The sequence below is a fragment of the Gymnoscopelus braueri genome (assembly GCF_963280865.1).
Source record: "Gymnoscopelus braueri genome assembly, chromosome: 3".
In the NCBI taxonomy this organism is placed as follows: Eukaryota; Metazoa; Chordata; class Actinopteri; order Myctophiformes; family Myctophidae; genus Gymnoscopelus; species Gymnoscopelus braueri.
In genome coordinates this window covers 55862407-55934495 of record NC_137612.1, presented here as the reverse complement: position 1 = coordinate 55934495, position 72089 = coordinate 55862407, and the positions used below count along the sequence as shown (strand labels likewise).

At 39.8% G+C, this 72089-nt stretch overlaps 1 protein-coding gene across 1 annotated transcript; it reads right to left on the bottom strand.

Moving 5' to 3' along the window:
* Positions 1-33513: 33513 nt before the first annotated feature.
* On the bottom strand, positions 33514-42334 carry LOC308082040 (surfeit locus protein 6 homolog; the record flags this gene model as incomplete). The annotated part of the gene is made up of 6 exons (XM_080423651.1): positions 33514-34330; positions 35066-35148; positions 35275-35481; positions 36958-37000; positions 37176-37274; positions 42305-42334. 6 exons carry the CDS (start codon positions 42332-42334, stop codon positions 33641-33643), a joined length of 1152 nt encoding a protein of 383 aa, XP_080279777.1. The 3' UTR covers positions 33514-33640.
* Positions 42335-72089: the final 29755 nt, after the last annotated feature.

The window sequence follows — 72089 nt, the reverse complement described above, 5'->3', positions numbered from 1 at the left end:
TGCATTTTCTGTTTATAAAGAGCTGAAGAGACATGGAGATTTTATAGTAATTATTATTATTATTACAGTGCTATTCATAATATAAAGCCATTTAACACTTACACATTAATGACTGGTTGTTTTAACTCTTTGACTGCCAGAGTATTTTCATAATATACTCACAGTGCCAGCGAATTTCGTGTTTTATAACCTTTTCAAGCGGTCACAGAAGTTTTATATCCATTATAATCCATCGTATGGCTGTGTGTAGAAACAAACACGATAGATGTACCAGCTCCCAAAGGGTTACGTTTTCAGAGTCGATCTATGTGAAGTAGTTTTCACCAGCTCAACCAGGCTGCAGCCACCATATCCGGGGAAAATGCTCGTATTTCAGCTCAGAAACGAGAGATGTCCAAATGCAGTGCATGGCCGTTGCTGCAGTCAGAATAACTGTAATGTCTCATGTCCAACAGACATCTGTGATATCTTGACATATCAACTTAATATTCACTTGCTGATTCTCAGTTAGGTTATTATTTATTAAAGCATGGCAATGCCAGTGCATTCTGTCCATGCATCCTCGGAACTCCAAATGGATATAAATGTGTATAAATGTGTCTAACTACAGACACATATAAAGAATGGTACAATAAGGCTATGGATTCACCACATTCTTACGTTATGAGAGGTAGGGTATTTGAGAATATCAACTGCATGAAGAGTTAAGAGTAAGAGGAAGCTCTTTCTCTTAACTCACAGCTCTCCAAAATGTGTAGAAGTGGAGAGGCATTCTTAGGCTTCATTTATACTTGGCTGCTAGAGCTGCACCGAAAATATCAGATCTACAAGCTCACAACGCATGTGACCTGTGACGTGTTGTGAGCTTGTAGATCCCCACCAAAATCTGACTTTCAATAGAGTGAAGCCAGCTTTTTGTATGAGTCATGTATTGTTAGGTTAAATTAGAGTAGATAATAAGTAGGGTTTTGTTATAATTTTGTTGTTGTTTTTTTGTTTAAAAGGTACTATATAAAAAAATATATAAAGTACTATATTCTGATAGTAATCATTGCTACAGAGCGTTTGTTCTGTCACAGGGGTCCCTCCAGCTCTTTAGTAAACAGATTAATATAGTACATTTTCAGGTAGATGAAAAAATGTAAGCCAATCGAGCACTGAAAATGCATTTTCTGTTTAATAAAGCAGTTAACTATAGCAATGAGTACTATCAGAATATAGAGCTATTTAACACTTATTTTAACAGAAGAAAACGGGTTCCACTTTATGTTGCATCCCTTTTCCCCCTAAATGGGGACGTAACAGCATGTATGTCACATATGAATTTTTGCTCTGGATATCATCAGCTGGCTTTAGTCTGCATTACTCAGGATATGGCCACTAGATGGCACTGATTGACCATCTGCACTGTCCTTTGTGCGGCATGGAGCAGAGCATCTCAAATGGTTTGACACCAGGACCTGCATCTTGCATTAACCATGCACTCTCAGCCAGGGATTTGAAATATCACATGACACAATATTTGAGGTTATTCTTTCTCTATGACCCTGTCAGATAATTTTGCAACTCACTTTTGAGTCCCAACCCCAACAGTTGAAAAAGACTCAGCTAGAGGCAAAATATTTGAATTGCCATTGGGCTTGTTTGATTTTTATTGTTGAGCATAGTTATGAGTTTGTATGATCAACTGACTATATATTTTTTAAATCACAGTTTCTATATGTTGACACCCTCATTTTATGTTTTCTTCCAGGACTATGCAGACTATGGAGCCCAGAGTGTCCAGAGTCCATAAACCACTGACTCCTCTGCCAGGTAGAGCACCAACCCAGTCCACCATAACCATAGCACTCTGACTAAATACTGTATAAATGGGCAATTAACCGAAAATATATCAAGACTCATAATAATAATAATAATAAAACATAATAATAACAATAATAATAGAGAAGCGAGGCTTATATATATCAACGAATCGACACCACTACATTGTAATAGATTGTTTCTATTCCGACTACGATTAGCCTAATTATAATTAACCACTAAACCTTTTTACTTTGTTGTTCAATGGTGGCAAAACTAGTACAAAACTAGTGAAAATAGGCGATCTAAAAGCTCACAGCTTCACAATGTGTCGCTATTTTCGCAATTAAAATAATTATAATCGTTATCGAGGCAAAAGTTTGAAATAATCGTGATCTTGATTTGGAGACATATTGCCCAGCCCTAATAATGATGATGTTGGTCCAATTACTGTAAGAGGCATGTGCGCCTCTATGTTGCAGGCACACACACATACACACACACACAATGTATGCTTCATCACACGATTGTGTCGCTCGCTGAATACAAATAAATACATGTAAATACATTGCCGGGGCCGGGAATGGAACCTTTGACATCTTTTTAACTTTCTGGAAAATATTGAATTTGTTTGTAAAATGTGTACATTTTAAATACATTGATATTCAAAAGAAAATGTACTTTGTAATTTGTAAAATAAAAATAAATAAAAAAATAAGCACCTTTGAATACCTAGTGTTTTTAAAAGCAAGTACTCCAATACTTTTAACTCAAGTTCAAATTGAAGAGAGAAACTTTCACTAATCGTAGAGTAATACTGTATTTGACCAAGCGTATCTATACTTTGACTCAAGTACCGTATGTGTTCTCTCTGTCCTCGCTTGCTCCTCCAACAGGGACGGTCGTTGGCGTTCTTCGATTTCCAGAGAACCCTCTTCTCTCTTCTTTTCTCCACCTCCCAGCTGGCTTATGAGGTCGCTGATTTAATCCCGTTTGACAAGAAACATTTTACTTATTACAAAAGTTTGACATATTGTTCTTAATATTTGCAATTCTTTTTATGTTTTTTTTTTTACTAATAGTTGTAGTTGAGATGTTCCTATGACTGTTCTTCAGAGAGCTTTGGTGTGTTGACCTCTCACTGTTAAAGTTTGTTGCACTGTTGCCAATGGAAGTTAAAATAAATAAATATTGAAGGATTCTCCCCCCCCCCCTTTTTTTTAATGAGGAATTTTCCTGTGGCTTATCTCTTGGGATTTCCAGAGACATGCTTTCTCTAACTTACTAGTCCATACCCGGGGATGTGTGTCAAAAGTATTTGCAGACTTTGATTTATACACAGTAGCCTATATGCTTAGTTAAACTATGCACACCTGGCATAGCCACACCGGTGACTAAGGACCCATGAGGGAGGGAGGGTATGGGGAGAATTAAGTGTTGTTTAAAACTGAACCAGCCTTGTACCTTGTGTGTTAAACGTTATGTTGGGTGTGAATTGCTTCGTATTGTACTGTTTGTCCCTGTATGTAAGAAAAAGAAAAAAGGCATGAGTCTTACTGTATCTGTTAAAACTACCCTACTGCTACCTATGCTGAATAAAAACCATAAACATCATTAGCTAGCTACCTCACTCATCAACAAAACAGGAGTGCCTACAGCCTTGGAAACTCAAAATCACAACAAATGTTTCTCTGGGACGTTTACCAATGGAGGTTTTGATATTTCAGAAAATATGTCATTGCAAAATAGTAGCTAGTCATTTTAACACTTCACAAAAAAAGTCTGGAGTACCTTGGATGGACATTTTTGATAGAAACATTTCTTTGGCCGATGTATTTTTTCTTATGTAATAAATATTTTTTATAATGAATGACTGTTGTCCAAAACATTGTACTTCAAATTGTGAGATGATTGCTTTTCTTTTTACTTTACATATTTTTAGTTGGCTGTCACTTTCTTATTCCTGAGGAAATGCCATATTATATATTACAGTATGCTAATCTCTTATCACAGGCTATTGTCAATGTCAACTTGACTTCAACTAAGCATAGTTACCAAGAACAGTTGCCAAGTCTATATGCAATACCTGCTAACAGTACACCGGTCTTCTCTCCTGAGAAGTTTCCAAGGGCATAGTATTGGACTGATAATCCAATACTATCTGATAATCTTAGATTAATATGGCAAAGAGATCTAGAATGTGAAATAAGCAAAGAGAAATGGTTGAATATAGTTTCCAAGGTTGGTTGGGCCACTAGGGATATCCGAAGCAAATGTACTCATTACAAGATCATACATATATTTTACTATACTCCTGTGAAGCTTTTTAGGATGGGTTTAGTAGAAGACAAAAGGTGTTGGAAGTGTAAAGGAGAAACTGGAACATTTTTACACGCCTTCTGGGAATGCCCTGTGGTATTACCTTTTTGGAAAGAAGTTCTGAGGAAACTGGGGGAGGGACTGGTTGGGACAAACACTGCCCGAATCTCCACTGTTCTGTCTCCTAGGAGACACACTTTTGCCACAAGGAGTCAGCAAAGGTCAACGTGCACTGATAACTGCAGGGCTCATTACTGCAGCTAGGCTGATATTAAGGAATTGGAAGAGCTCGTGTACACCAGGGCTGGCAGATTGGACCCAACCCGACTGAGACTGCATCTTATGAATATCTGATTGCCAGGATAAACAATGTAAAAGGGAAGTTCCATCTTTTTGTATATAAAGGGTTTGCTGCATTGATCATATATTTAAACAAATCACAATTGATATGTAATCACAACTGATAATAAAGAGGTGTAGGGGGTGTTGTCCGCTTAGCTTAGGTATGCCTGCCTGTTTTTGCTGTGTTTAAGTTTTTTGTTTTTTGTTTCTTAATTTAGTTGTACTGTTGTGTTGTTGGTTTGTGTCTGTTATGTCATGTTTATTTGTTGAAAAATAAATAAATACTTTAATGACAAGTGGCTAGCAGACAAAATAAGAAATAAGAAATAAGCAGCGTTAAAGAGGTTTGCATTTCCCTACTGTAACTTTGCACTTTGTGTATTTTTGTAATTTGTAATGTTGTTGTAACTTAATAATAATCTGTTATTATTATTGTGCAAGTGTGAGCCCTCTGCCACCTACAGAAGTACTTTTTTGTAAACTTTTCTTGCACAAAAGTAGTGAAAATAGCAGATCTACAAGCCGACAACGCGTCAACGTGATGTCAGCATGTAGATAGGCTATTTTCACTATTTTAGCAGATCTACAAGCCCACAACGTGTCGACGTGTTGCCAGGTTGTAGATCGGCTATTTTCACTATTTTAGATATTTTTAAATGGGCTTAGTAAAAAGGAAACGATTTTGGACATACAAGGTTTCCACCCAACAGTGACGATGTATGTTTGTTGTCACAATGTTGTACTGTATATGTAAATGCTCCCGAGTTATTTGCTGTAAATTATCCTCTGGAACAGTGTTCTCAGACTTGAGATAAATCTTGTTTGATCACTATAGGAAAGATAAGTTCAGGTGTCATAATATTCAAGATGTCTATTTATTACATCTCATACAGAGTAAGATAAAAAAATAAAGAAAAGTAGTAAAAAGTGTGTGGATTTATCATAATTGCAGCAGCATTAGTTAGAATGAAATACAAGGTACATTTTTTTCCAATCCAAGATGAAATAATAGATTAGATAGACGTATCTAGATATATAGATATATCTAATAGATAATAGATAGACTGATCTGCATTTGCGGTGGATCTCTGAAAAAGTGAAAATAATTATGTACAGTCTAACAATACATATACAATGTACAGTGAATATATACATCTATCACCAGTGAATATATGAATAGATCTACAAACAAATATAAGTCTATGAATGAAGTACAGTCTCTGAATTATGCTTAGGCATCTCTCAAAGTTTGCCAATGGCCTACATATCCTACTACTTTAATTGAAATGACCTCCAAAATGTGTCAGGGGTTGGTCACGGTGACACGAACACTCCACTTGCCCTGAAACTTGCCCCAGACTGTTGATCAGAGCTCTGGCTATAATATAGGCTTCTTTCCCCGCCTTCAATGTACTTACATATTGTACAATTAATATGAAACTACATTTCCTACTACATCTTAATATTTTAGCCACAGCAGCTTTCCTTCTTTTTGGCCGCAGCATCTCTTTTATTTTGATCAGGCCTAGATGTGAGGGCCGTGAAGCAGCCCAAACCTGTCTAATGTCTAATGATAGTAAGAGCAGCAACAGCAGTATCTGCCCCCCACAAAAGAAAGAAACAAACAAACAAACAAACAAACAAAAAAAAACAACTTACACTGGAGCAGTGGATATTTCAGTCAAACTGGTAGCCTATTAAAACACAGCAATACAATTACTGAAACAATCACCCATTGAGCAGTACTAGAGTAACCCCTGCTAAATGTGTTTTCACTCTCTTTTCATTGAGTCTCAGCTATAATGTGTATTCCCTGTTCTGTGTCTTCTTTGAGAAGGCCTGTTGCATAGGGACAAAATGAACCCATGTCAGAGCGGACACCGGTCACCACCAGTCTCCTTCTACTATGCCTCCCCCCACAAACACATTATTTTAAGTGTTAACTGGAGAAAATCATATTTATTATTGTAGATAAGTAGTAGTAATACCATGAGGAAGAGCCAATGCTGAAACATTTTGAGGAAGAGCCAATGCTGAAACATTTTGTCCTGAAAATACCAGTATTCAAATCAACCAAACAACACAAGTCATTGTAAACTATGTTACATCAATATGTGTCAATGAATATAACCTATTGTTTATTCCATGACAGCACGATGGAAAGCAGTGGCAATTGAACCATTTGGGGAACATTATGAGTGCAGAGAATGAGTGAGAATGTTTTCTCATGCCAATAAAGCCCTTTGAATTGAATTGAATTGAGTGCATGTTTTATTTATAGGAAACCTACTGGACCCTTAAATGAACTACATGTTCATACATACCCACATTTACAGTATGTAACAGTGTTTTCCTCAGGGTGGGGGACAATTATGTTAGCGCATAGTACACACACTATGCAGCCTTCAAATCTAGTCCAATATTGCGCTGATCAGAGAAATGGTCACGTGTTATGGCCATTTAAAGTTTTAAACGCTGCTGTAACGCCCCATACGGGTGCAATGTACGGCCCCTGGCAGCAGCTGGGTTGTACAACGTGGTCCCTGGTGTGACTATTGTCCTGGCAGACCCCTGAACAGTGCTTGTGCCAAGTTTGGCACGGATCAGAGCAATTGTGTGTCTCGCAAGTCCGGATGTTACATTTCTGACGTCCACCGTCGACCCAATAGGGATTATGCCATTTTAACCCATTAAGACCGGGAACGCATCTGTGTCATTTTTAGATTTCTTTGGCTATTCAAAAATAGCAGATATACAAGCTCATAGTGCGGCACAGAGCTATGCCGCGCTATGAGCTTGTAGATCTGCTATTTTCAAAAAATAAATACAAAATAAAACGTGAAAATGTGTGCAAATCTTTGAATATGTAATATACATTTTTAACTCAAATCTTTGCTTCTGGGTGGTCCCTGGGACACAATATTTTGAGATGGGGGGGGTGGGGGGGTCCGCGGACAAATACATACACATGGGGATCCTTGACATGACAAAAGTTTGAGAACCACTGATATTATAGCAGTGATATTATATATTTATAGGATTTAGAAGACATTTGTAGAATCCCCCAGAAGCAAAGATTTGAGTTACAAATGTTTGCTTTAAAAAAAATTATATTATATAAGATTTGCACACATTTTCAAAAATAGCAGATCTACAACCTCATAGCTCTGTGCCGCGCTATGAGCTTGTAGATCTGCTATTTTTGAATAGCCAAAGAAATCTTAAAATGACAGAGATGCTTCCCCGGTCTTTAATTAATATAGGATAGTGATTGTAGGCCCTACATAGAAAATGATATTAAAATATTTCATGTATTTATTTATTTACAGGGTTCCCACACATTTTTAACAACGAATTTTAAAAACGTTTCCATAACTTTTCTAAAGTATTTTACCCCATTTCCAGGACTATAGAAATCATACAGTGCAATAGAGACTCTTAAACCAGTGTGCCATCAATGCCCCAAGACAGACTCGAGCGAAGGTGTCACGTGACAAAAAGAACAGATCTACAAGCTAACAACGTATCGAGTAACACTGCATTTTACCCATCTTTCACGTAATGTTAGACAAAAACAATGTATTTTGTTGCTGTCGGGCAGAAACCTCTTATCTCCGTAGTTTACCTTTTAGTGTTTTTTCGTAAATCATACAGCATCACACAAAAGCATCAAAAGTAGCAGATCTACAAGCTCGAAACGCGGCGCGAAACGCGGCGCGAAGCGACGCGTTTCGAGCTTGTAGATCTGCTACTTTTGCCATTTTAGAATTTGAATCCTGGACATTTCCACCCGACAGACACGATAGCCAAAGATTTTCCAAAACATTTGATTAATTTCCAACCTTTTCCAGGCCTGGAAAACTGTTTTTATAATTTCAAAATATTTCCAGGAATTTCATGACGTGGGAACCCTGTATTTAATTTAAATGTCGAGAGACTACGCGATTATTTTTGGGCCAAAAATAGCAGATCTAAAACGTTGTAAGCTTGTAGATCGGCTATTTTTTAGATAGATATTTTGTGTAGATGGGAGAAAGAGGTCCAATTACAATTGTTAACTCAGGTCCGGTTTACTATGAGTAGGGGGTTTTATTGGATGGTAACAGGATAAGTGGGCACCAAGGAAGAGTGGGCACCTCAATGTTAAATTGGCATTTTTTTTTCAAAATGCTAAAAAAATAAATATTAGCAAAAATGTTTTTAAGTAAAGTAAAGTATACATGATAAGAACATGCTTAAACATTCGACAATTAAGGTCTAATATTTCTACAATTGCTACAAATTGCAACAAAACCCGTATATCCAGTCATTTTGGGGCATACACAAGAAGTTGAAGGATACAATTAAGTCTAATATTGATATGCCATGCATGTTCACATAATGTATACTTTACCTTACTTAAGACCATTTAAAAAAAAAAAAATTCTTTTTTACATTTTGGACAAAATAGTCAATTTTAGAGGTGGCCAGAGGTGGCCAGATGTCCATAGTCCATAGTGTCCATAGTGCCCACCTATCCTAGCCTGGTATCCAGCCTGCTTCGCTACGTTCGGCGGACTTTTGTTTCTCTCTTCGCTTCGAAGGGGGTCGTCCAGCTGTTAGGCCTCTTCTCCTCCAAGAGTTGCCTTCTTCTGCCACAGCTGTAGGTGTTCCTTCACAAGGTCATCATAGCTCAGCCCCTCTGTCTGGCTTCCTGGAATCAACAGGACAAAATAGGTTAATCACTGCCAATCAAAAACAATTAATAAGCAAATCACAGCTCAATAAAAAAGCAAGGCTTAGGCTGCCTGGAAACAGAATATTCACCATATGAACTGAAAGGACTCAGTTGCCAAAACATAATTCCTATAATTTACAGCTGATTTTAGAGCAATGAGGTAAATCTTAAAGAGAGAGGATAGTGAGAGAGGGATATAATAGAAACAGTCATTATTCAATTCAATTCAATTGCCAAAAATAGAGGATCTACAACTATTTTATGTGAATGTTTGCTCCAGAATAGAGAAGCTAGGATTAAAATAGTTTAAAAAAAAAGTTACATCCTGTGATACATTGTTGTTGTCAGGCAGCAATGTATATACTGCATATGTATAGATGTTTTAAATACATGAATGCCCTACTACAGTGTCATGCAGAAGTAGCAAAAATAGCTGACCTACAAGCTTGTAGATCAGCCATTTTTGCTACTTTTGAAAACGTTGAACGTGACAGTCAGTCAGTGACAAGTCAGTCTGTGGGTTTGTATTAAGATTTAGCCAATGAAAAGTATTAAAGGGATACTTCACTCTCGGGCCGGGGACACATTTAAAAAAGATATATTAAAAATAAATGAAAAAAGTTATGGAAAATTCATGGCCCCCTCACGCATTAGAGTGTCCTACTAATGCGTGAGGGGGCCATGAATTTTCCATAACTTTTTTCATTTTTTTTTTTTTTTTTTTTTAAATGTGTCCCCGTCGGGAGAGTGAAGTATCCCTTTAAGAAGAGCCTGTGACTAAATAATAACTGTTGCGTCTACATTCTTTCAGAGACGTGGTAAACGGATAAAATAGTAGACTCTGGAGTAGAGCTAGCAGGGCTAACACTCCATAGGGCTGACAGAGTGACATGATCATCTGGTAAACTTAGTAGAGGAGGCCTGGCTGTCTATACAAACAATTCATGGTGTTCAGACGCTAGAATGATTTCCAAATCCTGTTCTCCTGATGTAGAGCAAATGGTCGTCCAATGTAGACCTTTTTACTTACCACGTGAGCTGACAGCTATCATCATTACTGCAGTGTAAGTACTGTATGTTCCCCAGTGCAGATGTTAAAAAGGCAATGGGAGAAATGTATAACATTCTTAGTCAGATACAAACGGCCCACCCTGAGGCTTTTTTATATTACTGCAGGGGACTTCAACCAGGCCAACCTGGATATTTCCATCAGCATGTCCATCAAATGTCCTACAAGAGGGGAACATACACTGGACCATCTTTATACAGGCACCAAAAAATGCATACACTGCAGCCCCCCTATCCCATATTGGCAGCTCTGAGAACTTAGCTATCTGGTTGAAGTCTGCATACAGGCCCAGGGTGAGACAAGAGCCATCGGTAGTGGAGGAAATGAGAGTGTGGCCACAGGAGGCTATGACAGCTCTACAACGCACCGAGAGGAGCAACTTTAAGGATGCTGCAACAACTGGGGACTGTATACTGTACATCTAGAGGAATATGCAGAGGCTGTGTTGGGATTATAATGTAGTAAGTGCATTGAGGATGGGACCACCAAAAAAACTGTCGAGGTGCATTCCATCAACAAGCCGTGGCTAACGGGGGAGGTTTGCTCCCTGCTGAGGCTTTGTGACGCTGCAGGCCTGCAGGCAGCACAGGTTATGAGCAATAACCCCTCCCTCACAAATAACCTGTATACAGTTGTTTCTCGTTTTGAGGTTGTGGAGATAAGAGAGCACAACACACGTCGGCACAGCCTTTTAACAACCAGACGCTGCAAGTGACTGCAGACAATGTGTAGAGAGGGTGTTCACAGATAACAACCCACAGAAAGCTGCTGGTCCAGAACATATCCCAGGCTGTGTGCTGAAGTGCTGTGCTGAGCAATTGAAAGATGTCTTCACAGACATATTTAACATCTCTCTTTGCCAAGCCAGAGTGCCCACCTGTCTAAAAAGTGCCATGTAGTATGTACACCACCCCCTACCACTATTCTCAGTATCATCTTTGAACTGTGTTCAACTTGTCTTTCGTCTTGCTGACATAAATGTAGTTGAGATTTGTAACACCAACAAGCAAACCAAATATCTCTCTTACTTCAGGCTAACAGTGTTTACGCATGTTGCTCAATGCTGATTAATTTCAACATTGAAATTCAATTCTACAACTGCTAGTTCAAAACGTTATCAATGTCCGGTAGGCTACTTTCCATAGAGTTATTGAAGACAGCTGACTTTATCTTGGCTGCAGCTGACAAAAAGCTGATAAAAGGTTAAACTATTCTTAACTTGTGATACAATAAGAGAGGTATTGTCCATAATGTGCTTCCTTGCCTCCTCCTCCTTCCTGTTGGCTGGACGGACGCTGTGTCTCTCTGGAAGCACTCCATCTTCACCAGGGCCTGGGATTGGACAGAATATACTTCATTGTATGATGAATAGTGAAAATAGCAGATCTACAAGCTCACAATGCATCGCGATGCGGCGCGTTATGAGCTTGTAGATCTGCTATTTTCAAATAGCCTATGTATAAAATAGGGCTTAAGTGCTTAATGCTGGTTTTATAATATAATAATTGTAATAATATTATATAATAATCTATAATAATCTGCAAAGTAATTAGTAACAAAGGTTTTCAAATAATTGTAGTGGAGTAAAAGTACAATATTTATTTCTGAGATGTAGTGGAGTAGAAGTAAGTAGTGTAAATAGTAAAAAATACCTCAAAATGGTACTTACTTGTAAAGTACAGTACTTATATGTACTTACACTACACTTATATATCTCAGCTGTCCAGCAGCAACCAGCTAACTCCAAAATGTTCATTTTTCAGGAAATGAAAAAAACAAAACAAAAATGGAGTCAGGAGGTTTTGTTCATCATTGATTATAACAGTTAAATGGACCTCCAAGCTCACAATGAGGTTGCAGGTCAAAAGGGGGTGGAGCCTGGAGTCAGCAAAACCAGCTAACTCCACCTCCCTTTGGTGGAGTTAGCTGGTTTAGCAGAAAGTTTGAGGATCCAATGGAGTTAGCAGAAGTGCTTTTTAATGCTTTTCATTGGTTCAATATTTTTTTTACCAACACACAGACGTAAAGAGTGTTCAATGGCCCTGATTTATGGGAAGAAATGCAAAAGTGTCAAAATGGATTTGGCTGGTTTCTGCCGGACAGCAACGATACTTTACACCACTGTTTACAGTTAGCTAGCTGTTGAGTCTTTACCAAAAAAAGCAATAAATAACAGAAACATATTTTGTGTATTTACCAAACTAACTAACTAAAACCATAGAGAAACTGTCCTTAGTTTTAGTCCTTGTCAAGAATCAATCGATGCGATGTTTTGTGAGCTTGAAGATCTGCTTTCTGACCATGTTGAATCTCACCCCTGACTAATCCATATTACACACACAAACAAAAAAACGAAAACATTAAAACTCAAGGTTCAAGGTTGTACTTTATTGTTACATCTTGTGTACAGGTACATAAGAGTAAAACTTATTTTGGTTCGGCTTCCTTCAGACAATGCAGCAGCATAAGTAATAACAATAGAATAAAGAAAAAGATTTAAAGAAAGAGTGCAACAAGAATGAAAAGAGCATCATCAAATCAAATGTGCATAAAAATAAAGAAAAAACACTTGGTATGTTGTATACACAGCATTCTTCTTCAGTGGCTGTCACCTAACTTTGTGTAAACAACTTCACAGTATATTCTATATACATGCAGATAAATAAGAGAAGGGGGCTCAAAATGCATCCCTGAGGGGCTCCTGTGCTGAGGGTCAGGGGGGCAGAAGTCTCACCAACTGACGTTGCTCAGGAAGTCGAGAATCCAGCTGCAAAGGCTTGGGTTTAGACCTATACTCCGTAGCTTGGTGTCTAGTGTGAGGGGGATTATGGTATTGAACGCTGACCTGTAGTTTATGCACTAATGAAAACTCAACTAAAACAAAGCCTTTAAAACATTATGGAACTAGCAAACCTGCTTTAAAAAGTTATCAAAACTAAACTGAAATTGAAAACAAAAAATCGAGGTGAAATAAAAGTAAATGCTATAATACACTAAAAATACTATAATAACCTCGTGTAATGTATAATGCACAAGCACATATTTACACATTTTGTACTATGTGTGCGTGTGTGTGTGTGTGTGCGCGTGTGTGCGTGCGTGCGTTGACCTTACTGACCTGAACACTGTGGGTTGGGCCAACAGTGTTGAGGCCTTCCTCTCTCGCACACGCAGATCTCACAGTCCACCTTCACCTGCTGGTCCGGCCAGTAACGCACCCCGGCCACCTCACACACACAATCCTCTGGCAACACACACTGCTGGGTGTGGCTCATCACACAGCCCTCTGGACACCAGCACCCTGGAAACAGGAAAACAGGTGGAAACCCATTAATCATTTCAATCCGGGAACGCATCTGTGTCATTTTTAGATTTTTTTGGGCTATTTTCTTTTTTTTTATATTCAAAAAAATATGGATTGGAAAAATCGTGAAAATGTGTGCAAATCTTTGAGTATTATGTATATAAAAAACATTTAAGCTACAATGTTTTACTCAAATCTTTGCTGCTGGGGGGTCCCTGGAATAACATATTTTGAGATGGGTGTCCGCGGCCAAATACATATCATTTTGTGGTCCTTGACATGAAAACCAGTGATATTATAGCAACATACGTTTTCATAGGATTTTTGTTAGGATTTAGAAGACATTAGTAGAATCCCCCAGAAAAAAAATATTTGAGTTACAAATGTTCGTTTTAAAATATATATATTCAAAGATTTGCACAAATTGTCATGATTCTTTCCAAAAAATATCGAATTGAATATTTGAATAGCCAAAGAAATCTAAAAATGACACAGTCAGATGCGTTCAGATGACATTCCCTGGATTAAAGATCCATCATACTGTAGATTGATATACAAACATGAAAGTGATCGCTTGGCATTTATTTCCCTTTAAATCACGTTCCAAGAGGTTCAAGATGTCTTTATTGTTACATGTTTTGAAATGGTACATAGGAGTAAGGTTGTATTTGGTTATGCAAACTCCATTGTATCTGATCTCATTCAGTGTTTAAAAACAATTGCTAATTATTATTTAGTCACAAGCTCTTGTGACTAGAGACCATACATATGACTTTGAACATTATGGATCTGCAGGAGTCTAGCCCCCTATAAGAGTCTCTCTCTCTCTCTCTCTCTCTCTCTCTCTCTCTCTCTCTCTCTCTCTCTCTCTCTCTCTCTCTCTCTCTCTCTCTCTCTCTCTCTCTCTCTCTCTCTCTCTCTCTCTCTCTCTCTCTCTCTCTCTCTCTCTCTCTCTCTCTCTCTCTCTCTCTCTCTCTCTCTCTCTCTCACGGTTGGTGTTTATCCAACAACTTCTCCCCTGTGTGAATGCTCATTAACTTTCGATGTGCAATTGAGTAATCTTTTCTTTTGTTTAGGGGATCCATCCGACCAGTCTTTGCCACAAACTGCACAAAAAAAAGGGCTGTATGCGTTGTCATGTCTTTTTAGATTACGAGTTGCATCAAAGCCTTTGCCACAAAATCTACAAGTAAAGGCTTTGTTATCATGTATGAGCCCTCACATGTCTTTTTATAGTAATTTGACTACAGCCTTTACCACAAACTGAAACTGTATTTTCCCCCTGTATGACTACTCAGGTGATTAGGTGAAACTTATTGTTGTAAAAAGTTAGATATAAAATGTTCTAAAATTAGATGAAAATAGAAACGTAAGGAACATTATTTTAGCCATGTGAAAACCTAAATGGTTTTAGATGGAACCCCCCCTGGAACCCCCCCCCCCCTCCCCCACTGTCTGTCTGCCTGTCTGCCTGTCTCTCAATGTCTGTCTGTTTGTCTGTCTCTCTCACACTGTGTCTGTCTGTCTGTCTGTCTGTCTGTCTGTCTGTCTGTCTGTCTGTCTGTCTGTCTCTCTCACACTGTCTGTCTGTCTGTCTGTCTGTCTCTCACTGTATGTCTGTCTCTCTCACACAATCTAGGTTTACCAAAGCCTTTACCACAAAATGTACAAGTAAAGGGCTTTCCCCCTTTATGAATCACTGTGTCTCTTCAGATGTCCCTTTGAATTAGACTTTTGCCACACTCTAACTAAACATTTCTTCCATCTGTGGCTCTTTGTGGAGTGAGTTTGTTTTGATGATTTCAGGAGTCTAGGCAAAATAAAAAACAATTACAATTCTGTATACCTGAGCGAGTCTTCTATGTTATAATGTCAGGGGTGACACAACAGGTTTCTCTTTCTGTTCCTCTTTCGTCCGTGGAGGTTGTGGTTCCTCCTGGATCAGACTGGGGCTCCTCTCCTCATGTTCAGGTGAAACCTCTTTACACACAGACAGGAGGAGGAGAGAAGAGGTAGCATCAGCACAACAACTCAAAGTGCTTTTCTCATTGGATGACATTACTTCTCCAACTTGGCAGACAAGAGGAAGAACTAGAAAAAGTGCTCCTTGGAGCACAGATCTCGGCCAGGTCAGGTAGGTTATTGTGGGCCAGCAATGTTCGGAATCGCCAATCAGGATGGAATATGAATAATCGGATGGATCCATGTTAATCACTTGACTTTAGAGATAATGTGTACCTATTTGCGTGATCGATTTGCGTGATGTTTGGACAAAGGAGTAATATAAAAAAGTATTTTAAGGCATTTGTTCCTCGACGTAGTGTGAGTGTGCGTGCAAAGTTTCACCGCAAACGGACGCTGCGTTCATGATTTGCGGTATTTTGTTCAAAACAGGCCACTCCTGCAAACTTTAGATGTCAATCTTAGCCAATCAGGAAGGAATATGAAACATCAAACATATCCGTCTTGATCACGTGACTATAGAGATCATGTGTACCGATTTGCGTGAAGTTTTGATAAAATCTGAAGTAATATAAAAAAATATGTTTTACATAAGTCGTCCTCCTGGTGGCTCTATAAAAGGCAGATGAAAAATGCAGGGCAAAGGTTTTTCCTTGGCCTCTAGGGAGTGTGCATATACGTTTTACACAGATCAGTGCAGTTATAGGTAAAAAACACAAATCGCCCTGTTATAGCACCACCAATTTCTAATGCCATTTCTTTCTCGGCCTAGTGGGAATGTGTGTAGAAAATGTCACGGAAATGGCACGCTGTGTTCATGATTTGAGGCATTTTGTTCAAAACGGACCACTCCTGCAATCTTTGGAAGTCAATCTGTAAAAAAAATTGGGGGGCAGAGGTTCTGCTCTGGCATCCAGGGAGTGTGTGTGCACAGTTTCTCTGCGATCAAGCCAACGGTGCCGGAGATTAGCGGTTCACAGACGGACACACGGACGGACGGACATGGTGCAAAACATAGTCTCGGCCATGCCTTATAAACAAACGTATTACAAACATTCCTGTGTCAAACCTTCCATGTTTCTTCCAACTACTGAAAATCCTGAAATATTTGCACATCTCTCCGCTAATACACTAGTTGTTGTTGTTGTTATCAATGAAGACTCCAAATCAGTTTCCATTCTTGAAGTGGCCTGCACCTTTGACCATAGCTTAGAGGAAGCTTTTTATGACTAAAGTCATAAAATACCAGTCGTTCCTCCATCCCATCCCAGAGCTAGGTTATACAAATAACACCCAAAAAAAAGAAGAAGCTAAAACGGCATGCACAACTCTGTGCTATCTCTTCTATTATTGGTAGCCGGCAAATATAGCTGGGAAATGTAGGCTAGTAGTTTAGCTAATTAGCTCGTATTCAACGTATGTAAACATGAAATGTATCAGTTTTATGTTGTGTATGAATGAATGAATGATTTATTTTCGTGTCCAGCTGCCTTCACAGCCCATCCCTTACGGGATTATTCAGACATATTAATTTTTTTTTTCCAGTGCCAACATGCTGACACAAAAAAAATAATAAAATAAAATAATAAATAATACATAATAATAAACTAAATCAATAATTACCACACTGTATACATAACTCTGATCAGAATTACAATTTAGTAATCTAATTTTCAAACTAGAGAGTGGAGGGCAAGAGAGAGAGAGAGAGAGAGAGAGAGAGAGAGAGAGAGAGAGAGAGAGAGAAGAGAGAGAGAGAGAGAGAGAGAGAGAGAGAGAGAGAGAGAGAGAGAGAGAGAGAGAGAGAGAGAGAGAAAACTCTAAGAACAGCAAGAGAATGAACAGAAGACAGACTTGAATGTTTAGCATGGACAACACTGTGAACTCAAATATTGTATTTTCAATACCAAGAACTCAATGATTAAGGGTGAGAACAAGTTGGTATAATCCATCACAGTGTAACTATGCATAAGTTGCATGTTTTCTTCGGTTCCATGCTTTATGGATAAAATTTGAAATTGCGAATGTATGGTTATGTGTATGTAACAGACATACCTGCAGTGTGTAGTTTGATGTTGTGTATGTAACAGACATACCTGCAGTGTGTAGTTTGATGTTGTGTGTAGTGTCTCTATCTCTCTCTGGAAGAGGTTGGACTGAGGCGCTCCAACACAAACTCTGACATTAAGCTTCACACAACAAACATCAAAGGGAATGAACTCGTTCTCATGCTATTCATCAAAAATGTGGAATGCCCTACCAAAAGGAGTAAAGGAGTGTAAAACCCTACTCACTTTCAAAACTGCCCTAAAGATACACCTTCAGGAGGCTGCATTTCAAAAATGGCCCCTGTCCAAGTCCTAACCTGTCCCATGTCCTAACCTAACCTACCCCCCCCCCTCTCACTTTCTTCTTTTGTACATTTTTTTCACTCTTCATACCAGTAACCTGTAAACTGATTGTATGACATTCTGTATAGTAGTGTGTATATCTGTCTGTCTCCTATATGTCATCATGATTTGTGTGCATGGGGATTTCATCTTAAACAAGCTTAGTGCTTAATGAGTTTTCCAGTTTAGTAGACCTTGTATTGTGAATTTGTACTTCCATGTACTGTTATGTACTGTCATGTACTGTTCTCATGTCTTACTAAATAAAGTACATCAATCAAGCACCACGCTGCTGTTTGTCCAAAACACACAATATCTCCTCTCCCACCGACGTCATGTGTTTATTTATCCATAGCCGTACAGACTCCATTTGACACTTTTACTGTCGTTCACCAAGTTCTTTGTTCCCTATGTTTGTATAGAGTTAAAGAGTTATAATAACAAATACTAAGAGTTATAAGACGCTGGCTGGCCGGAGGCCGCCATGATTGTAGTCCTTTTCACAACTATGTCCGACTGGAAAGTGGCAGCATCCAGTTACAACGTTCAGGATATTGTTGAACCCAAACAAGCCCCCACGGCCGTCCTGCAGTGTTGGCTATGAGAACTTTATAGATTGAAACATAAACTGCGCATCATAACAGTTATTAACTAAAGCTGATGGTCACATTGAAGAGAGGATTAAAATTGATTTAAAAAAAGGTCTAAACAGTCATGCAGTCATTTGTGTTAGGTTGTGCTGCTGGCTATCCTCCTATTATAATTTCACTAAGCTCTGTAGTAGTCGCGTCTGTAGTCGTGAAGCTGCCCGGTTCTCAGACCTTATTCACATCCAATAGGAGGGGATCCGCGTTTTTGGTCCATTGACTTACATGCATTTTAAGCCATTTAACGTCTTATTTCGAAAGGTAAAGTTATTCTAATACTGTGTGCTGTATTATTATCTTGTTTTCTTGATGGTGTTATTGTTCTTTTACATCTCACCATTTGGAAATTGACTTTAATAGATAGATTGAGAATGCTAGCAATGTTACCTGCTTGTGTAGAACACGTAGGCTTATTTTAGCATTTCCTTTTTATACCAATATATATATACTCACCATACAGTGGTGTAAAGTAACCAAGTACATTTACTCAAGTACTGTACTTATGTACGATATTTAGGTATTTTTTTTACTGGAGTATTTACAATTTCCAGTACTTTTACTTCTACTCCACTGCATCTGAGAGTCAAATATTGTACTTTTCACTCCACTATTGCATTGTGAGCTTGTAGATCTGCTATGTTCATAAGATTTTTTTATACATTTGAAAACTGGGACATTCTACATAATGAGTATTTTCTACTTTGGTACCTTAAGTAGCCTACATTAACATTTTGATACCAATACCTTTTACTCAAGTAAATTCAGAATTTTGAATTTTGTAGCATATATATATATATATATATATATATATATATATATATATATATATATATATATATATATATATATATATATATATATATATATATATATATATATATGTATATATATATATATATATATATATATATATATATATATATATATATATATATATATATATATATATATATATATATATATATATATATATATATAGAGAGATATATATATATATATATATATATATATATATATATATATATATATATATATATATATATATATATATATAGAGAGAGAGAGAGAGAGAGAGAGAGAGAGAGAGAGAGAGAGAGAGAGAGAGAGAGAGAGAGAGAGAGAGAGAGAGAGATACCGTACTTATACTTAACTACATCTCAGAGGCAAATATTATGCACTACAATTATTTGAAAACTTTAGTTAAGTTACTTTGTAGATTTTGATTATTATTACACAACATACATTACCCAGCCCTACATACATTTCAGCCAATTGAAAATAGCCGATCTACTTGTAGATCTGCTATTTTCAAAGGATGTTTTATACATTTGAAAACTTGTGAAATATGGGACATTCTGCATAATGATTACTTTTACATTTGTACTTTAATTATATTTAATACCAATACATTTGTACTTTTACTCAAGTAAATTTTGAAATCCTGACTTTGACCTGTAACAGAATATTTCTGCATTTCAGGCCTTAGGTTAGATCACATATTTTAATAGCTTTTTTTTAATATTTTTTAATATGTGATCTAACCTAAAGGTCCTTACACACCGGGGCGAATTCTTCATGCGAATAAATACGTTTTTTTTTAAAACCTTATAAAGTCAATGCAAGCGTCCACATCAGTTTCGCGAAGCGAAAAAGCGTCTTTTAATTATTCGGAACGAGTCCGAATTTTGCGTATATTCGCACATTCGCCGGTGTGTAAGGACCTTAAGGCCTATCCGCGCACCTTTTAAGCTGTGGCGGCTCAGGGGTGGAGTTATGAAATTTTTCTACTGTACCATTCATCCTAAGAGATCATAACGTCATAGAAAAGGTAAGAAAACTTTAGTCCAAAATTCTCCTTTAAGTTAAAAAAAATTAGTAATTTTTCCACCACTGCATATATACAGTAGATGAATGCCCACTTACAAAAAGTAACACGCATGATGAAATTATCTATACATTTTCTGCTGTTGACAGTTGATTCTATTCTATTAGATTATATCGCTGTCTCTCTGTGTTCCCCATGCAGCAAACAGCTCTAAGCCTGCAAGCTGCAAGTACTGATTATTTGATTGGTGATTATTAATTTTGTAAAAATAAAATGGTATTTATTTTATAAATCAATTATTTGATTAACCACTAATAAGAGACATTAATCCTCAGTGGATATCCATTATTGTTTTTTTTTCTAATAATGTATAACTACTCACCATACTGACTCATGATCAAAGCTCTTAATCTAAACCATTTCCATGTAGATCATTATTAATTATTATTTGCTCTTTTCAGGGTATGGAATTCACCAAGTCCCTTGCCCATCTGCCGCAAATGCGCTTCATTGATGTGGAACGACTTGTTGCTGCGTTTTCACACACACCACATTCCAAACAGGAAAAGGGCTATAAGTTCTTCGTTGAACAGTACCTGTTTGATTTTGAAGGTAAAGTGCTTTTGTCTTTTTTAACAAAACATCAGCATATTATATTCTTGATTAGGTTACTGTAGCTCCACCTGCAAACTTACACCTTTCCATATTGCTGCTGTCTGCTACAGCAGTGGTTCTCAAATTGATATGTATTAGGCCGTGGACCCCCATCGGAATAGGTTTAGTGTCAGACCCTGCAGAAGAGAAGATTTGTGTAAAAGTTTGTCTTAATAATTCCAAATTTTCTACTATTGTCAGATTTTAATTATTATTTTGAAAATAGCAGATCTACAAGCTCACGGCACTGAGATGAGATCTATAGTGGTTAAACTGATTTTGATGCTATTTTAATTTATTCTGTTGGGACAACCCACTCAAGGACCCCACTTTGAGAACTACATAATCTGTATCATAAAATATAAGTCAGTAATATGCATGGTTAATCTTGCACACTTCTTCCCAAACAATGGAACACAGTCTCTAATGTAGTTGATCATGCTGTGACGGTGAGAGGGCGATGTCACCGTTCAATGAAGAAACGTGAGGAAGCTCACTACCTTCAGGTTTCTCTAAATGAATATAGTTGTTATCCTGCGCCTGCGGCGGTTGGCTGGTTGCAGATGGTTTTCCCGCGTTTTCCTGCAGTTGCAGATGAAACTTTGCGGCGTTCCCACAAAGTTGCATGCAGTACTTCAGTGTGTTTCTCAGTCTGTCAATGATTTGTGTAGCTAAACTCCAAAAACCTATGTTACAGTTACATGTTTAAAAACACAAGTTTTCTTTGGTGGACAAAAAAGACTGAGAAAGACTCTGTGTGATCAAAATACATATATTCAAGGATTGTTGGCCTGGATCGCTGGCGTAGCGGTCCAGGCACCTAAGCTCAGTGTACCCTGACAGGCGAGACGTGGATAGTCGTCACTCACTGACAGCCAATAGAATCGCATCAGGTTTTCCAAACGCAAAGGCCCTGTAGTATCAATGTCCAGTCAACAGGAGGCAGCATATCGCGGTAGGGCCACTTTGAGGCCAGCACACATCAAAACAGTATACTTGGCCACCAGACGGTGGCAGCACTGCACTGTAATAACAGATCAATAAAGCTTTGCTAGTAAACCGTTACTATCAGCTCCTGCCCCGCGACGAGACAGCCGCGCCTGGGCGTGGCGGCGGCGGCAGGGGCATCCCTGTTGATCATGGGAGTAAATGCCAGCCAATGTGATTTCAGTATGCTTTAGCATGTCCATGGTATTGCAATATATGTAAGTGATTCCAGAGATTTAAAATGTACTGTATGGGGGTTGTGGTCTAATAAAAAAGGAATAGAGTGTGCACACTGGTAATGCTGAAAAAACTCTGCTTTGTATTTATTGGGTTTGTCAACGTTTCGGCCTGTTCAGTCCTTCATCAGGACATAAACGGTATATGTCCTGATGAAGGTCTGAACAGGCCGAAACGCTGACAAACGCTTTTTTCAGCATTACCAGTGTGCAGACTTTATTCCTTTTTTATAATACTTTGGTTTGTCTTGCACCTGGGCCACGGATGTGTGTGCGCTACCTTTTTAACCCGTGGTCTAATCAAAGTAAGGGTCCTTGAAAGTAAAAAGGTTGAGAATCACTGAAACTATTTATTTTCCAAAAAACATGAACCAGATATTTACTCAAAGCTTTACAATTTTCTTTTCATGCTAAATGTCATTTATCAGCTTTCAATTGTGAGAAAATATGATCATAGTTTCAGAGAATCAAGAGGAATTTATTTTGTCACTTATACTGACATTATACAAATGTTTATGCCATATGTTTTGCAAAGACTGCTAATACAACACAATACAAAAGATAATAAAAACTGATTCTAACTAATTCTGGATATAATTAAATACCAAAATATATATATATATACATTATAGGTAAGACAGAGGTAAATGTTGTACAGGTAGAACGGCAGGTATGACAGAACTCTTAAGGCATGTATGATATTGTTTGCAGCCGTGGGTTATGTGCAAGTAGCAGAAGTCATACATGTATATAAGGCATATCTCTCATTTCTTCCTCTCTGCTGTCCACCTATCCTTCTCCATGGCATAGAAGGAGGATTGTTGGAATTCCTTCCATGACATCTCCTTTGCCATGCCTTTGTCTTTGTACAATGAAAGTACTTTTGACGGACAGTAAATGTACTTCCCAGTCACTCCTGGAAACCCAGTATGAATATGCGGACTGTTTGGGCCCTGCTTGAGCCCCTGGCGGCAGAAACGGCAAAGTCGTCCGCTAGGTTGAGTGTCTGGGAGTTTCCTCTTTCTCTGGGCTTTGGCCTCCACTCTCTGTTTTGTTGAGTCCAGTTCACGTTGAAAGAACTCAGTCTGTGCAAACTCCTCAAATGTCATTTTGGGATTTGTCAAACCCTCTGCAGAGTAAGCTTTGAACACCTTAGTGGAGCAGTAAAAATATCGCACTGGCAATTTTTGATAGAAGAAATGAATTGAGGATCCATCTCCTGCTGAGTACCTGGATTTAGGCTGCCCACAGGAGAGACATTTCCTAGTTTGTGTCTCTGGTTGCTGCTGCAGCTGCTGTTGCTGCTGCACTATGTCCAGCACCATTTTCTGGATCTCTTCCTTTGTCACTGGCATTTGAGGTGCTCGTTGTGACACAGGTTCTGCTGGATTCACGATGGCTGGTGGAATTGCAACAACTGGGACATGGACAGTCTCACTCCCCTCAGTTAGACTGTACCAAAGGTACAGTTTTTCAGTACTGGTGTTCAGTGATGAGGAGGTGTTCATCAGTTTGGCCAGATGTTTTGAGTACTGTGTTATGTGATATTTGGTTGTGCTGTGTAGCAAACTATTTGGATCTGTAGCAGACTGAAGGACCATGGCAGCATAATCTGTATCTACCAGTTGCATTATGTCTTTTTCCCCATGGTACTTGACTAGTAGACTGTCAATAGCTGCTTTCATTGGTTGTGGCCAACGTTTGTAGTCCAAAACAAACACTTTCCGACCTGTCTTGATGGGTCCAGTGCGGGCACTCCTTGGTGAGGACTGCACTGGCAGGGGTATGGAGCGCACTAGAACAAAGAAAACAGTTTCAATTATTTGGTACTATAGTATTGTACGAATATTTATTCATTAAATCCATTAATGTATATATTCACATATTAATATATACAATATTTGTAATATTTAAGTGTCAACTCACTCTCAGCTGTAGGCTCCAACACCTCTTGCTTGGGCACTAAAAACACCTCAGAAGATGCTGCCAGGCCAAAGGACGTTGGTGACACAGTGGATGCGGCCAGGCCAGAGGATGTTGGGGACACAGTAGATGCTGCCAGGCCAGATGATGTTGGGGACACAGTAGATGCTGCCAGGCCAGATGATGTTGGGGACACAGTGGATGCTGCCAGGCCAGATGTTGTTGGGGACACAGTAGATGCTGCCAGGCCAGAGGATGGTGCTGCCAATGCCAGACCAGTTGTGGGTGGTGCTAGTTCAGGGGGCAGAGGAACAGAAGAATCACTTTCTTTTGCCTTGTGTTTGTCCCAGTCAAGTGGTACTGGGCGGCACTCTGGCTCTCTGTATTCCAGGCCAAACCTTTCACCTGTGTCCCTGTCAGAGAGGTGAATTGCAGGGTACTTATCCTGGCCAGTCACTCTCTTTGAAGCAGAGTTCAGATCTATAAACAACGATGGATCAAACACACGTGGGAGGATCACACCTGGCTGCTTAAGATCCACAAGTCTTTGGTAGTTCCAACGTGCCACCCCTGTCATGCCCTGGGCCTGGAACAATTCACAGGAGGCATGAGTTCCAGTAATCCACTGAGCCTGGTGGAAGTGGAACCCCTCTTGCTGTGATGTCCCTCTGACTGGGATCCAGATGGGGACTTTTGCTCCTTCACCACGGACATGGTTAAGCTGCAGAGTTCCCCCATAACGGTACAGGATCCCCTCTGTGAGCTCAGGGTCACTGAGGCACCCACGGAGAATGTGCACCCTCTGGATACGCCACAACTTCAGCATAGATGGTTTGAACAAGGGCACATTGTTTGGGTCGGTCATCTGGTGAAAGTTTTTTAGTACACTCTCAACTCTTTGTACCAGTAATGCCGGGCATGGAATTCTGATCCGGCAGTGCTGTCTTACGTGTTGTTTTGTTGGATTATGATGATGTATTGAACAGAATTTATAGGCATCCTTCAGCCTCTGCAGGTCTTCCTGATCCACTAAGGAAAAGGCAGCGGAGAGTAACTGACAGAAGGTGCTGAACAAAGGATGATGCTCAGATGTGCACTCCCGTGAGAAACGGCGCATGCAGTGGAACAGGTCCAACTTGACATCAATGTTGGAGTTGAAGTGTATCCGGGATGCACAGGTGTTCTCCATAGGCCCAGCGGTGGCGTTAGTGATGATGAAATCTGTTGTCTTCCAGGCATCCCAATTGAGGTGCTCATCAGGGAGAGTGTCAGGGATCTTAAATGGTGCACAGCAGTCCCTGGATGAAAAAAGGAGGCATATAAAAGGCTTTTCAAAGGTCATTTTGAGAATCACACATATTATAATTCTTTATCCCTTTGTACTTGCTCATACAAGTACATTTGACTTACTAAGGTTGGTGCGTTGTAATAAGCATAAAAACAACATGTATTATCACACAAATTAAGGTGAAACCTTGTGTGATTTGGAGGGGTGGGGGTGATAGGCAATACAACAATAAAGAAAGAAAAGATGACTATTCTCACCTGTCCACCCATTGGTAACCCGTCGTACATGGGCCGCAGCGACCTTTCTGTCTCAGCCTGCACCATCACCCAGGAGACAATCATCCAGTTCTCATTCATCACTGCATAGCTCGACATGGCACCAGATGACAGTGTAACCTTCCGTGCCACCTTCCTGGTGTGGTCAGACCGCCAGACCTAAGATAAGATAAGCCATTTGTGATTCCCAGAGGGACATTCATTGCAACAACAGCAGTAAGAAAGAACAAAATCAAGATTAAAGCAATATACTGAGCTTTTGGGCCTAAATATCTGCACTCAATCTCTGAATTAGTTAACATGTTCAGTCTGTCAATAAATATAAATGTACGTTAATAAATATACATGTATCATTATATCACCTGTGAATATACAGTATCATTATATCACCTGTGAATATACAGTATCATTATATCACCTGTGAATATACAGTATGAATAACTATATATACAGACCTGTCCGAAGGTGCCCTGAAGCATCTTGGTGATGGCCGGCTCTTGCCGTCGGTACTCGTCAATGAGGCAGTCGGTCACGTAGTGTCCAGAGACTGATGTTCCACACCAGGCCTCTTCGTCGTCATATTCTCCAAAAGGCTGGGGTGTGTCATCCTTCCTCACCATCTGTGTAATTGTCCTCTGCCCGTACACCCCAGCCTCAGCATCCCAGACATTTTGTATGCTGTGGAGATATGCCAGATGAGCTCGCTCATATTTAAGGTGCATCATTTCGTTTAACTGGTTTGCCATATCTGTGGGTGACTTGCCAGTGCGCCTCAGCTCATCAATCACAGACTTGCAGAGGGCCTTCTTGTACGTAAGGACTGATGGCAAAATGTTTGTGAACCTCTTGGGTAGTTTCTCCAGCCATTTAGGTGTGTCAGCAAACCAGTGCTTCTTGCACACCTTGCAGTAGAGGCGAGAGGAAAATATATAATACTGTCCACTGATGCCAACAACCACCCGAGGCCTACCTACACCAGACTGTGCTACATTTGGTTTTGGACAGCCATGAAGGCATGGCAGTACATAAGTGTTCCTCAGCCGGACCATTATCTCGTTCTCTGGCTTCCATATGAAGAACGGATGCATTTGGTAGAAGTTTCGGGGTGGGAGTGTCGACACTGTGTCGAGGAGCTCTGGCTGAAAAGGGTGACGCCATAACGAAATGGCATGTCCTGCTTTACGGTTATGCTCAAAGTTAGGCCACAGCCCAAGAGATTTGAGCTCTTCTTTAATGAACCATTGCTGATGATTACTGCACTTCCAAGTGCTTTCACTGGTGTCACATGTGATGTGTGGAGGAACAGGGACAGATGGGCCAACTGAGGGAACAAGGATGAAAAGGACATTATTGAAATGTAATGATAATATGATCACATTGTTTATTACAATATAATTATAATTATGGAGGAAGCATTTGCAGCACAGTAACCTTTTCAGAGAAAACAGAGAAAATATCTTACCACGTGGAGCCACTAGTGGATGTGGGACAGTGTGTGAAACAACAGGCCTTGTAGTTCCTGAAAAGAGGGATATGTTGTGTTAGTGTAGATTGAAGATAAAATGAACATGAAAATCACTTAAAATAATACATACCTCCAGCAGAAACTGTCCTCTCCACTTGTGGGGGACCTGCTGGCATCAGACACATCAGCTCTGGCGGAATAGGCGTATTCAAAGCAGGCACATCTGAGTCTACAAAAGTACATATTTATGCATAACAGATACCGCCTGCATAACACTGCATAACACTTATTTGGACAGATGAATAGAATCATAGCGTATTTACCATCTCTTGGCGACTTCTGCAGTTTACTTTCAGTACCAGCAGGTGGTCTGGACATCGTAGCAGATGGTACTATACAACAGACAAAATCTTGTCACTCATTGTAGGATTGGCAATATACAAATGGTTAGCTAAAGGCACACACCATCTTATTCCCACACAAAAAAATAATGTTTGCATCTACTATATTGTTCGTGACATTACATGTATATTACATTATACTAATAACATGTTGTATATTCAATGTGTATTTAAAAATGTACTGGTGTGTATGAATGAATTTGGTCTTTTCAGCACATTGAATATACAACGATACTCAATTGTCAAATGCATTACATAATAGTCTAAGCAGGGGAACCAAAATGGCACAAAAAATACTGTATGTTTTATACTTATAACTAGGCTAGATACAGAATAAAATGGGTACTCACCATCATCGTGGCTGGATCAATTCATGTTCCCTATCTCAGTTAGCAGAACTTTCGCATGCAAACAATGGTTAGTGGAACATGTCCAGAACGTGGACAGGACAGCACACTGACATGCACAGAACACGGACATGGCCAGAACATGACCAGAACACAGAAAACACAACAGGCAAAAAAAAGTTTAGGTTATGAGATAAATTCATGGTGTCTCAATAACCTGTCACACAAATTGTATATTTAATTTGAAGCTAACCCTTTTCTCTTGTAGCCTGTCCTGGTACGGAAACTGAGGAAGATGTTTCAACAGCTGGTAACACAAAAAGATTGAAATAGCAGACATACATTAATAGCAAACAGATTGAGCCATAATTGATTTTTAATGTCCAATCAGTGAAGAAAGCAACAAACACACACAAATGTGTACTTACAGCAATGCACCGCTAACTTAGAGGGGGACCCCATTATCACCATGAAGCTGTCCAAACCATCGTCTCCAAAGTCTGTGATGCCTGCAGACAGAAAATATGTAGAATGTAGTAAAAATGTAATTTCTACACAGTACATATGTTGCTTTAAAATAACAGCATCTGTTAAAATGATTGAGCTGTAATGAATATGAAATGTAATACATTTACAGACACATCTTACTAAAATTCTACGGCTGGCATTAAAAAACAACCTTCCGTAGAAGCACTTGAAGCAGGCACGGACCCAGAGGAAAGGGAGGCAGATTCCTTCTTCTCCATCAGGTATGTTTTCAGCTTGTCCGGCCATGTACCTTTGGACCACTTTTTCTGCAGTACGAAGCCTGCGTAGCCATTGGCCCTGTTGTCCCAAATCTCCCGGTAAGTTTCCTCCTTATGAACACCAAATCTAACCAGATTGTCGTCGTCTCCAGATGGCTTTTGTGACTTGTATCTGTCTCCAGATGTCTTTTGCGACTTGTATCTTATAAGAGACTGGATCTCATCAAAGCTGTGGGCATAGTTGATAAATGACTGTAAGCTGACCTTGCCGTGTCCCTCTGTCACAAGGACTCCTGCATCCTCCTCTGCTTGTAGACTATTGGTAAGGAATATTATATATCCCACGTCGTTCTCTAGAAGCCACCGAAAGGACTTCCCTTGGTACTTGCCAAACTGCAGGACATATTCCCCAAACACCTCTTGTCTGTCTGAGGCATCCCCTCCTCTCTCTCGAACAACAGTTAAGGCGTTTCGTCTAACCAGGTCTTCTGGCAATGCTTCAGGCTTGTCAGGCTTGTCTGCACCAACGTTGTCCTTAATAAGTGTTGCCTCATCTGAAGGCCCCTCAAGGAGATATCCACGTGCCCCCTTCCGGAAAGTAACATGTACTCTTCCAGGGAAATAGGACATTCTTCTGTGCATGTTTGCTTATCACAAATGAAGAAGAGAAAGTATTAGACTTATACATTATACATTTTTAGTTTTTGAAACAAGTTGATATTTTAATTATATTATAATTATATTGTGTGTGAGTCGCATGGCTCATGATTCATAGCTCTGTAAATGCCCAGAGATATGAGAGATGGCTTGTAAAAACACAGGCCATATCCTTAATACATTTGAACTTTAAAAATGTTCTAGGTAGCAAGAATTACCGATCCACAAGATCACAATGTGCTGCATGAGGATGCATTCTGAGCTTGTCTGCTATTTTCACTATCTTTTTTATGTATGAACATTTTAGAATTATTTCCCCCAAAATGCTATAGGTTGAAAGGTGTTCAAAAAAGCATTCATCCAGCTGTGAGATAGGCCATGTAAAAAAAAAAGGGGGGGGGGGGCATGGAAGGAGAGGTGGGGCAAATCAAGTGTGATCTAAATCAAGAGTGATTTTGGCCAAACCTACAATGTTTCATTGTGTTTATTGTCACAGACACACAGGGCACTTAAAGCTTCCTCAACAGTATGGATAATAATAAGATATAGAAGATTTAAAAATGATAAAGCTAGAAGTAAAACAGTAGTAGTAGCAAAACATTATGATGATTGCTCCATCACTGGGGGGAGACCACAGCAGATGTTTATCACATGTACAAGACAATGCAAGCAGACCAGCAGCAGCAGGGAGCCTGGCTATCAGTCTCACATTCTCAACATGAACTGTACAACCAGCCAGTATGCTAGTTGAATGAGAGTGAGTGAATGGGGGAGGGGGAGAACTTAGCCTACAGAAATTCACTGGCCACAACAAGTACAGCTGTATACAGAACATAGAAGTCCAACAATACCTAAATGTACTAGTAAAAGCAATCGTATTTTCATGTAATACCTATATTTAAACTGAAGTTTATATAATGAGGGTGACGGATTAACATGCAACAACTACAATGTGCCTCAACAGCTTTGAATGTATAATGATCATCTGTGTTTACACATCAATCAAAACACCACAATGACCAACCATTGTCCATCTTGTCCTCCCTGTTTTGCCTGATTTACTGCCTTTTTTAAATTATTTTAATGTTGTTTTATACTTTTGCTTATCTTTTTTGCTTTATTGTTAAATTAGTTGTACTTTTTCTGTTATTGTATTCTTGCTCTGTGAAGTACTTTAAGCTGCATTTCATGTCATGAAAGGTGCTATACAAATAAAGTGTATTATTATTATCTGTGTTCAAATACCCAACGACAATGATTAACCATCTTATTTAAATGTAATTTACATTCACCAATATGGCACAAATGACTGCAAACAATCGGAGATTACATGGGTCGAGTGGGGCATTTTGCCATTTTATCCATCCCCAAATAACAAGACAACATGCACATGTAATTCATCAGTCAACTTTTCATTCATCCAAAACAAGTGACTTACCTTTGTTGTGTGTAACGAACGAAATCAAATGCAGTAATAATCATGCATCGTCTTCTCTGTTCTTCTCTCACACTGACCGTTCAGTCCCTGAGTAAACTTTGCGCACCCACTGAGGGGGCGGGGTTGGTTGGGAGACTGCGACTCTGAACAGCTGTACAGATGTAAGCCATGGTTCACATGACGCTCGTCTGTCAAAAGCGTCATGGCGCTACTTGTTCCTGTTTTTTTAAAATGTTTACATTTACAACCCGTACATCTACATAAAGTAGTTCAAATATAAAGTGCTGACCCCATGGCCATGGATTTAACAAGTTAAAACGCCCTGGTCTAAGTAACCGTATCTTCCGTATTTTTCAATACAAAGCCTTTTAATCCAATCGGTGGCCATTTTTTCATATGCTTTCAACAAAGCAACCCTATCGGTTGGGAGGTGTACTGCACTCTGATAAATTATAACTCTATTAAAAAATGGCCGCCAATCGGATTAAAATACTTTTTATTGCACAATACAGAAGATACGGGTACCTAGACCCAGACGTTTTAACTTGTTACATTCATGGCCGTGGGGCCAGCACTTTATATTTGAAATGTTAACGTTTATGTAGATGTACGGGTTGTAAATGTAGAAATCTCAAAAAACAGGAACAAGTAGCGCCATGACTGTCACGATATGACGGTCATGTTGGCTATACAGATGTATAAAATCACTACAATGAAACGGAGCTAACAGGATAACAGTAACTAATTATAAAGATGGCCCAAATAAAACGCAAAAACGGCATGCTGACTAAACAGACTATGTCACAGCCTATTTAGTAATGCCCTGATGCCCTTCTATGATAAAAAAAAAACTGTCTCGCAGTATTTTCGGGGACGCGTCCATTTAGTTCAGTCCAGTCTAGATCCCCCGCCTACTGTATCCGGTACGGCACATGCACAATACACAACGCTGTTTCCGTGTCCGCTCAAGACCGGATATGCAAACTGAAAAGCCAATTGGAACCCATTTAAAATGTACGTTCCGTGACCATTTTCTTAATCAAACATGGCCAACACAGCATTCTGACTAAACGTACTATGTCATGCACGTGTTTAGTAGTGTACTTTTGCGTTCTATCGTTAAATACAAACATATTTGCCAGTCTTAACTCTATGGGTCCTGTCCGCACAAGAACTAAAAGCAAGATGGCTGCTCCTGCAAAACTGAGCTAGCCTGTGATTGGCTGGCAGAGTGAGGAACAGCGCCACTGACCTGCCATAGAGATAAAACGGTGGCCAAATACGGTATTGCATCCGTAGTGAGTTAAAGGGTTAGTTCAGATATTTTGAGTATTTTCTGTAGGAAATACTTACCATTAATGTAGTGGTTGCAAAGGTATTAATTGATTGCCCGAGTCCCTTGGTCAGAGTTATGGTCCGTTTCTGATAAATATGAATGTAGTTCCGGTAGATTAGTAGATTTGGTGGGGGCCGCTCATTAAAAATAAATTAATTAAAAAAACTAGCGTCATTTGTATTGTTGACCTATTTCTACCATGTAGAGCAGGTTTCGTTCAATTTCGACCCCTCTGTCACATGGTACTATTTTTTGTGTCATATATTTTGTGCGTGAGCAGGCTGCCGCGGCGCAGTGATTCTGGACACAAACATTAGTACCATGTGACAGAGGGGTCGAAATTGAACGAAACCTGCTCTATATGGTAGAAATAGGTCAACAATACAAATGACGCTAGTTTTTTAAATTAATTTATTTTTAATGAGCGGCCCCCACCAAATCTACTAATCTACCGGAACTACTTCATATTTATCAGAAACGGACCATAACTCTGACCACGGGACTCGGGCAATCAATTAATACCTTTGCAACCACTACATTAATGGTAAGTATTTCCTACAGAAAATACTCAAAAAATCTGAACTAACCCTTTAAGACTACCATAGACTTTGCATTGAAAACGTTAAGGGCGAGTTAAGCTTAACATTTCGCAGCACTCGCTACCATTTTTGGAGAAAGAGTGCCCAAGGAAAACCTTTTTTCCCTTATACTGCCAACGGTCAGGAATTGTATAAGTTGAGGCATTACATTTAGTTTGACTCAGTCCCACAGATAAATAATGTGAAAATAGCTGATCTACAAGCTCACAACGCAGCTATTTTCACAACTTTTGCCTATTTCTTATATTATTTGACAATTTGACCAATGTTTGACCAGTTTGTATTGTGTAGTTTGTTGATGACTTTTGATGCAGTAATGGTCTTTTTTCATTTAATTTATTTTAGGAATTAAAAACGGTCCTCAAATGTCACGTTGTCATCTGGGGACCCCCACATAATCATGTGGGGACCCTCCTGGGGGTCCCGACCCACAGGTTGAGAACCACCACCTTATTTGAATGTGTAAATATGGATTAATCACACCATTACTGAATTTGTCATTAAAAAAACCTGAATGCAATACTGTATTTTAATTCGACTCTTCCCTTCCCATTAACGTGACAGTGACTTTGTATTATAAAGAAAACTGGGATGTACCTGTCCTGTCAGGGTTAACCATATCACATCTTTCATAAAAATATCAGAGAAAAAATATGTAAGCATTTTCAAATTATTATCATTATTATTATGTTCGAACGGTAACGACAAAGATCAAATTTAGCAATCCTTTATTTTAGTCTACAGACCAGGTAACAATTGTTTGTTTCCTTCCTTCTGGTGGATGAAGAAACAACATCAGAAAACATGTTTGACTGTAGATTGAGATTTTAGTCAGGTATTTCTAAAATGGGATATACTTTTATGAGCCAGCAAGAAAAACAACAGAATCTCTCATACTTTACTTCCTAGACTATAATTTAGCCTTCCTCAAATCCTCGGGCAACACTCTGCCCTTTTTGCGTGCTTTGTCCTTCTTCGTATCGATTTTCTGCTTCTTGCGTCTCTGGATGTTCTTGCGTCGCTTGTCCTGTCGCTGCTGCATCTTTCCTACAACATACTCACTTCGCTCCTCCCATTGCTTTTTCTTCTGTGAACGCAGCTTCTCCTTCCTCTTTAGCGAGGCTCGCAACATGTCCTCATTGTCTTTGATCTTAAGGCCCTCAGCCTTGTATAGAACATTGGTCCACTTCATCTTCTGCTCCATGTCACGAGCCTTGTCCTCATCCTTTTCCCTCAGCTGTTCCAACTTAGCTTTGCGTGCCTCCACACGACTTAGCAGCTGCTTGTAGTTCTTCCCAGTCAGTGGTGTTAGATTGCCCTTCACGCTCTTCTTCTTATCCTTCTTCTTCTGAGCTTTGTCTACATACTCCTCCTCTACCATTTCCACCGTGTTGAAGAGAATCGCGGTGTCATCCCTCTTCTTTGTAGCTGCAGCGGGAGCAGGCAGTTCTTCCTTCTTAATTTCCTCCTCTTGTAGTTTTCCAGCTTCTTCTGCCAGCCTTTTCCTCTGGAATTCTTTTCCTTTCCTTTTCTTGCGTTCCCTTTCCATCTTTCTCTTTGCTCGCTTTGCCAGAACTTCTTCTGGGTTCTTTGTGGGTCCCTGAGAGAAGCATGGAATGTTAGTCGAAATACAGCTTTAACCACACAAACCCTGGTGTCCCCATTTGAGTTATTATAAGAGTATGCTATAATAAACATTTTCCCAAAAAATCTAAAATAGCAGATCTACAAGCTACTAACACATCGCACAAGGTGGTGAGCTTGTAGCTCGCCTATTTTCACACGACAGTATGAATATGAAATAGGGCTAGGTATGAAAAAGGGCTAAAGTGGTTAATTCAAATTATCGTTTGAGCCATCACATCTTTCATGCCAATAAAGTGTAGTAGTAGTTGCAATTCATTGTAATAACTGATTATTAAGCAAATGGTAAAAAATGCATTACATTAAACAAGGAAGTGAAGCTCAGAGTCAGAACCTCATGCATCAGGTCATTGCAGTGTGTCACCTAACTCTGCACCTCCTTGTTTAATGACGTGCACGACATAGTATCGGCATGGTGACATCAAATGCAATTAGTCACATTTACGTGCTTGCATAATTCATTGTGACTAATTTACTTGATTTTAAGATGTATTGCAAGTTCAGTTCCACCTGTAAAGTAAGGCATTTAAAGAAAGAAGAAATAATAATTTATGTGGTTTTAACCTGTAGTGTATAGAGTGCTAGATGTTTGTGGTTTAGTACATCAGGATGCAGATATTGGCCAGTCACAGAATGCATCCAAAGACGACATTAATATTTCGTTTTATAAGATTTCACTTTCAAAACATACCTGCATTCGGGACTCTTCGATCTTCTCATGTAGTCTCTTGCGAAGAACGTCTACGGTGGAGAAGTTTGAAACAGTAGCTCCCTCTTAAGAAAAAGAAAACCCACAAAGGTCAAGACAATAGCATAGTACTTGGATATTGGTCTACATATAATACAGCAAAAAAAAAAAAAAACTGGGATGTGAGTATTATAATGTAAATGGAAAAATACCTTTGGCTGCCGGCATTTCATCTGCTGTTGCGTCATTAGTGATCTTAGCTTTGGGGTCATTCTGTTTTGCTGTAGCTGCACTTGGTGGAGGCTTCTGTTGGAGTTTAGGAGGTGTTATTGTCCCATTGGTGCCCTTTTCTACAAGGGGTTTGGGTTTAGGTTTGTTTTTCTTGGCAGGACCAGGATCACCTCCACCCTTAAATGGAACTGTACAAAGAAGCAGAAGACAGTATTGACGTTTTACAATTTACATATTAGGCATTCAGAAGACGTTCTTATCCAGACTCAGCGTGACTTAAAAGTGTGTTATCGGAGTAAAGGGCGTGAATCCTAGTCAACAAACGACAGGATAATGGTCATATGGTCACATAAGTAGGAATGCAAAGAAACACTATCAAAGAAACTAGGATACTAGGTATAATTGAACTTTTTCAAGTCCCAAATCCTCCATAATATTGCTTTACTACGCCATTTCAAATGATTCTGTATTTTTTATCACAGGACACTGACATGAAAATATTTTTGTTTTGGTTTTAATTCAATGTATTTCTCTGAATTTAATTATAAATGAGAAATTGATTAATTGTGGTTTCATTAGAGACCTAATGCTAGAAAGAATAGACACTCATGCATTTATTACATTGTAATAATCTCATATGAATTATAGTGAAATTAAAATACTAAGTCCCCATTTTAAATGCATTGGCGCCAAATGGACCCGTAAGGGTCCATTTGTACACTCTCAGAGTTTGATTAACATTGGTTTTACAGTGTATATTGGGGTCCCAGAGGTATAAATGCCATTAAATTGGGGTCCATAGCCTAATGCATGTCAAACTGGGGGTCCTTGAAATTAAAATGGTTGAGAATCACTGCTAGAGCCGTAAAAACCTTCTCTTATTGGGGTCCCTGGCTTATCTTTTCAAATGGGGGTCCGCGGGGTAATAAGTGTCAATTAGGGGGTCCTTGACATGAAAAAAGTTTGAGAAGGACTGGTGTAAAGTAACTAAGTACATTTACTCAAGTACTGCACTTAAGTACCATTTTGAGGTATTTTTACTTACTGGAATATTTCAAATTTCGCCAAATGTTGATGTCCTCACAAGTATAGTAATGACAGACAGAGTCTTGGAGAAACAATTCTAGACACTTTCCTCATGCTAATGTGGTCAAATCTACATTGAGTGCTATGCATTCAAATGTTAATATATACTCAAACATGGACAGCGTCACACTGGTGTGACAATAGACGCTCACGACACATCGCCACGCATTTCAATGAGCGGGACCCCTTCAGCGTGGGGACAGACCAGGGTCGTCGGTCTTCGGCACGCCCAGAAACTACCAGCCTGACGTCAGCGGTCACGCTCAGTTGCTACCTGGGTGGTACTACAGGCAACGTACAAACGAACGTACGTCGGCCTGACGGTGAATGTTGATCGCACGGAAGGAAATCCTAGAGCCGTAGGTGACGGAGGGGGAGACAAAAACGACAACGCAAGGAGCGCCGGCGCTCGTTACGTATCCTTACGTCCGACTATGAATGATACTTAAGCCCTATTTCAAATGCTAGAGGTTTACACCTACGTCACACCGCCGATCTGACTGATATGACCATAATGAAGATCTCTGTATCTGTCAGTCCTTGTCCCTTTCATGCCCATGGCTTTTTAGCTGCCTTACCATTTCTGACAACTGGAGCAGGAGCTGGAGCAGGAGGTGGAGTCTGATAAACAAATAATAAGAACAATGCAATTAAACTCAATCGTATTTAACCACTTATGCCCTATATCCTTTGTCACTTAATAATTTGCCCAATATAGGGACACCAGGTCTAATGTGGTTAATCAACTCTAAATATTCAATAAAGCACAATGAAATCATCTCTGTCCATCCCATACCTCTTCTTTCTCTGCAATGCTGTCCTCTTCAACCCATTCCTCGCCTTCCTCTTTAGGGGGAAGAGGGGCCTTCTTCTTAGGGGTCGCCTGCTTACTTGCCTTTAGAAAAAATAATAAATAAATGACTATTTAATATTGTCATTTTGACATCATTGAAGCTTTACAGATCCAGTGTGATGATAGTGGTATTGCACTTTTAGTGATTGGCTAGGGAAAACCTGCATATAAATTAAAAAAAATCACACCCAGTGTGAAGTGGGCGGTGTGGTCACAGTGGTCATCACAGTGATGGAAGTTCACTTGGACCAACCACTGTACACCCCTAACTTAAAAAAAACCATAAATGTGTTTTTTTAAGTGCATAGTCCTATTTATAGGGCTATGCACATGTGTCATGTGTTTCACTAGCCAATCAAACCTCACATATAAAGATCACACCCAGTGGGAAGTGGGCGGTGTGGTCATCACAGTGGTCATCACAGTGATGGAAGCTCACTTAAAAAAAGTGTTTTTTTTTAAGTGCATAGTCCTATTTATAGGTTATTAATTTCATCATGGGTCTCGCTAGCCAATCACAGTGCTGAATAGAGTCAGCCAATAGAGTCAGCCAATCACAGTACAGCTAGGGGTGTACTAATGTAGGGGTGTACTAATGTATGAGCCAATCACAGTACAGCGAAGGGTGTACTAATGAGGTGAATTGTGAAGATCCTTATAAAAAAGCCCAAATAAACACTACCATTACGGATAGATTAGTCACTCAATCAGGACTTCTCAGACCATAGCAGTAAAAATTGTTAGATGTTATGTAGATAATGTTTTAAAATCCAACTGTTTATATAGTATGTTCCATTCTGGGTATATAGGCTATTATGTTGCCAAATAATTTCAAGAAGATTGTAACATTGTTAACAACACGTTATGTGATGCATTGTGCATTGCTATATTTACAATTTTGAAAATACGGGAACATGGTGTCCTACGCAGTACGCACCACCTACTGTTAGAGTTCTCAAATTCTCCCCGAACCCGACCCGACGTTTTCGGACCGGGCCCAAAATCAACAGCCTGGTAAACTCCCCTCCCTCTGGAAAAATTACAACAAATGTATGTTGCTATATACTGTACATAGCAACAAGAACCCCAAAAGGTGTTCCCGTCCTGAAAGGTATAGTTACAAACTAGACGCGTCGCAATTCAGGGCAATTGCAGAGTGTGGTTGCGCCGACGCGAGTCGCGGGTCGCTGCCGCCGGGACTCGAGGAATACGCTGGGAGGAATACCGTCGGAGGCTGCGCCAATTACATTGTCACGCAACTAGGGATGTCCCGATCACGTTTTTTTGCTCCCGATCCGATCCCGATCTTTTGATTTTGAGAATTTGCCGATCCCGATCTTTCCCGATCCGATCTTTTCATTAAAAAAAATATTTTTAAATTATAATTTATGCATGTAGAATTTATTTTTATCATCATTTATTTATTTAATTTATTTAAAAACTTATGCGGTTTCACCTAAAAACGTATCCGTGTGGATGTGGCCTAAAATGGTGGATTTTAGTTTGGCTGGTCAATTTGAGATGACAACAGCAACAAAGGTTAGTAGTAGACTTATATTTGAGATGTATGATGATCAGTTATTATTCCAGTGGTCTATCCAAGATGTTTTACAACGTTGACGAGCAGCGCTACTCCTCCTGCGTGCGTCTCCCTCTATGAACGCCACGGGGCCACCGTGTGTGTGCGTGTGTGCGTGTGCGTGTGCGTGTGTGTGTGTGTGGAGAGGGGGAGGGCTGGAGAGCTCAGCCTGCAGATATACCACGTTACAGACAGAGACGAGAGAGACTTCTCAATACGAAGTGTTTTACCGAGGGAGAACACTTCTCCATATGACGCTGTTAATGATGACTTTAAGAACGTTAAATACAATAATACAAATATTTTATTAATAAAATATTTAAAAAAAAATATATATATTTCTTTTTTTATTCCCGATCCCCGATCTTTTTTTGCCGATTCCGATCTTTTGAAAATGACGTGATCGGCCCCGATCCCCGATCACGTGATCGGATCGGGACATCCCTACACGCAACTCCTGAGATCACTTGCGTTTCATCTTGAGAGGATTGGTCCCCCCAACATATGGTTTTTGCATCAAAAGGTTACATTTTGAGCATTTGTGGCGCCCCCTATGGATCAAAGTAGAAATGCTTTTGGGGATTTGTTGAGTAAACCACCCTTGACATGTGATTCAAATTTGGGATTGACTGGACGTTTTGTTTGTGATTTGTGGGCTTTTTTGTAAAACGGGCCCCTCCCTCTAACTTTGGAAGCCATTTACGGACGAACGGTATGGACTATCAAAATTCTGTTTCGCTCCAGATTATCGCATGGGTCCAGAGATCATGTGTACCGATTTTTGTGAAATTTGGAGAAAATATGTGGGAGGAGGAGCTAAAAGTGTGTTTTGAAGAAAATTCAAAATGGCGGAAAATCTATCCTGACGCAAATGTGCGTGGCCTATATGGGGAGTTGCGTCATGACCCCATGAGGCCGATTGGTTTAATTATTTCTATAATAATTTTGGACTAAATCATGAACCACCCCTCCAAGTCTTCAAACTCTAGCCCTTACGGTTTCTGAGAAAAAAATACTTGAATGGGAGTTTTTTCATTTTTCCATTAAAGTGGATGGGGACATTTAATGCACTAATAAATCAATATCAATTAAACTATGTAACCAATCTCTTAGTAAAATACAAGCGCACGATTCCCGGTGAAGCCGGTCATTTTGACATATAGCACTAAATTGGGAAAAATAAACTGTGGGAGGAATAGCGCTTTGAAATATAGTTTATCTAGAAACATAGAAAGAACTAGACGCGTCGCAATTATGGGAAATTGCAAAGTGTGGTTGCGCCGACGCCGGTCGCGGCCGCCGGAACTTGAGGAATACGCTTGGAGGAATACCGTCGGAGGCCGCGCGACGTGCCATTCGAATTTGGTGATGATTGGATCCTGCGTTCATGATACATTGCGTTTTGATTTTAAGAAATAGGCCCCTCCCACTAAATAAATAGGCCCCTCCCACAAATGTAGCGGGCCAATGACATCGTCCTGTAACTCCTGAGATCACCTGCTTTTCATTTTGAGAGGAGTGATCCCCCCAAAAATCATGTTTTTGCATCAAACGGTTACGTTTTGTGCATTTGTGGCGGTCCATAGATCACGTGTACCGATTTGTGTGAGATTTGGACAACATTTGAAGGAAAAGGAGCAATAAGTGTGTTTTGAAGAAAATTCAAAATGGCGGAAAATATATCCTGACGCAAATGGGCGTGGCCTATATAAAATATTTTTATTCTATGACCTACGGTTCAAGAGTTATAGGCCAAAACGTAAAGTGGACTGTTATAGCGCCACCATGAGGCCAAATGGTTTGATTATTTTTTAAATAATTTCGGACTAAATTATGAACCTCCCCTTCAAATCTGGTATCTCTAGCTCTTACGGTTTCTGAGAAAAAAATACTTGAAATCTAGTTTTTTAATTTTCCCATTTTCCATTGAAGTGAATGGAAAAATGTAATTCACTAATAAATTAATATCAATTAAACTATGCAACCAATCTCTTAGCAAAATACAAGCACACGATTCCCGGTCAAGCCGGTCATTTTGACGTTTGGCACGACATTGGGGGAGGAGATGCGGTTTGAAGTTTTTCAGTTTCTCTATAACAATAGTTTGGTTGCCCTGTTAGGGCAACCACACTAACTAGAATTGTCGCAATTCAGGGCAATTGCAAAGTGTGGTTGCGCCGACGCCGGTCGCGGGGTCGCTGCCGCTGGGACGCGAGGAATACACCGGGAGGAATACCGTCGTAGGCTGCGCCAATTACATTGTCACGTCACTCCTGAGATCACTTGCGTTTCTTTTTGAGAGGATTGAACCCCCCAAAAATCATGTTTTTGCATCGAACGGTTACGTTTTGGGCATTTGTGGCGCCCTCTATGGGTCAAAGTGGAAATTATTTTGGGGATTCGTTGAGTAAACCACCTTCGACATGTGATTCAAATTTGGGATTGACCGGACGTTTCGTTCGTGATTTGTAGCATTTTTGGTAAAACGGGCCCCTCCCACTAACTTTGGAAGCCAATTACGGACGAACGGTAAGGACTATCAAAATGCCGTTTGGATAGGTTTATCGCATGAGTCCATAGATCACGTGTACCGATTTTTGTGAGATTTGAAAAAAAAAAATAGGAAAAGGTGCAAAAAGTATGTTTTGAAGAAAATTCTAAATGGCGGAAAATCTATCCTGACGCAAATGGGCGTGGCCTATATGGGGAGATGCGTCGTGACCCAAGGAATCCAGGGGAAAATAAATTTTGATTTTACGACCTACGGTTCAAGAGTTATAGGCCAAAACGTAAAAGGGGCTGTTATAGCGCCACCATCTGGCCGATTAGTGTAACTATTTTTTCAATAATTTTGGACTAAATTATAAACCTCCCCTCCAAATCTGGTAACTCTAGCTCTTACGGTTTCAGAGAAAAAAATACTTGAATTTGAGTTTTTTCACTTTTTCATTAAAGCGAATGGAGAAATTTAATGCACTAATAAATCAATATCAATTAAACTATTTAACCAATCTCTTAGCAAAATACAAGCGCACGATTCCAGGTCAAGACGGTCATTTTGAGATATGGCGCAACATTGGGGGATAAAAACTGTGGGGAAAATAGCAGTTTGAAGTATTGTTTATCCGGAAGATTAATAAAGAGTATAGAGTACTATAGTCTGGTTGCCCTGTTAGGGCAACCACACTAATAAAGTTTATCTATAACAATAGTCTGGTTGCCCATTCGGGCAACCACACTAATAATAAAGTGTGAAGATAACTATAGTCTGGTTGCCCTCACACTAATAAGGGTTTCCACCCAAAATGGGTTAACGAACAGTTTGACTGATGAGCTACATGGGCCCTGAGAGCCTGCAGCCAAGATAGCATCAAATCGCCAGATCCACGTTAGGTCTGTTTTATTTCTATGTTAGTTGTGTTACAACAACAACAACAACAACAACAACAGGAGAAAAATTTGCCCAATCTGTATCATCATTTATTATACCTACCTGAGTAGCATCCTCGGCTGATACCGACATAAGCCTCTCCGACCTACTTACTTAAACTGCATCTTCACAACAGGAAAAGGTTAGGCAATGTCGTTCCTACTTGATTGCTACTGCTTAATATCACATAATCTTCCACAGCGTGTGTATTTGATATGTCTTGTCTCTTTGTCTAATATTAGCACCATGTTTTTCGTTATTTGGCATCATTGAATATGATTGAACGTAGGATTGAGCCTAGGATTTGGTATCATTGAGAAGTATGACCCTGCCTCACAAGAACATTCATGTACTTCACATTATTACATATTTATTAATAGTTGATTGATTAAAAATATATATAATACTATGGGACTTGTGCATCCTGCAGGCCATACCTTTAGTCGCTTGGACGGACATCCCATGTTGTCATCAGAGTGCAGCCTCTTGTTGCTGGGGCAATCAGGAGAGACGGTGTGTGTGACACACCCCAGCTGTTCCTCACGCAGCACTCTGCTGGCCTCCAGGGACACACTCTGCTTCTCTGGGCTACTCATGGGTGACCAGGAGTACGCCTGGCAGAAAACCATGTCATCCTCATCTTTTACTTCCCCAGCCTTCCACAGACTTTTAGGAAGTCTAGGTGAGGAGTGGGCGCAGGAGTCTCTGGACATGCTGGGGGTCTGTGAGGACAGATAGGTGGACGGGACGGGGGTCTGTGAGGACAGACGTGGTGGACTGGGGGTGTCTGCCCTGCGGGGTGTGCCCGGTGGACTGGGCGTGTCTGCCCTGGCGGACGTGCCTGGTGGACTGGGGGTGTCTGCCCTGGCGGACGTGCCTGGTGGACTGGGCGTGTCTGCCCTGGCGGACGTGCCTGGTGGACTGGGCGTGTCTGCCCTGGCGGACGTGCCTGGTGGACTGGGCGTGTCTGCCCTGGCGGACGTGCCTGGTGGACTGGGCGTGTCTGCCCTGGCGGACGTGCCTGGTGGACTGGGCGTGTCTGCCCTGGCGGACGTGCCTGGTGGACTGGGCGTGTCTGCCCTGGCGGACGTGCCTGGTGGACTGGGGGTGTCTGCCCTGTCGGCTCTGGACTCCAACAGATACTCTTTAACCAGACCACTCAGCCGTGTGTTACGTGGCGTCTCCGGTCTCCCGATGGCCGAAATGATGTCCTCTTCCTTGGCTACCACATACACACGCTTCTGTCCCCTGGTCACAGCTGTGTACACGTGCTTCCAGGTCTGGAAGCAGCTGTTTCCCAGCACATACACAATGGTCTCAATCTCAGAACCCTGAGTGGATCAGTGGCAAGAGTATCAGTGGTCAGAAATGTTGTTTGAGATAACATTAAATATTTGTTTTTAATTGCAAGTGAGGAGGGCACTGTGTGAGAGTCCTTTCTTCTGAAAAAGACGTGCATTTCACAGACGTGCATTTCACTATTTATTTATATAAGGAAGACCATAAATGTTGTTATTGTCTTTGTTCATGCTCATGAAGTGCTCTAAGTGCTCAAAGTGAAAAGCGCAGCAGCATATAGAATAATGGCAAATTAGTTTTAACTAGAAAAGAGAGTTGCTCTGAGTACAGGTGTCCGTCCGGTCAGGTTGCCTACCCAGGCGTTTTGGAAAGCAGTCATAGCCAGTTGGAATGGAAGCTAAAAACCTGACAGATACACCGTGATCACATTACCACAGAGATAATATGTACATATGTGTGCGAGTTTGTTTAACAAAATCGCTAGGAGTAGCAGCAAAAAGTGTGTTTGGGAAAAAAAGCAAGTTGCGTCATCATCTAAGGAATCCAGGGGAAAAGACTGTTGACTGTACGACCTACAGTTCAAGCCAAAATATTAAGTGCCCTATTATAGCGCAGATTTGAAAGATTTGGGGCAGAGGTTCTTCCTTGTCCTACTAGGAGTATGCGTGCAAAGTTTCAAACCGATTGGTCCAACGGTGCCGGAGATTAGCTGCTCACAGAATGACTGACTTACTGATGGACGGACAGAAGCAGAAACATAGTCTCCGGCCTGGCCGAGACAATCGGGACAATAGGAGTGGTGTGAGGTATCTGCTAGGCGAAGTACAACAATGTGCAAACACAGCAGCAAGATTCGTGAGTTGCTGTGATAGGAGAAGGATATCAAACGGAACACAACCACCCTAAAGACTAATCATTGTGTATATTCCTGCACTATACCTGCACCCAGTGATCTTGGTACATAGAAATTGATCTATTGAAGATTCTGACTTTCAAATGTACATATTTTTTGTTTTGATTGTATTTCTGTATTGTTATATTGTGCTTTCTGCTTTGGCAATGTAAACGTATGTTTTCTCATGCCAATAAAGCCCTTTGAATTGAATTGAAATTGTGAGGATACCTGGAAAGTATGGATGGTTCTGGCCCAGGCATGCTGCAGTCTGCACTCTCTCTGCAGTTCCCTGAAGTCCTCTGTTATCACCCGCCCATCACCATCATCCAGGGTGAGATACCTGCAGTGCCTCATCCTGGAAGAGCCTTCATCTTCATCTATTGTCTCATCCTGCCAAAGAAATACAGGTATGGTTGAAATGCATTTGTTTTGTTCCATCCTGGCCTAAATGACCAGACACAGTCAACAAACAATCGGCATATTTCATAATATTAAAGCGACACTATGTCGCTTTTTAAATTATTAATTAAATATAATTTTGTCCAATCTGTATGGTAGAGTATGTTAATACAATATAGGCCTAATTTATACAATCTGTATGGTAGAGTATGTTAATACATCACTTCTACAATTGGGGTGGTTGTATTTAGTCTCCTTGCTCTTCTATTGAGACATTTAGATTGTGTCAAAGGTCATGTCTCACCTAGACACAGGATTTGACAAGAATTTTGACTGGATGATCAAGGTTTAATTTATCTCCTGAGCAGCACGCAGGCTCTATTAGCTCAATGGTAACAATGTCAGCACTTGCGCAGGAAAGTAGGTTCAAATCTGGGGTAGAAGAGGAAAGTTACACAAGTCAGACCTTCTTGATGACAAACACCTCTCCATTATAGAGGCGCGGTTTGTCTTGATTGGTGTATGTGCTCTTTGTGCAGCACACCTTGTCTCCAGTTTGAAAACACAGCTGGTTCTTGTGATCTCTGCAAGCAAGGAGAAGTGATCACAGAAGAGGACATAGAAAATTATTTATAAACATGTTTTTCAAAACAAATGTTTACTATGATGAATAAAACATAACACGGTACAGTCAAACAGTAAAATTATCAGTAAAAATATTATTATTATTTTGCAACAATGAATTTATATTTTAACAAAAGCTTATATATCATTTAAGCTATTTCTAAAACTTGGGACCTCAATCTGACCACAATGGTCTATTCATAGAGATTTATATTGTATTCAAAATAGAGCTATGACAATAACACATGCTATAGTATCTACACTGTATTACAGCAGTCGTTCTCAATCTTTTTCATGTCAAATTGATATGTATTTGGCTGCAGACCCCTATCTGAAAATGTTTTGTGCCAGGGACCCCCAGAAGAGAAGATTTGTTCAAAAATGTCCACTAAGATTTTTAAAAGATGTTCCAAAATAGCAGATGTAAGCTCGCAGCACGTGCATCTATTCTTTTTAATAGCCAACATACAAAATACGGATAAAGTGGTTAAAACAATGTGAAGCTATATTAACAAATTATGCTGGGGATCCCCAGAACCCACCCAAGAACCACTGTATCACAGTATGCAAATATAGCAACAGCCTTTCGGTGAGACTGAGGTACAGTAGTGGCAGCAGCATCATCAAAAACCTAAGCTGTTGTTTTGGTTGGTTGGGCATACACCATACACTACAGCCTATTAATTAAAAGGTAAAAGAAGGTATGAGCATATCTAGTCACTTACCTGGTTGTATGGTTATTGTATTTCTTACAACAAAGTTCATTGATCAGTTCAACATCCGACCTGTGAAAATAAAATATAGGCTAATAATGAATGCATGTCGTTAAATGTTGCTTTTCATTTTCAATGCTTTATTGATTTCTTTACCTTTTGAAAGCAATGAACTGTGAGGTGTTGTCATCCTTCAACCCAGGAGCAGAGTCTATCAGTAATTTGACAGCAGTCTGTAAGTCTAAAAACAAACATCATGTACTTTTAGTGTACGCTACAGTACTTGTAATCTATCATGTAATTGTCCATCATAAGCTTCTTTAGAGTCAGCATCTGTGTTAACCATCTAAGGGCTAGTACACACTGTAGGTCCAATTATGCTGTCGGGGACCTTTTTTGGCGATCGCCGACAAAGCCCCCTGATCTGACGCAGATCGGGCTTTGATCGGCAAGATATTGCTTGCTGTGTGTGAAAGGCTCTGCGAGAGGATAGCGCTCGGCGATGCCTTCCTGAGCATTTCTAGATATCTAGCAGGTTTGATATTTGGCTCTGTCGCCGACTGGACATCATACAGTATCATACAGTATGAATGGGGTTGCGATCACTCTCCGAGGCGATCCACCGCGGCTAGGGGAGGGTCGCTGGACCTGACCGCAACAAAAAGTCCCCTGCATAGTACCGCAATATTACCGTCCAGTCCTGTATTAAGTTAAACATTATAAAACAGAATGAGAGAGTGAGCGAGAGAAATAAGCAACAAGGTCTATGAAAACAAGCCCAACAACAGCGACTAGGCCACATGAGCACTTTATACCTATATACAAATACATTGGATATTTGAAAATAGCCGATCTACAAGCTCACGTTGTAGATCGGAAAAAATCTTGTGAATTGTGGAATATTTTCCAAATCCACATACATCTTGTATGGGGGTCTATGGCACAACATATTTTCAGAAGGGGGGGGGGGGGTCTGCAGACAAATATTAATTTAGGGGTCCTTGCCATGAAAATGTTTGAGAACCACTGGTTTAAACAACATTAGGAAACAAGGCCAAATAAGCAGCTACACTTTCAAGCAACTTTACAGAAAAACAAGCCCAAAGTCGCTTATAATAAGTGGACATGGCAACACTGCTTCCGAATTGCATCGCGCACTTGACTGGTTTGTTTCAGAGAGAGAGAGAGAGAGAGAGAGAATTATTTAATGTCAATCAATAGCGTTCTGTCTCGGTCTCACGCAAATATCACGGGAGCCTTGCATGTTTTCGTGAGACATCGGTTAAAATGAATTGGAATAATAACAAATGTATGCATCGGGTTCATCCTAGTGAACTCTTGCAGTGTGTGATCCCTTGTCGGCGATCAATCGTATGTGAAAACTACAACAATATATAACAGCCAATTTCAAGAAAGAGACGTGTGTAGTGTGAAAGACATAACGATCAGATGAGCCCCCGACCACTTTAAAAGTCGTACAGTGTGTTTTGGATACATTTTATTCTGATAAAACAGAACACACTTTTTCCTCCAAAATGCATTTCAATGAAATCCAACAGATTTTGCTATTATTTAAAAATAATGAGTACCCACCATCGGCTGATCCCTGGTTAGTTGTCGGTAGACGTATATGGATAAACCTTTTGTCAGCAGATGCCATCTGCTGACCCTTCAGATCCACTATAGCATCAAACTCCAGCTGCCAGTAGGTTCTTTTCATCCCCATGTCTGCAATTCTGTAATTCATGGAGATGGTCATTTGCAAAATATTGTCTATTTAAAACATGTTTCAAAACAGACAAAAAGACTATAATAGTACTAAGTAAAAAAAAAAAAAACTGCCCCTTCACAACGGAACAGAGAGCCTCATTGAAACACCACTGACATATGAGCTCCTCAACATTATTCATGAGTATATATTAGAGAGAGAGAGGTTTAGTGATTTATTTGTTGGACAAGGACAAAGACATACAGGATTGGTTAAAACAACTGAGGGTGAATGTCCTACAATGGCTGAGTCAAAGTCACCTGACAGGGGGGAGTTTCCCCGGTAGGAGGTAGCGCGTGGAAGGAACACGTTATTCCAACCAGTTCCCTTCCCCTCCATCAGGCGCCCCGGCTGTCATGGGGGAGGGGGTATAGCGACCAGGATTACTACATGTTTTTGTGAGGGTATTAACTACCCTAGGAGACACGGGGAGAACATGCAAACTCCACACAGAGTAGGCCCTTTCACCAACCCCACCTAGGGTATGGGCACTGATGACGCGGAGGAGAAGACACGCCCCCAGCGCCCACAGCGTCCCCGGCGGGAATCAAACCCAGGACCTTCTAGCTGTGAGGCGACAGCGCTACCGACTGTCCCCCCCATTTGTGATTATTAATTAAGTACAATGGATCTTCTAAGAAAAGCTTAAGCCGTCAACACGTCTCCAAAACAGAAGTAATGAACCCATTTTCTTTAAACCTGCTCCAGTGTACGTGGATTTTGAGAAATAGAATTGAGTTATTTCTTTGCAAGGCTACCCCTTGACACTCCACTACAACACAACTCCATACATGTAGACATAGTTTTATGAAAATGTTGATAAATGAGGCACCAGATACAGAGGCCCTAATAGGGGGAAAAAAATATAATGGATGAAGGATATTTACAGTCCGGCGTTTCTAACAATGAGCTCCGACTCGGCACGGTGGTTGGTCTTCATCTCGATGGCCCATGCGCGGGGCACTTCCAGACTTTGGAACAGGTCACACAGGGTGTTGCCAGGCTCGATGCTGGGCAGCTGTCTGACATCACCTGCAAGCAACGCAATTAGTCTTGCATGTTGTCAGCAGCATAGAGATTTTATATATATATATATATATATATATATATATATATATATATATATATATATATATGTGAGCTTGTAGATTGGCTATTTTCAAGAGATTTTTGTACATTTCATACATTTGAAAACTTGTGAAATGGGACATTCTGCATAATGACTACTTTCTACTTTTGGTACTTTAAGTACATTTTGATAACAATACCTTTGTACTTTTACTCAAGTCAATTTAGAATTTCGGACTTTTGCTTGTAACAGAGTATTTCTACATTGCAGTATTGATACTTTTACTTAACTCATTGAGTGCCATTAACGTGTTTCACGTGTTTTACCGCTATGGTGCAATGTGCCATTAACGTGTTTCACATGTTTTAAAAAAAAATAGAAAAAAACGAAAAAAAATAATTACAAAAAATGTTTTTGTTCAGAACCCAATATATCATTATCTGAAGATTTGCAGCTCCATCCACTCCTTGTTTAACTTATAACTGAAAAAGGCTGTATCTCGCTTCCTAAGCACTTTTTTTTACTTTGAAAAAAGAAAAAAGAAAAAATCATAATGGCCAGAAATAGATAATAATTTGGGCACTCAATGAGTTAAGTAAAAAATGTCAATACTTTTTCCACCACTGGTTGTCAGTGTGGCCCATGGAATGGAGTGGTTAGATGGAATGTATATAATATTAAACAAAACGTATATGTAACCAGGCAAAGTTATATGAGCATAGGACACAAACAAAAATAGTGGTTTATTTATTCTGGGCAGTAATAACTCAGCTTTTAACTGCTTCTCTGTGTGTGTCTTTGGCTGAACAAGCAGAACATCCATTTGTTTTAAACACAGCATATGAACAAGCAGTTTATAAATAACTGTAGTGTGCCAAATCAAGTGCACACATCAGCTGGAAATCACCAATTTGATTTCAGCAGCCTAACTTCAGAAGTGCCAGCAATTACCACAGCTTACAGTTCACAGCTTCACAACAACCACTCACAGAATCTGTCCAAAACAACGTGATGAAACGCCATGATAGACAAAATCTCTCATCATCTGCCTTCCTACTTCCAGTTGCATCCTTTCTCCCAATTCCCCTTGGGCCTGTAGGCAACCCAACAAGAACACTGGCGCCATCTGGTGACAGTATTGAGCCCTACTCTGTCCACCTGGCTACATGCATATTTTAACACCCATCAACAGTGGTGGAAAAAGTACTCACAATTCTTACTTAAGTAAAAGTATCAATACTGCAATATAGAAATACTCCGTTACAAGTAAAAGTCCGGAATTCAAAATGTACCTGAGTAAAAGTACCAAAGTATTGGCATCAAAATGTACTTGAAGAACCAAAAGTGGAAAGTACTCTTTATGCAGAATGTCCCATTTCACAAGTTTCCAAACGTATAAAATGTATAAAAATAATTTGAAAATAGCAGATCTACAAGCTCACAAGTGGGCTTGTAGATCGGCCATTTTCAAATGGCCAAAATGTATATAGGGCTGAAGTGGCTAATGTGTTTTGTAATAATGATACACATAAAATAAGTTTAAAAAAAAAAAGTAACTAGTAACTAAAGTTTTCAAATAATTGTAGTGGAGTAAAAGTACAATATTTTCCTCTAAGTTGTAGTAGAGTAGAAGTAAAAGTACTGAAAATTGGAAATGTATTTGAGTAAAAATACCTCAAAATTGTACTTAAGTACAGCACTTGAGTAAATGTACTTAGTTACTTTACACCACTGCCCATCAAAGCACTAAACTGGGCCTAACCCAGAATGAAGACAGGTAGAAACTCAAGACAAGACAAACTAGAGAGCGAAATGACGAGAAATAATGACCAGAGAAGAGAAGCATTATTATGTACGTTCATCTGGTTAGAACATAAAGGGAAATGTTGCCTTTGGCTTTTACCACATTGATGACCAGGCAGACTTCAAATGTTTGAGGATAATATAAAGGTTTGGTTCTAGTGAATTCTATTATGTAATGTACAAAGCTGCTATTATATTAACTGAATTGATTTAAGTAGTTCAACGTTATTGTTATAAAAAGGTGCAGCAAGTGATATTATTTGTTCAAATCTGTGATTAATAGCTCTATATTCTGATAGTAATAGTGACAGTGCTACGGGTCTCCCCGTGTCTCCAGCCCTTTCCCTAAATAGAAAATACATTTTCAAGTTGAGTTACCAATTTCATCCAATCAGGAGAGGAAAAAAAGTACAAAGAGCTGAAGAGACAGGGAGACCCCTAGTACTGCACAAACACTCTATAGCAATGATAACTACAAGAATATATAGCTTTCACTTCACACAATATCACTTACATTGGGCTGATGCTGCATGCTGATGGGGTTAACGTGAGGCATGATGCCACTAGCCACTTAAGCACTATACTTTGTCCTACGACTAATGGTAAAAGCACAGGCTCACAATGCAATGTGTCGTAACACGTTGTGAGCTTGTAGATCTGCTATTAGAAACAAAAACAAAAAATGACACTTTTTGCCATCGAGCGTCGCAAAACTAAGGAAAAGCGTGGAGTCACTCAACTCCATAGACTTAGCATTTAACCCATTAAAGCCGGGAAAGCATCCGTGTCAGTTTAAATTTTTGCGTTGGCTATGAACGGATAAACAAGCTCACAGCACGTCACTTTGTGTCGTGCCGTGCTGTGAGCTTGTTCATCTGCTATTTAAAAAAAAAAAAAAAAAAAAAAATCTTGAAGGTGTGAGAACTACTGATTAAGAAGGCATTTGTAGAATAGGCCACATTTAGTGAAATGTCTTGGAAATGTTCACATGGCCAGAATATGGAGGCCTAGTGCAATAGAAGAGGATGTGTGGGCCTCACCCAGGAGGATGAACTTGATGAGCCGGGCGTGGCGGGTGAGCAGGGTCAGAACAGAGTCGAGGAGCTGAACACACACCAGGCTGCCCTCGTCCACTACCAGAACACGCACCCACTTGAACCTCCAGTTCTTGGGACATCCGTTCTCATGTTTCTCCGTCATCATGAAACTACACAGCACCTTGAAGTGTGTGATAAAGATAAAGAAAACATTAATGTCCATTACATTTGACACAAAATGGAAATGTATCTTTGGCACTCAGCACACATTATACAACCAATATAAAATGCATAACATGCTAAACTCATAAAAAGGCATGAATTCCCATAACAACAGCAACAGTGATCATGGGCTGTGTAGGTAGCCGTAGAATACGACTCTCGTAGATGTATTTTATGATTCTGACATTTTCAATCTACGAGAGTCGTAGGGAACATCCCCCATGGACAACTGGACTTTCAGCTCCTAGCCCGTACGGTCTACAAACATGTACAAATGCAAAGAAAATGCTTACCCCAACGCCCCAAATGTTAACGCATTGTTCGGAGTGCTAGTGCAATGTAATAATCCATATTTTTCAAAGAAGAAGTGTTTTAATGGCGTCTGTCTTCTCCCCTGCTCGTTTACTTCCTGTTTAAATCTTTTGTATTTCCGGATGCACTTCGTCACTACCGCCCATTGTGAATTTCCGACAGAATCGGCCACAGACGGCATTAAAACACTTCTTTATTGAAAACTATGGATTATTACATTGCACTAGAACTCCGAACAATTAGTTAACATTTGGGGCGTGGGGGTAAGCACCTTTTGTTTTGCATTTGTACATGTTTGGAGACGGTATGGGCTAGGAGCTGAAAGTCCAGTTGTCCATGGGGGATGTTCCCTACGACTCTCGCAGATTGAAAATGTCAGAATCATAAAATACATCTACGAGAGTCGTATTCTACGGCTAGGCTGTAGGGGTTGGGTAGGAGGGTTATTTAAAGTGTTCTTATTTAAAATATCTACAGCAGATGGCACAAATTTATTATTTTACCCATTCTCTTTTTACAGTTTTTTTTATTTTAGTTAAAGGGACCCCAAGCCTCCTGTCTGATGGTAATTGCTCAAATGATGAGTGAAGGGGTGGATAGAGTCATTATAAACCTGAAATAGCCTTTTTGGTTATGAAGTGGGTGTAAATAACCTGAAGTTGCATTTGTTTTGTCTCCAATTATCTCACTGGCCTGATCAGCTTGTTCTCAGCCATCTCTGACTGAGGATCCCATACCAAGAGACGATGTTAAGAGTGAGAACACAAACACTCTTGTCTGAAAGGTGAGGTTATTGTCAATAACTGTTCCCAGATATTTAAAGTCAGTAACCTGCTCTAGGCACCAGGTAAACCCTAACTTTTCCAGGCCTGGGGGACAAAACTGACATTATGGAACATCTGGAATAGCTGCGTAAATAATAATATAATATAACATTCTTCCCTTGAGCCCATCTGGCCCGGGAGCTTTGAGGGTTGACCAACATGTCATGTTGTTCCTTTAATATCACACGGGCAGGTGTTGGCAGAACACATTCAGGCAGCATAAAAGAGACCACCGGATATCACAAATAAATATTGATGCTCATACAGTAACAGTAGGTCAACAAAATGTATAAAAAGGTTTCCATCCAAATATTGTGAAAACATAAATCACTGTGTTTCCATCATCTAGTTTTAAGTGAATATTAAGAGGGTGAGCTTGTAGATCAGTAATTTTCAGCAAAGATATTTAGCATAGAGCGAAATCAGGAGGGGGCCTTAGTGTAGAGTTTATGTGGTTGAGTGATATAATCCTATACAAATGTAGGTGTAAAATCCTACCTGATGAAGAGTGTATGCAGTCAGGCAAGTCTTCTTGGTCAGCAGGGAGGCAGCTCTACCCGTAGGGGCAGTCAACAATATCTGGATGCGTTTCTTCCCCTCTTCCTCCGCCTGAACCTCGCCTTCTGATTGGAAGCGGATGGCTGAGGAGAGTTGAGGCTCCTCCCCGCCCTGGGAACCGCCGGTGTCGTTCTCTAAGTCGGCACAGGCCATCTTGATCTCCTCCTCTTCACGGTGGATGACGCCCTGGGATCCACCGGTGTCGTTCTCAAAGTCGGCACAGGCCTTCTTGATCTCCTCCTCTTCGTGGTGGATGACCGCTTTGAACAGCTCGCTGACCACCGTGGTCTTCCCGCACCCACCCTTTCCACTGATCACTGTCACCGGGTTTGCGCAGATCATCTCTGCCGCTCGCACCTGGTCTTCGTCCAGTTCTATTGGCGGGAGGCTCTCGGGGTCCTCGCAATCAGTGCCGGGGTCTATTTTGCCCGAAGTCATCGTTTCGTCGCGAGGCAGCAGGACCGGTACAGGATTACCATCCAAATTGCCATTTTCATGGCCTTTCGTCTGCTCTGTATTCACAGCCTGCATTTTCGACCTGCGGCGCTCCACGGCGGCCGCATGCAGCACCTCTCTGGCGTTCAGGGGGATTTTCCACTGCTCGCCCTTTATCAGTCTGCACAGGGACCTGGCGATGCCTGTCTCGTAGGAGTGGAGGGTGCACAGAAACACCTAGGGTCACAATCATGAAATATTAGTTGACGATAGAGTTTCTCACAAATAATTGTGATTAATGATTCAATTGTTAAGCAGAATATGTGTGATTCCCTCAAATAATTAATTGTGAATAGTAATTGTGACAGGCCTAGGCACACCTTCTGCTTATCACGTAAGCCCACGCCAAGCTCCTTGAGGAGTAAAATGGCATCCACCGTCACATGGCGGAGCATTCCTTGCTTCTGGCTCAGCTTGTCACACAGGACATCCAGGTCCATGTACGTACTGCCCGTGCCAAAGCAATGCTTTTTCAGTTCGTCGTAGGCCCACAGCGCGTTACGCTGCGACAGTGGAATGCGGTGGAAAAGTTTGCAGTCAATGAAGGCCTGGAGCTGGGCCTCACAGCGGATGACTTTCAGTTCCTTATACATCACCTCAAGGGACCAGAAATAAAAAATAGAGAGTTAAGCCTGATATACAACCCAACACATTTCTGTGAGGAACACTATCACCAAAATAATACAGTTTAATTGCCTCTTAAAGCATTGTTTAGGTCTGATGGCAAGAGCGATGAGACTTCAAATCAATATCACAATTATTTCAAACGTTTTGCATCGATTACGATTAATGAACGATTATTACAGTAGTCTAATAGTGAAAATATCAGATCTACAATCTCACAACAGATCCACGTTGTGAGCTTGTCAATTGGCTATTTATTATATTTGATTTGCTTTGTATGCTCTATTGATTTGGCTTTGAACGTAAGATGTTAGACAGTTGACACCAACACAATGAAGCCTTACAACGTAGAATCCCAGCTTCCAAACATCAGTTTTCAAGATCTGCTCCAGTTGGTTCAACAAGCGATCGTGTTTAAGCAGTTCAACAAAATGACCAGGCAACAGTGTTGGCAGGTATTTCATCACATGAGGATAGAGTGAAGCTGCTTGCACTTGCATCCATGGAACTGTGATAAAACAGAATCAGTAGGAGACAAATATAAGTGAGGCAACACAAGGGGCTTGTTATAGGCATCTATAACTTGAATAGATGCCGGTCCACAATCTCAGAGCCCTATTGTTTTTTTTGTTTGTTTGTTTATTTCAAGTTTTTGAAATGTTTTGAAATTGTCTGCATTTGTTACAATACATTTTAGGCATTAAATATAAGACTTCTATGCAACACCCACGGAAAGCCAAGTACATGTGGAAAGCGTAGCTCAATGGTGGAAAGCCTGCTGTCAAAATGACACAAGCGATCTTCATAATCTTAATAAATAAGTATGGACAAACTTCTTCGCAAGAAGCACAACAACGACGTTAGTGTAACTAAAAGATTTGTTAGGGAATATTTATATACAATATAGATATAGTGCTTGGGGTGAATGGCCCCATTTCAATTTTCGGATATTCAAAAATAGCTGATCTACAAGCTCACAATGTGCTGCGATGCGATGTGTTGTGAACTTATAGATCAGCTATTAAAAAAAAGGAGAAAGAAATATTGACACATGCTGACAAACCATCCTATAACCAGCAGGTATGGGGTCCCTGGCACACAATATTTCCAAATGGGTGCCTGTGGTCAGATCAATTTGGGGGTCCTTATGAAAATGTTAGAGAACCACTGTTCTATATGGGAAAGGCACCATCTTGCCAACCTACCTGAATCTGTGATTCTGGCTTTCAGGCACTGTGCTTCTTCTACATAGCCCCCTTTCTCAAATTCATCCAGGATTTCCATTAGATTGGAAAAGGTCACCTCTCTAGTTGTTGGCAGCCACTCAATGAAGCAGCCACTGTTGGTTGTCTGGCAGTTGTCTGGCGGCTTGACATCGCATGCCGTTAAGAAGAGGGACACTATGGAACGCCAGCCTTCCCTGTCCAGGTCAGACCGTAACTGGTAGGAGGGGAATCCCTGAACCACCAGCTTTCGCCCCTGTCGCCAACCTTTGCATGTGACCTGCCACCAGGGGCTCTGCAGAGCAAAGCGCCCCTGTACACACCAATTCGCAGATGCCAAGTCCTGGAAGATCACTGAAGGAAGGAATAAAGCACAAAATGAGTAGGCCACAACTTAAAGTAGGGCTGTAACTACGCCTAGATAAATCACAATTATTGTTGCATAATAATTTCCATGAAAATGTGTCATACATTTAAAATAATAACAATTTGGAAAGTATAAAACTGTTAAATATGGTCTATTTTGGCCATTATTAGTTTTACTATTGGTACCTTCACTGTCAGTCTTTTTTTTTTTTGTCATATATATCTGACCACATTTTTTTCCCTTTAAAATAAAAAGCCTAAAAAGGCTGTTTTTATTGATATGTGCCAAAAACACAATTAAATTGTTAATCACAATTATTTTACAACAATTCATCGTCAACTACAATTTAAAGATTGTCGAGACAGCCCTACCTGTAACTATGGATTATTTTCTTAGCAATGTTTCTATTGATTGCTTTTTGATATACAAACAATCGTGAAGCATATATACACACACACACACACACACACACACACACACACACACACACATATATATCAACAAAAACACAAACGATATTTGTTCATTGTAATAGACTAAATCAATTAGTGTGATTAACCAATTAAGCCCTATATTACAATTTACCATACAACAGTATATTGTATAGTATTATACATATAGTATTATAAGAAGTGTAGGCTTTCACTCCATCAGTGAGCAGTGGTTCCCTTGTTCACTCACTTATTAGCGCGCACACACACACACACACACACACACACACACACACACACACACACACACACACACACACACACACACACACACACACACACACACACACACACATACGAGCTGTACTTCACAAGGATTTTAAATGTGTTTAAAGTCTTAACAACAATAAAGAACAACATTGTACAAAGTACTCAAATTCTTTGCTTAAAGGTAGGGTAAGTGATATTTTTGGGTTAAAACAAAAAGTATTTTGTTCGAAGGTTAAAGCAGTATATTGTGATAGTAATCATTGCTATAGAGTGTTTGTTCAGTAACAGGAGTCTCCATGTCTCTCCAGCTCTTTAATAAACAGAAAATAAAATGTCCGGTGACAAAGATTAAGACGAGACCAGATCAAGTTCAGACCGAGTCTACTGTTGTCCTAGTAACAGCAGATGTTGTCCACGGTGAAAGAACACGTAGCTGTCCTCGTCAATGCCTGTTTTTTTTTTTTTTCATATCACAAAACATACCGATCTGATTCTTGTTTGGATGAAGAAACGTCAGGCAGACGAACACTCACGTTGCGTTGGGCGCTGATTCTCCGTTGGTTTTGTTGTTGTTGAGAAACAGGAATACAACCACTCTTTCCTGTGTCAGTCTCTCTAACAATAGATTTAAACGTTTTATAAATGCCACTATTCACCATTGGAGTCGGAGTCATCGTGTGTAAGGTACAATATCTATTCAGCCCATTTAAAGCGTGGAAATAAACGCATCAATTAACTCATAAATAATTGTTTATCCCCTCGGGGATTCGAACCACTCCCAACGTCGGCATAAATTCACCAGACAGGTGCTTACACCGGTGCGCTATTCTTCTCACAACAACTGAGTACCGTTAACAACTCATAGAGTATACAACCAGCCATTAAAAAACAAAACCGACATGGATCAACTTGAGACCTCAAGTCACTACACTGATTTTATTTTACTGGTCTCCAACACGCTGTTTAGTACTGATTTGTTTCTAAAATATCTCACCATGATCATCTATTATTCATTATGTTATAGGCTACTTAGAAATAGTAAATATGACGCATGATAGGTTAGATAAACTGTTCGTTTATGATCAATGGTAGGCCTAATGATCAATGGTTATTTATATTGACCAGATCTGTAGAGGACGCAGGTGAGTAATTTAAATAATTTCCATCTGGTGGACATGTTTTATTTTCTGCCCAAAAAGTGTATTATACAGAGAAGGTGGTGTGCTGAGATGTAACCCACCGTGGAGAATAGTTTTTTCAGCACACAAAACACAAACACAAAAACAGCCTTTGTTTCGATGAGTAGCGAAATCGTTTTCTTTAGTTTTAATACAGTTGGAGACCTCGCACGGTAGTGGAATTTTCAGTCAATGGGAGGAGCACCGCTCCTAACGGAGACCAGAGCTCTAAATGGACATGCCTTGAAATGCCATTTTCTGTGCAGCGACTGCAACTGTATCTTAAAACATACTGTAAGAGCCAAATGGGTGAAACATGTTTTTTTGATTGAATTGATTGATTGATTGAATATTTTATTAGGCAAAAAATGTAAAACAGCACAGTTACATTTAAAATACTTTGTCTAACAGGTCCGTTCATAAAAGTCCTTGCGGACTTGTTTCCAATGAGGGCCTTGGTATTTAATTCATAGGCAGGTTTAATTGATTGGTGTGACCATGGGTGGCGCTGTTGTCTATATAGGCGTCAAGTTCACTGCCACGGGCAGGAGGTTTTGACCCGGAAGGGCAATGGTTTTTGACCGCAGGTTACTGCTGTTTGAATCGGCACGGCGCTAAATGTTTGTATGGAAAGTTTAATCATCTGTCTATGGAACTCAAAGTATGTTATTGTGCACGGTGAAGTCAATAAATATACCAAATGCATGAAGAAATGCCTGCATCGTTTCATTGGAACACTGAGACACAGCGAGCGGGGTGTTATTAGATTAAGCAAAGTATCGGCGCGTCAGCCAGGTCTAACTACGGGCTCATCTCCTCAGTAGCTCCGTAAAAGAGGGGAGCTCCTTTAATACATAATATTTCCAGGTGATTAGATTACATAAACATTAGCTTCAATAATTTGTAGGACATTTAAAATTGACTGGTTAATGGCTGGTTTTATACTCTATGAATTGTTTATGGTACCTATTTTTTGTGAAAAGAATGGCGCACCGGAGTAAGCGCCTGTCTGGTGTATTTATGCTGACATTGGGAAGAGTTCGAATCCCAGGAGGGAATCAACATTTATTTATATATTTATTAATTAATTGATGCGTTTATTTGCACGCTTTGAATGGGCTGAATAGTGATTGTACCTTACACATGTTGACTCCGACTCCAATGGCAAATAGTTGCATTTATAAAACGTGTAAATCTATTGTTAGAGAGACTGACACAGGAAGTGGTTGTCTTCCTTTTCCTCAACAACAACAACAAAACCAACAGAGAGCCATCCACAACGCAACGTGAGTGTTCGTCTGTCTGGCGTTTCTTCATCCAAACAAGAATCAGATCGGTATGTTTTGACATTGTGATATGAAAACAAAAAAAACGGCATTGACGAGGACAGCTACGTGTTTTTTTCACCGGGGACAACATCTGCTGTTACTAGGACAACAGTCGACGGGGTCTCAAATTGATCTGGTCTCGTCAAAAATTGAAACACCTGACGGTAGGTGTCAAAATCTCAGCCAATCAGGAGAAAGTACCAACTTTTAAGCTTCTTTTTTATAGTGTTCCAGTTCCATTTCTTAGTGTCATCACTTCCAAATTCACTTGTTTAATCTATATCCTGATTGAGTTCTCTATCCTGATTGGATAAATTGGAAATGAAACTGAAACTGAAACGAAAATGCATTTTCTGTTTTATAAAGAGCTGGAGAGACAAGGAGACTCCTTTTACTGAACAAACACTCTATAGCAGGGGTGGGCAACTTTGTAGATGGTGAGGGCCACGAAATTTCATCAATCACTCTGGGGGGCCGCATTGTTTATCGGCAGGGACCCCCCCCCCCCCCCCGTTGACAAAACAGTCCGGGGGCGGTGCGCCGGTTCGGACCAAAATGCCAGGGCTGAATTTTGGTCCCAGCCCGCCCCTGTTTATCAGCACTCTCGCCAGTAGTACCCCATTACTCAAAAAGCCCATAATAGTCACATATGTGATAAATAAGGGATATTAACTATTATTTGTTATAACTTTGTTTTTATTTAGCATTTAGTAATGCTTCTATCAACTTACTACAGCTGTACTGCTAAACAAAACTTCACATCTCTGAGTATGCCTTTCAGAGTATTGCTGTAACCTTGGCTTAAAATATACAAAAATGAACACTAGAATTATAGTTAATAAGGCTGAAGCCTTATTAATTTATAATTTATAATTTATAATTTATAATTAATAAGCGCTCTCGTTTATTTTAATAGAACTATTACAATAAACGAGAGTGCACTCTACTGGTGGACTGTTGTAATTAAAATGGTTCATGGAAAGTTGCATGTTTGGAACAGTTGAAGGCAATAGTTCACCATTTCCGATATGTTTAGATTACTTTGTTTTTCTTTGTGATAAAAAAAAAAAACTATAAAAAAAAAAAGAAAAAAAATTTTTTTTTTTTTTTTTTTTTTTTTTGGCCTGGGGCCGCATTGAGTGACGGTGCGGGCCGCATGCGGCCCGCGGGCCGCCAGTTGCCCATCCCTGCTCTATAGCAATGAGTACTATCAGAATATAGAGCTATTTCACACTTTATTTTAACCAAAGAAAATCACCCTAGTCATTTATATCTGCAAAGTAACTACTAGTTTTCAAATAATTGTAGTGGAGTAAAAGTACAATATTTGCCTCTGAGATGTGGTGGTGTAGAAGTAAAAGTACTTAAATTTAGAAATACTCCAGTAAAGTAAAAAAATATATATACCTTAAAATTGTACTTAAGTACAGTACTTGAGTAAATGTACTTAGTTACTGTACACCACTGTCCTCATCATCATCATCATCATCATTTACCTAAAGCAGATGATGGCAGGGAGGAGCGCAGCATGGATCCACCATCTGATGACAGGAGCCAAATCTCCCTCACGTCAAGGAACAGTGGTGGAAGAACCATGGAGAATTCTTCCTCAGCAGGTAGGCCTACAATGTATCCGCTAAATGTTACCTCCATGTTGTTGTCGTTTCTGCATCTGAATCCATCCATGCCGCTCAAGAGACAGGATGTTCCGTTGGTCAGTGATCACGCCCCTGACACCTCCTTGTCAATTTTGATTCGATGGCACTTCATTGATAGCACTGCCCACCCACCCAGCCAGGTCTAGCCCCACCCGCCCAGGTCTGGCTGGTGTTTAGTGTCGTATTGAAATAAACAATCGTTTCATAACATATACAATATTGTATAGCTCTATGGTTTAGATCACGACATATAGCCATAATTAACTGGTAATAACCATAAAATGTTATCAAAATGCAGTGGTGGAAAAAGTACTCAGATATGTATTTACTTAAGTAAAATACCACAATACCACAATACCACAATATAAAAATACTCTGTTACAAGTAAAAGGCCCGTGTTCATAATGTTACTTGAGTAAAAGTACGAAAGTAGAGGCATCAAAATATACTTAAAGTACCGAAAGTAAAATAAGTTAAATGTTTGAAAATAGCAGATCTACAAGCTCACAACGTGTTGTGAGCTTGTAGATCTGCTATTTTCAAATAGCCTATGTATAAAATAGGGCTAAAATGGTTAATGTATGTTTTATAACTTATATAATATATGTATATAATTTAGAGCTGCAAAGTAACTAAAATTATCAAATAATTGTAGTGGAGTAAAAAAAAGTACAAATTTGTAAAATAAACAACACCTTCCAGTGTTTCTGAGACACATTCGCTGGTAAGTTTTAGTTAATTATTTAATAGACAAATTGTTGTGTTATGAGGTTTTGTGTGTCACTGATGTAGCACCGCCGCCTAGCGGATATAATGGGAAATGACATGTATGTAGGGAAAGGGAAATAAAGCCAGCATTGGAATAGACCTTATTCCATAGAGGTATAATATAACTAGAGGGCGGATTGCCCCGCCCCCAGCTATCATTTCAATGAATGTGCTCACTGGCGTTTTGAAGCACCCGGAAACCTGCCGGAAGTAGAATTATTGGTTCGATTTTGACCCCCCATAGAGTTATGAGCATGCGCACTAGTGTCCTTTTTGCTAGCCCTGAAACATGACTGTCATACCATGACAGTCATGGTGCCGAGTCCCCCTGGTCTAAAGTTGTGTTCGATTTTTTCACATTGCCATCTCTCACATAAACATAAACGTTCAGATTTCAAAAATAAAGTGCTTACCACCGATCCACGGATGTTACAAGGCGATGCGGACCGCGATGAGTACCCGTATCTCCCGTATTGTTCAATAAAAAGCATTTTAATCCCATCGCCGGCCATTTTCTTTTTTCTTGTTTTTTTGTTTTGTAATGTATCAGAGTGCAATACACCTCCCAACCATTAGTGTCGCATGGTTGAAAGTATCGGAGACAATTTGGAGAAAATGGCCGGCGATGGGAAACAAAAAATTAAAACATGTTACATACAGTATATTTTACAAATATAATAACATGCACAGGTCGAGTGGAATACTAATAATAATAATGTGCAATTGTCACAAGTCTAATATAATAATAAAATCTAATATAAGGGACAGAGCCCTCTATGTCTCGTCCGTCAGACTGCAGATGGACCGAGATGGACCCTTAAGTTCAGATATCTTCCCAAATATCGCGAGAGTGTGTTGCTGGGATAGAGAAAAGTTGATAACAAAGTTGATTTTCTCCTCATTTGTATCACAAATGTTAGTATTTTAGTATGAAAATCTTGTACATATTGTGTGTCTTGTGACGATCGGGTCCAATATTTAGTTCAGTAACCATGGAGCTAAAGAATGGTTCAGAAGCTGTGTTCACGTTCACTCTTCCATTGGAATCAATAGACTCCAAGCTGCTTCCTGTCTCCTAAAAAGGCGTCCACCTACGTCACGCAGAAACGGGAAGTAAACCGCAGAATGCGACTCTTGCTATTTCCCTCTTGGTCCCAGCTGCTCTCCTGTGGTGGAGCACATAATGGTCTTGCACGTGAGAAAAAGGCCCTAGACCACTGGTTCTCAAAGTAGGGTCCATGGACCCACAGGGGTCATTGAGAGGGTTTCAGGGGGTCCAAAGCTAAATGATTGATAGTTAGTAACCAAATAGACCCTTCTTTTTCTTTGCTATCTTTTAGTTTTTGATACTTTAACAGTTTGCAAACAGTACAGCAAGTACAATTACACAAGCAATGATAACACAGAAAAGTCTTGTTTCCATTGTGGTTCTGTCATAATCAATTCTAATACTGAGAGAGAGATATTTGGTTCCATTTGTGCACTCTCTGAGTCATGGCGGGTCCTTGAAATTAAAACAGCACTGCCCTGGAATAGTTACATACACCTGTTCTTCCTCCCACTGCCCCCTCCCTGTGCACATATAAGCATGTATTTAATCTGTTTGACCTTTGACCCCTTCTCTCTCCCTCACAGGGCGCTGCACCTCTCTGGCCAGGAGAACCAAGGACACAACAGGTCAGTCAGGTGACTCTTCACAGTCTGTGTGTTATACTCAGTGACAGAACTTTGCACCATGGGTCATTGGGGGTGTGTGTCCACGCCAATTTGACTCTCTACAGGGCGCATTATGTGGGCGAAATGTGTTAGCGCCTGGTGCAACACGGCCTGAATTAGTCATGGGTAGGGATGGAGCTCGAAAACCGGGTCCGGGTCCAACCCGGTTTTATCGAGACCTGGGTATCAATAAGCTTTGGGCTTGTCGAGCCTGTTATCGGGTATAGCGGCTAGGGAAACGAGAAATAGGAATTCGATTGGCTCACTATTGGATACATCGCCATTTTTAAGGGGGCCGTAAGGGTCCATTTGGTTCCATTTGTACACTCGGGTGTTTGGGTCGTTGTTGTGGTTACATGTGCGGTGGAACAATGGTGTTACGAGTGAAAAGTTTCGCTCGTCCTCTTCTACCCAATGTATGTACGTATCTGGTGCATGCAGCCCAGCCTGGTAGCAAGTCTCCGTTGACAATATTAATAATCCAATTGATAATAATCAGTTTGGGAAACTCTCCCTGCGAGTGGCTTGTGTCGCCTAGCGTGACATATTCAATGTGCAACGTCTTCTCAGTCTATCGTTGCTGAAAATTGCAGATCTACAAGCTCACAACGTGGTGCGATCAGATGCGGTGTGAGCTTGTAGATTGGCTATGTTTGTCCGTCGTACGATGAAGTATAAATTACGCTTTTAAAGTGACGGGACACATTAACCAGTTAACAGTTTCTTCAATATTATTTTCCAAAAGTAAAAAGGTCACTTGCCTTCTGTCTGTTGAAAAGTACTGTATTTGAAGGCCCTAGTAAAATGTAATGCAAGTCATATTTTTTGGTTAAAACAAAGAAAAAATAATAAAAGAGTAAATATGCATTTTCTGTTTATAAAGAGCTGAAGAGACATGGAGATTTTATAGTAATTATTATTATTACAGTGCTATTCATAATATAAAGCCATTTAACACTTACACATTAATGACTGGTTGTTTTAACTCTTTGACTGCCAGAGTATTTTCATAATACACTCACAGTGCCAGCGAATTTCGTGTTTTATAACCTTTTCAAGCGGTCACAGAAGTTTTATATCCATTATAATCCATCGTATGGCTTTGTGTAGAAACAAACACGATAGATGTACCAGCTCCCAAAGGGTTACGTTTTCAGAGCCGATCTATGTGAAGAAGTTTTCACCAGCTCAACCAGGCTGCAGCCACCATATCCGGGGAAAATGCTCGTATTTCAGTTCAGAAACGAGAGATGTCCAAATGCAGTGCATGGCCGTTGCTGCAGTCAGAATAACTGTAATGTCTCATGTCCAACAGACATCTGTGATATCTTGACATATCAACTTAATATTCACTTGCTGATTCTCAGTTAGGTTATTATTTATTAAAGGTATCATGACATTCATTTTCACTTTTTTTATTTTCAATGTTTTATTTGGGGTTTTATGACCTCAATTACACCCAAAAAACCTGAACTTAGAACATTCAGTGGATTTTTTGTGGTCTGGGGTTTTCTGAATAATTAGGCTGAAAAGTAATCTGAGCTTGGCCCTTCGACAGTGAGGTCACAGTCGATTAATCCCGCCCACTCTCCTCCTCGCCCCTCCCCTCCCCTATCCTTTCCTTTGGGGGGGGGCGGAGCAGAGGCGATGATTGACAGGCAAAATCCCTCACCAGCGACACCCGCAGGCAAAGATTTCTTTTTTCATTGCAGTTGAAAAGGCTTTAGAAATGTGAGAGAAAAACACCTGCCATGGATCACTTGAATGGAATTTTCACTTAAAACTTTTTGTACACTTTTGAAGGACCAGGACAAAGACTTTGAATGTGGTGTAAAAGTGAATGTCATTAAACCTTTAAAGCATGGCAATGCCAGTGCGTTCTGTCCATGCATCCTCGGAACTCCAAATGGATATAAATGTGTCTAACTACAGACACATATAAAGAATGGTACAATAAGGCTATGGATTCACCACATTCTTACGTTATGAGAGGTAGGGTATTTGAGAATATCAACTGCATGAAGAGTTAAGAGTAAGAGGAAGCTCTTTCTCTTAACTCACAGCTCTCCAAAATGTGTAGAAGTGGAGAGGCATTCTTAGGCTTCATTTATACTTGGCTGCTAGAGCTGCACCGAAAATATCAGATCTACAAGCTCACAACGCATGTGACCTGTGACGTGTTGTGAGCTTGTAGATCCCCACCAAAATCTGACTTTCAATAGAGTGAAGCCAGCTTTTTGTATGAGTCATTTATTGTTAGGTTAAATTAGAGTAGATAATAAGTAGGGTTTTGTTATAATTTTGTTGTTGTTTTTTTGTTTAAAAGGTACTATATAAAAACATTTATAAAGTACTATATTCTGATAGTAATCATTGCTACAGAGCGTTTGTTCTGTCACAGGGGTGCCTCCAGCTCTTTAGTAAACAGATTAATATAGTACATTTTCAGGTAGATGAAAAAATGTAAGCCAATCAGGATAGAGCACTGAAAATTCATTTTCTGTTTAATAAAGCAGTTAACTATAGCAATGAGTACTATCAGAATATAGAGCTATTTAACACTTATTTTAACAGAAGAAAATCACTTACCCTACCTTTAGGTACCTACCTTTAGGTATGGTAAGTGAAAACAGGTTCCACTTTATGTTGCATCCCTTTCCCCCTAGATGGGGAGTAACAGCATGTATGTCACATATGAATTTTTGCTCTGGATATCATCAGCTGGCTTTAGTCTGCATTACTCAGGGTATGGCCACTAGATGGCACTGGTTGACCATCTGCACTGTCCTTTGTGCCGCATGGAGCAGAGCATCTCAAATGGTTTGACACCAGGACCTGCATCTTGCATTAACCATGCACTCTCAGCCAGGGATTTGAAATATCACATGACACAATATTTGAGGTTATTCTTTCTCTATGACAACTGTCAGATAATTTTGCAACTCACTTTTGAGTCCCAACCCAACAGTTGAAAAAGACTCAGCTAGAGACAAAATATTTGAATTGCCATTGGGCTTGTTTGATTTTTATTGTTGAGCATAGTTATGAGTTTGTATGATCAACTGACTATATATTTTTTAAATCACAGTTTCTATATGTTGACACCCTCATTTTATGTTTTCTTCCAGGACTATGCAGACTATGGAGCCCAGAGTGTCCAGAGTCCATAAACCACTGACTCCTCTGCCAGGTAGAGCACCAACCCAGTCCACCATAACCATAGCACTCTGACTAAATACTGTATAATAGGGCAATTAACCGAAAATATATCAAGACTCATAATAATAATAAAACATAATAATAACAATAATAATAGAGAAGCGAGGCTTATATATATCAACGAATCGACACCACTACATTGTAATAGATTGTTTCTATTCCGACTACGATTAGCCTAATTATAATTAACCACTAAACCTTTTTACTTTGTTGTTCAATGGTGGCAAAACTAGTACAAAACTATTGAAAATAGGCGATCTAAAAGCTCACAGCTTCACAATGTGTCGCTATTTTCGCAATTAAAAAAATTATAATCGTTATCGAGGCAAAAGTTTGAAATAATCGTGATCTTGATTTGGAGACATATTGCCCAGCCCTAATAATGATGATGTTGGTCCAATTACTGTAAGAGGCATGTGCGCCTCTATGTTGTGCAGGCACACACACATACACACACACACACAATGTATGCTTCATCACACGATTGTGTCGCTCGCTGAATACAAATAAATACATGTAAATACATTGCCGGGGCCGGGAATGGAACCTTTGACATCTTTTTAACTTTCTGGAAAATATTGAATTTGTTTGTAAAATGTGTACATTTTAAATACATTGATATTCAAAAGAAAATGTACTTTGTAATTTGTAAAATAAAAAAATAAAAAAAAATAAGCACCTTTGAATACCTAGTGTTTTTAAAAGCAAGTACTCCAATACTTTTAACTCAAGTTCAAATTGAACAGAGAAACTTTCACTAATCGTAGAGTAATACTGTATTTGACCAAGCGTATCTATACTTTGACTCAAGTACCGTATGTGTTCTCTCTGTCCTCGCTTGCTCCTCCAACAGGGACGGTCGTTGGCGTTCTTCGATTTCCAGAGAACCCTCTTCTCTCTTCTTTTCTCCACCTCCCAGCTGGCTTATGAGGTCGCTGATTTAATCCCGTTTGACAAGAAACATTTTACTTATTACAAAAGTTTGACATATTGTTCTTAATATTTGCAATTCTTTTTTTTTGGGCGGTGAAACCGCCCCTATAAGTGAGATTTGGAAAAATGTACATTTTCCTGCGCTGTGATCTGGGCCCAGGAAATTAGTAGAATTATCCTGCGCTCTGATTGGCCAATCACAGCCTATTCAGGACTGTGATTGGCCAGTGTCACATGACACATGTGCATAGCCCTATATAAGCAACCATAACTTGAAAAAAAACAAATTTTGGTTTTTTCAAGTTATGGTTTTGTCCATCATAAAGAGTGTTTCAATAAATGTATTTATCCTTTGTACATGATTGATCGACTCCATTCAGTATTGTGATTAGCTAGCAAGACACCGCCCACTTCACACAGGGTGTGATTTTTTACTAATAGTTGTAGTTGAGATGTTCCTATGACTGTTCTTCAGAGAGCTTTGGTGTGTTGACCTCTCACTGTTAAAGTTTGTTGCACTGTTGCCAATGGAAGTTAAAATAAATAAATATTGAAGGATTCTCCCCCCCCCCCCCCTTTTTTTTATGAGGAATTTTCCTGTGGCTTATCTCTTGGGATTTCCAGAGACATGCTTTCTCTAACTTACTAGTCCATACCCGGGGATGTGTGTCAAAAGTATTTGCAGACTTTGATTTATACACAGTAGCCTATATGCTTAGTTAAACTATGCACACCTGGCATAGCCACACCGGTGGCTAAGGACCCATGAGGGAGGGAGGGTATGGGGAGAATTAAGTGTTGTTTAAAACTGAACCAGCCTTGTACCTTGTGTGTTAAACGTTATGTTGGGTGTGAATTGCTTCGTATTGTACTGTTTGTCCCTGTATGTAAGAAAGATAAAAAAGGCATGAGTCTTACTGTATCTGTTAAAACTACCCTACTGCTACCTATGCTGAATAAAAACCATAAACATCATTAGCTAGCTACCTCACTCATCAACAAAACAGGAGTGCCTACAGCCTTGGAAACTCAAAATCACAACAAATGTTTCTCTGGGACATTTACCAATGGAGGTTTTGATATTTCAGAAAATATGTCATTGCAAAATAGTAGCTAGTCATTTTAACACTTCACAAAAAAAGTCTGGAGTACCTTGGATGGACATTTTTGATAGAAACATTTCTTTGGCCGATGTATTTTTGCTTGTGTAATAAATATTTTTTATAATGAATGACTGTTGTCCAAAACATTGTACTTCTGGCTGTCACTTTCTTATTCCTGAGGAAATGCCATATTATATATTACAGTATGCTAATCTCTTATCACAGGCTATTGTCAATGTCAACTTGACTTCAACTAAGCATAGTTACCAAGAACAGTTGCCAAGTCTATATGCAATACCTGCTAACAGTACACCGGTCTTCTCTCCTGAGAAGTTTCCAAGGGCATAGTATTGGCTGATAATCCAATACTATTTTTACTATTTTTACACGCCTTCTGGGAATGCCCTGTGGTATTACCTTTTTGGAAAGAAGTTCTGAGGAAACTGGGGGAGGGACTGGTTGGGACAAACACTGCCCGAATCTCCACTGTTCTGTCTCCTAGGAGACACACTTTTGCCACAAGGAGTCAGCAAAGGTCAATGTGCACTGATAACTGCAGGGCTCATTACTGCAGCTAGGCTGATATTAAGGAATTGGAAGAGCTCGTGTACACCAGGGCTGGCAGATTGGACCCAACCCGACTGAGACTGCATCTTATGAATATCTGATTGCCAGGATAAACAATGTAAAAGGGAAGTTCCATCTTTTTGTATATAAAGGGTTTGCTGCATTGATCATATATTGAAACAAATCACAATTGATATGTAATCACAACTGATAATAAAGAGGTGTAGGGGGTGTTGTCCGCTTAGCTTAGGTATGCCTGCCTGTTTTTGTTGTGTTTAAGTTTTTTGTTTCTTAATTTAGTTGTACTGTTGTGTTGTTGGTTTGTGTCTGTTATGTCATGTTTATTTGTTGAAAAATAAATAAATACTTTAATGACAAGTGGCTAGCAGACAAAATAAGAAATAAGAAATAAGCAGCGTTAAAGAGGTTTGCCTTTCCCTACTGTAACTTTGCACTTTGTGTATTTTTTTAATTTGTAATGTTGTTGTAACTTAATAATAATGTGTTATTATTATTGTGCAAGTGTGAGCCCTCTGCCACCTACAGAAGTACTTTTTTTGTAAACTTTTGTTGCACAAAAGTAGTGAAATCTACAAGCCGACAACGTGTCAACGTGATGTCAGCATGTAGATAGGCTATTTTCACTATTTTAGCAGATCTACAAGCCCACAACGTGTCGACGTGTTGTCAGTTTGTAGATCGGCTATTTTCACTATTTTAGATATTTTTAAATGGGCTTAGTAAAAAGGAAACGGTTTTGGACATACAAGGTTTCCACCCAACAGTGACGATGTATGTTTGTTGTCACAATGTTGTACTGTATATGTAAATGCTCCCGAGTTATTTGCTGTAAATTATCCTCTGGAACAGTGTTCTCAGACTTGAGATAAATCTTGTTTGATCACTATAGGAAAGATAAGTTCAGGTGTCATAATATTCAAGATGTCTATTTATTACATCTCATACAGAGTAAGATAAAAAAAATAAAGAAAAGTAGTAAAAAGTGTGTGGATTTATCATAATTGCAGCAGCATTAGTTAGAATGAAATACAAGGTACATTTTTTCCAATCCAAGATGAAATAATAGATTAGATAGACGTATCTAGATATATAGATACAGTATGTCTAATAGATAATAGATAGACTGATCTGCATTTGCGGTGGATCTCTGAAAAAGTGAAAATAATTATGTACAGTCTAACAATACATATACAATGTACAGTGAATATATACATCTATCACCAGTGAATATATGAATAGATCTACAAACAAATATAAGTCTATGAATGAAGTACAGTCTCTGAATTATGCTTAGGCATCTCTCAAAGTTTGCCAATGGCCTACATATCCTACTACTTTAATTGAAATGACCTCCAAAATGTGTCAGGGGTTGGTCACGGTGACACGAACACTCCACTTGCCCTGAAACTTGCCCCAGACTGTTGATCAGAGCTCTGGCTATAATATAGGCTTCTTTCCCCGCCTTCAATGTACTTACATATTGTACAATTAATATGAAACTACATTTCCTACTACATCTTAACATTTTAGCCACAGCAGCTTTCCTTCTTTTTGGCCGCAGCATCTCTTTTATTTTGATCAGGCCTAGATGTGAGGGCCGTGAAGCAGCCCAAACCTGTCTAATGTCTAATGATAGTAAGAGCAGCAACAGCAGTATCTGCCCCCCAAAAAAAGAAAGAAAGAAACAAACAAACAAACAAACAAACAAAAACAACTTACACTGGAGCAGTGGATATTTCAGTCAAACTGGTAGCCTATTAAAACACAGCAATACAATTACTGAAACAATCACCCATTGAGCAGTACTAGAGTAACCCCTGCTAAATGTGTTTTCACTCTCTTTTCATTGAGTCTCAGCTATAATGTGTATTCCCTGTTCTGTGTCTTCTTTGAGAAGGCCTGTTGCATAGGGACAAAATGAACCCATGTCAGAGCGGACACCGGTCAGTCCGTCTGTACCGGACTGACCACCACCAGTCTCCTTCTACTATGCCTCCCCCCACAAACACATTATTTTAAGTGTTAACTGGAGAAAATCATATTTATTATTGTAGATAAGTAGTAGTACCATAAGTAGTAGTAATACCATGAGGAAGAGCCAATGCTGAAACATTTTGTCCTGAAAATACCAGTATTCAAATCAACCAAACAACACAAGTCATTGTAAACTATGTTACATCAATATGTGTCAATGAATATAACCTATTGTTTATTCCATGATGGAAAGCAGTGGCAATTGAACCATTTGGGGAACATTATGAGTGCATGTTTTATTTATAGGAAACCTACTGGACCCTTAAATGAACTACATGTTCATACATACCCACATTTACAGTATGTAACAGTGTTTTCCTCAGGGTGGGGGACAATTATGTTAGCGCATAGTACACACACTATGCAGCCTTCAAATCTAGTCCAATATTG